This window comes from Panicum hallii, chromosome 8, assembly GCF_002211085.1.
Source record: "Panicum hallii strain FIL2 chromosome 8, PHallii_v3.1, whole genome shotgun sequence".
In the NCBI taxonomy this organism is placed as follows: domain Eukaryota; kingdom Viridiplantae; phylum Streptophyta; class Magnoliopsida; order Poales; family Poaceae; genus Panicum; species Panicum hallii.
The window spans coordinates 6,934,017-6,994,964 of record NC_038049.1 but is presented as its reverse complement, the minus strand read 5'-3'; the positions used below and the strand labels follow the sequence as shown (position 1 = coordinate 6,994,964).

General features: G+C 46.2%; 4 protein-coding genes and 1 pseudogene across 6 annotated transcripts; 2 read left to right on the top strand and 3 right to left on the bottom strand.

Moving 5' to 3' along the window:
• The first annotated feature begins 261 nt into the window (after positions 1 to 261).
• LOC112903589 lies at positions 262 to 33,021 on the top strand. Its single transcript, XM_025972837.1, has 6 exons — positions 262 to 428; positions 503 to 763; positions 866 to 961; positions 1,037 to 1,127; positions 32,724 to 32,795; positions 32,981 to 33,021. Exons 1-6 carry the CDS (start codon positions 264 to 266, stop codon positions 33,019 to 33,021), a joined length of 726 nt encoding a protein of 241 aa, XP_025828622.1. The 5' UTR covers positions 262 to 263.
• A 6,340-nt stretch (positions 33,022 to 39,361) lies between these two features.
• Positions 39,362 to 42,044, bottom strand: LOC112903586. The gene is made up of 5 exons (XM_025972836.1): positions 41,610 to 42,044; positions 41,303 to 41,528; positions 40,847 to 41,217; positions 40,024 to 40,365; positions 39,362 to 39,931 (listed from the first exon to the last, which is right to left on the bottom strand). Exons 1-5 carry the CDS (start codon positions 42,030 to 42,032, stop codon positions 39,362 to 39,364), a joined length of 1,932 nt encoding a protein of 643 aa, XP_025828621.1. The 5' UTR covers positions 42,033 to 42,044.
• A 1,259-nt stretch (positions 42,045 to 43,303) lies between these two features.
• Positions 43,304 to 50,834, bottom strand: LOC112902634. 3 transcript variants are annotated; one of them, XR_003230621.1, is made up of 5 exons: positions 50,650 to 50,834; positions 44,210 to 44,407; positions 43,962 to 44,063; positions 43,762 to 43,864; positions 43,304 to 43,620 (listed from the first exon to the last, which is right to left on the bottom strand). XR_003230621.1 is itself a non-coding variant. In XM_025971744.1 (5 exons), exons 2-5 carry the CDS (start codon positions 44,229 to 44,231, stop codon positions 43,584 to 43,586), a joined length of 264 nt encoding a protein of 87 aa, XP_025827529.1. In that variant the 5' UTR covers positions 44,232 to 44,407; positions 44,481 to 44,562; the 3' UTR covers positions 43,304 to 43,583. The 3 variants fall into 3 exon arrangements, 2 of the variants coding, with proteins under 2 accessions (XP_025827529.1, XP_025827530.1); XM_025971744.1 differs by lacking the exon at positions 50,650 to 50,834 and adding an exon at positions 44,481 to 44,562; XM_025971745.1 differs by lacking the exon at positions 50,650 to 50,834 and having other exon boundaries at positions 43,762 to 44,063; positions 44,210 to 44,384.
• Positions 47,020 to 50,238, top strand: LOC112902633 (annotated as a pseudogene).
• An 810-nt stretch (positions 50,835 to 51,644) lies between the features above and the next one.
• Positions 51,645 to 53,304, bottom strand: LOC112903585. The gene is made up of 4 exons (XM_025972835.1): positions 52,977 to 53,304; positions 52,680 to 52,892; positions 51,812 to 52,414; positions 51,645 to 51,724 (listed from the first exon to the last, which is right to left on the bottom strand). The coding sequence occupies exons 1-4, from the start codon at positions 53,302 to 53,304 to the stop codon at positions 51,645 to 51,647; spliced, it is 1,224 nt and encodes a 407-aa protein (XP_025828620.1).
• Between the last annotated feature and the right edge of the window lie 7,644 nt (positions 53,305 to 60,948).

The window sequence follows — 60,948 nt, the reverse complement described above, 5'->3', positions numbered from 1 at the left end:
AAAACTCACGTTTTCCGAAGAGCTCTGGGCCCGATGCTGCAACAAATCCATCCTGAGTACGATATCCCGGCTGGAGAGGTACCGCCTTTGATTGGTATTTCTTCTTTTAACCTTTACTGGACCCCTTCTGACCCTATTTTCTGCTTCTGCAGCAAGAAGACGGCCCAGAGCCGATGAACGATGATGGATCGCCCTTCTGTTTTCTGGCGATTGCTCCTGTGGTTCTCTTCGGCAAGAATGCGCCCCCTCCCTCAAAAAGCGTGATGCAGATTCAGCCGAGCACTGCTAAGCTGACCCCCAAGCGAAAACGGCTTTTGGAAGCTGTTGCCCCCCAAGCTCGTGCCAAAACGAGGAAAATTCTGGTCAGAAAGGTCCGGAAAGAAGCCACACCGTCTTCTCCTGTTCCGTCATCTCCAGTCGTCGCCCAGGTTTGGCCCCTCCTCTCGCTTTGCAATCGGGCCTTTGTTCATGTCCCCTTTAACGGCACTCTCTTTTCTTGCAGCCTGCCGTTGTAGAAGTCTCCAGCGGGGAGGAGCCCCCATGCCAGAAAGGTTCATCTTCAGAGGCGCCAGAGGACGTGAATGCGCCTATCAAGGTCCTGATTGCTCTCCGTGATCCGGGCGCAACAACCTTGGAGGATCCTTCTGCGTCAGCTGTTGCCTCACCAAGCCTGCAGGCGCCGATCGTGACTCCATCCTCCGCTGGCCCCTGTTTGGAAAGACCCTCTACCGCTTCGGCCACTGCCAATCCCCCTGCACGAGAGGTACGTCCTGCGAAGCCGATTGCCATCTCATCGGCCATCCCTCTCGCGGAGCCGACTGTTGCCCCGTCGGCTGTTGCCTCATGTTCTGAGGGTGCGGTTCAGGCGGCCTCTGCTGCTATCGTTCGTCCTTCGGCAAGGGTGCACCCCCGGGAGCCGATCGTCCCTTCGTTGGCCATCGCTACTTCCTTCTCAGGACAAGTATGACTTTCCCTTTTCCTTTGCAATTGCTTTGGTCTTCTCCCGCAATACCTTGCTTACCCTCTTCTCCTCCAGAACCTAGATCTTTCAGAACTCCTTGCGTTTGATCCTGCCACGATTGGGTCGACCATATTGGAAGCCGATGGCTCTTCCTCGGGTCTGACCAGCACTGCCGATCGGCTCCTCCGCGTGAAGGAGCTTCTGTTGGGTCCGATCTCCGCGCTGATTCAAGACTCCAGTGCAGTTAAAAAGATCCTTGATGAGGTCAGTTCCCAGCTCCCGGTGAGTCTCCAGGCCAAGCTCTTGCCGGCCGGATACCTTTCTTCCTTCCAAGCAAAAGTGGCAGAAGCTCGCCGCAGGATCGAGACTCGGCGTTCCCAATCACTCTTAAGGACCATCATCGCTGAGATGTGTCAGTCGATCAATAAGAAGAAGGCCGCGCTCGACACGAAGGTTGACACATCTGCTTCTGCCCACCGGCTTCGTCTTTTGGAGAAAGAACTGGAAGACCTTGAAGCCAAAGTCCGGGCCACCAAGCAGCGCATCCAGGAGGAGAAGGATCTCATTGCGGGTTCTAAGCAGGAGGCAGAAGCTTTGACTTCCGAGTTGAAGGCGGACTTGGCCGAGCTGAGCAACTTGAGCAAACAAGTAGTGCCGGGGGCGGACGAAGATGATGAGGCGGTACTTGCTGAGGTCGACCGTATCCGTCTAGATGCTATCGCTGCTATAGACGCCTTTCTTCAGTAGTCCTGTTTGGATAAACTTTGTATCTTTATGTAGTGAACCCATGTAATGAACCTAAAGTCGATGGTGGCACATCGGCTGTTTGATAATTTGTGATGCTTTGATGGCTATAAGCAAAAGCTTCTAAAGTCAATGGCAACGCATTGGCTGTTCTAATCCTTTCTATTATTGTACGGGCCGATCAGCGCTCATCGGCCCTTTTCCCGTTTCCTGCCTTGTCAATGCTAACGTCGTCGACTCAACCTTCACCCCCCTTCTTAACCTGCTGGTTGCATCGGCTTCTTGCCTGATGGGTGCCATCGGCTTTACTGTTCGTCAGCCCACATACTTGGGAAATATTTCTTTAGGTGTTGGCCATTGACTGCTACCGGAAACTTGACGCCGTCCAATTCTTCAAGCATGTATGCATTCCCGGGTAGGACCTGGTCAACCCTGTACGGTCCATGCCAATTTGGGGACCACTTGCCATAGGTTGCATCTTTGGTTCCCAACGGTAATACCGCTTCCCAAACCAAGTCTCCTACCTGGAATTCCTTTGGCTTGACCTTTTTATTATATGCACGGGCTACTTTAGCCTTATTCTCCTTAATCTTCTCTAGTGACCATAGCCTGAGTTCCGTGAGGTCCTCCACATTATCACTCATCAGAGTAGCGTACTCTTCAGCGGATAAATCATTCTGGAACTCTACGCGTCTGGATCCAGCTGTAACCTCCCACGGTAACACGGCTTCCTGCCCATAGACCAAATGGTAAGGGGAAGTTTTTGTCGCCCCATGACAAGATATGCGGTATGCCCATAATGCTTCCGACAAGACTTCATGCCAGCGTCTGGGATATTCGTCGATCTTCCTCTTAATCAATTTAATAAGGCTCTGGTTGGATGCTTCGGCTTGCCCATTCGCCTGGGCGTAATAAGGAGATGACCTAATCAGCTTGATACCCATATCGGTAGCAAACTTCTTGAACTCTTCTGAAATAAAGACCGAGCCACCATCTGTTGTTATAGTCTGTGGAATCCCGAATCTGTGAATAACGTGTTCTTTGACGAACTGAATCACATCTTTGGATGCTACTGACTTCATTGGGACAGCTTCTACCCATTTGGTGAAATAATCTGTGATAGCTAAAATGAACTGATGACCCTTGCTAGACGGAGGATTGATTTTGCCGATCATATCCATGCCCCAGCCTCTGAACGGCCACGGCTTAACAATGGGATTCATCACTGACGCTGGCACCATCTGGATTTTTCCGAATCTCTGGCATGCCTGACACCCTTTATAATACTTAAAACAATCTTCAAGCATAGTGGGCCAGTAGTATCCTGTCCGTCTGATTAGCCACTTCATCTTGTGAGCTGACTGATGAGTCCCACACGTTCCTTCGTGAACTTCATGCAGGAGCCGATTGGACTCGGTCGGCCCTAGACATTTGAGCAGCAGCCCCTCCAAGGTTCTGTAAAACATATCATCTCCTATCAGGACGTACCTCATGGCTTTATATCGTATCTTCCTGGGTGCCCCCCGAGCCGAATCCTTCAAGTAGTTGAAGATATCGGCTCTCCAATCTCCCTGGTCCAGGAAGTATACCTGATGTCTGGGCCCATCGGCTTTGTATCCTGAAGCCAGCTGCGCGAGATCATTGGCCTCTGCATTCTGAGCCCTAGGTATCCAATAAAAATTTATATACCTGAACTGGGCTATCAGTTCCTGGCATTGCACCCACAATGGGAATAATAACTCACTTTCACACCTGTAGTCCTCGGTGAGTTGGGAAATTACCAGTTTGGAGTCTCCGAAGACTTCTACAGCTTCGGCTCAAGCTTCCAGAAGCAATTCCATGCCTTTACGCACCGCCTCATACTCTGCAAGGTTATTAGTACAAGTGGCCGGTAACCTAATCGAGAAAGAGTATGTTGCCCCCCGAGGTGATACCAGCAGGATGCCGATTCCACATCCATCTCCACAGACGGATCCATCGAAATACATGGCCCAGGCTCGTACGGAAAGCGTTGCTATGTTGGTATTAACCCTCTCAGCAATAAGATCTGCCAGTGCTTACCCTTTAACTGCCTTCGCGGGTTGATATCGGATGTCGAATTCTGATAATGCAAACATCCATTTGCCCAATCGGCCTTTCAACACAGGAGCCGATAGCATATGCTTTATAACATCCGATTTGCAGATGATGATTACCTCAGCCGACAGCAGGATGTGACGAAGCTTGGTGCATGTAAAAAACAAACAAAGGCAAAGTTTTTCCATGTCAGAGTACCTCATTTCGGCGTCCAACATCCTTCTGCTGAGATAAAATACCACCCGTTCCTTGTCGTCGTATAACTGCACTACCACCAAAGCGATAGAGGTGTCACCGACCGATAAATATATGTAAAATGGCCTGTCTTGTTGCGGTGGCACCAACACGGGTGGTCTCGACAAATAGTCTTTGATTTCATCGAATGCCCGTTGTTGTTCTGCCCCCCAGCGGAACTCTTCATTGGTCTTGATTTTTTACCAGTTCCATAAAGGGTTCAATTCGCCCAGATGAGTTAGAAATAAACCTCCTGACAAAGTTAATTTTGCCAATAAGTTGTTGGAGTTCCTTCTTGTTGGTGGGCGGCACCATAGTACGCACGGCCTCCTGACTTTTTAGGCCGATCTCTATTCCTCTTTCATGGACCAGGAAACCCAAGAACTGCCCAGCTGTTACACCAAAGGTGCATTTTTTCGGATTCATCCTGAGCCCGAATCTTCTGGTTCGTTCCAAAACTTGCCGTAGATCATCTAGGTGCCCTTCGACCGATGCTGACTTGACCACGACATCATCGATGTAGATCTCTACCAGATTGCCGATTAGGTCATGGAAGATGTGGTTCATGGCACGCTGATACGTTGCTCCGGCATTTTTCAATCCGAAGGTCATAACCACGTACTCGAACAGTCCCACCGCTCCGGGTACTCTGAACGCCGTTTTGTGTATGTCTTCAGGAGCCATGAAAATCTGATTGTACCCAGCATTACCATCCATAAAGCTCAAAATCTTGTGGCCGGCAGCCGCATTGATTAATATTTCCGCAACAGGCATCGGATATTCGTCCTTCGGAGTGGCCCTATTAAGATCTCTGAAATCCACGCAAACCCGCCACCGGCCATCTTTCTTTTGCACGGGTACGACACTTGAAATCCACTCAGCATATCTGCAAGCCCTGATAAATCCGGCTTCTATCATTTTCTCTATTTCCTTTTTACTTCGACCAAGACATCGGCTTTCATCTGACGTATCCGCTGTTGGAATGGTCGAAATCCACTTTTGAGAGGAGCCGATGCTCCACTATACTCCTATCGAGCCCAGGCATTTCCGTATAATCCCAGGCGAAGCAATCGGCATATTCTTTCAATAGGGTTATCATCGGCTCTCGAAATGACGGGATGTAATTTCTTACTAATGAACGTTGGCCGCGGCTTATCCCCGGGACCAATATCGATCTCTTCAAGTTCGTCAGCCGATGTGAAGCCATATCTAACTTCCCGTCATCTGTTAGATCAATGCTGCAAATAGGAAAAGAAGATAACGAAACGATCTCCAGCCGATCGGTGGTATTGGCCGATACACATATTTCACTACTTTCCAAGTGTTTAAGAAAAGAATCAGGCCGGCTGTCAAAGCTGGCCATCTCACAACAGCTACGTAAAGCACCTATCAAAAATTCACTTTTTGGGGACCGATTGCGCGAATCGGCCTCAATGGGTACATTATTGTGACTTCCTTCATGCAACTTTTCTACTTTGTAAGGCCAGTGGATAAGACCAGCCTTACTCCGTTTTTTGTAGCCTCGATGCGGTCACACCCTTCTAAGCTTATCCCTGAAATCGGCTCTTGGTCCTCCGCATCCCAGATGCTCATGGCAGCATGCGAAATCTCGATTGAGTCATCTGCCTGGACTACCTCCACTTCGTCTCCATCCCACTGGATCAAGCATTGATGCATTGTTGAGGGGATACAACAGTTGGTGTGAATCCAGTCCCTGCCGAGTAGGATGTTATAGGTGCTTTTGCTGTTGACGACGAAGAAGGAAGTCGGGACGGTCTTGCTCCCGACGGTGAGATCTACACTGAGGACACCCTGAGCTTCTAAAGTCTGCCCATTAAAGTCACTTAACGTGACATTAGTCTTGATCAAATCCCCGGTGGATCGCCCCAATCGGCGCAGAACTGAATATGGCATAATATTGACCGCCGCTCCCGTATCCACCAGCATTTTATTAACGGGCTGACCATTGATATACCCTTTGAGATATAATGCCTTCAAGTGCTTGTAATTCTTGGCTTGCGGCTTCTCGAATATCACCGGCCGTGGTCCCAAATCAAGCTGGGCTACGGATGGCTCCTCGTAAGCCTGAGCATGGAATTCTGCAGGAAGCACAAAAACCATGTGTGTGTCAGCCGATACCTTCTTATCGGCTTTTGTCGGCTTGGCCGCCATTCTTTCCTCGAAGTGCGCGGCTTCTTTTCCTGCTCATAATGAACTTGTTCTGCCAGATCCGGTCGCGCTTTTCTCAATGTCTCGATGTATTTGGCCTCGGCTTCCTCCAAGCTCCGTAGCCTCTGAACCCGACGCTTCTGTGAACGATTTAGTCCATCCGGGCACCAACGTGGGCGATGATACCTATCCCCCTCTTTATCTTCCCCTCGTGGTAATTGAACCCGCCGTTGCTGAGTTGGCGCAGGTCCTAATCTCCCAAAAACTGATTCCCTTGCCTCTGTCTTCATAGGTGCACATTCTGGGCAGTCCCTAACAGTAGGCAATCGGCTCATACCGGAATCCCAACAGTACCTGAAGAATGGGCCAGTACCAATGATCACGAGCATCCTCATGCTTCTTCAAACGCTTTCCGGTGCGATGCTCATATTCTTCGTCTTCAGATTCCCGCTGGAGGCGCTGCTGGTACTGATACTCGTATTTCCTGAGGAGGTCAGAAGAAGTTGGACGTTGATTCCTTACATACCTTACTCGCTCTTCCGTGACATATTCTTTTTCCTCTTTTTGGGGCCGATTGCTGGAACCAGCCTTCACATTTTTGGCCTGATGTCGCGATGCTATCCCTGCCATGTTGATCCGAGCGCGAAGTTCAACTGCCGCCTTGCAGACCGATCATTTTGTTCTACCAAGTTTACACCAGGAAAAGGCTGAGTATCTACCTTCATGGCGGTCTTCCCCAAGATCAATCGGCCCTGTTTCAATAGCCGATTGTATTTGCCGACGGAGTTCCTTGCAGTCACTCGTGCCATGGGTAAAGGAATCATGCCACTTACAATATAATCTCCCTTTTAACTCTTGTGCCGTGGGAAGCTTATGTCCCTCTGGAAACTTCAACTGTTTTTCTTTTAATAATAAGTCAAAAATTTGTTCGACCTTACTCACGTCGAAGTCAAACCCTTTTGCCGGACCAGTTTGCTTCAGCCACTTACAAGGCACGGGATTTGCACCACGAGCCCACTCAGCAACCGATACTTCCAGTTCCTCTTTGGAGTCATCGGCTTCTTCCGTTTCGGCTACTGCCACCTGACGCTTAAATTTGTCTTGGTATAACTCTGGATGGCGCTGCTCATACGTCGATAGTTTCTGTACCAGATGCGCCAAAGAGGTGAATTCCAATTGAAAAGCCAGATCCCTGATCGGCTTTAATAATCCTACTGATGCTAATTCGACAGCTTCTTTTTCTAAGATCCGTGTTGAATAACACCTATTTTTCATCTCCCTGAAGCGTCGGATGAATTCTGCCACGATTTCCCCACGCTTCTGTCGGAGTTGCGCCAGATCGGCAATTCCTGCTTCCGCAGCTTCTGTGTGATACTGAATATGGAATTGTTCTTCCAGCTGCTTCCAGGTACGGATGGAGTTGGGACCTAACGAAGTATACCATCCGAAAGCCGGTCCCGTAAGCGATTGCGAGAAGAACCTTACTCGCAGCGGATCTGACACAGAAATCATGCCCAATTGTGCTAAGTATCGGCTCACATGCTCGATAGAGTTAGATCCTTCTGCCCCACTGAATTTAGTGAACTCGGGGAGCCGATACTTGGGTGGTAATGGGATTAAATCATAGTCTCCTGGATACGGCTTAGTATAGCCGATCGCTCTCCTTTTTGGTAACATGCCGAACTGATCCCTTAGGATATTGCTGATTTGCTCCGCTGTCTGTAACCCAGGGGCCGAGTGCATACTGTCATGACTCGGCCCGGTAGCATAAGTTGCTAGCCACGCTTGTTTATCCGCGTCAGCTCCGGAAACCCCTCCAACTGTCTTCTGTACAGGATGTACCGGATTATTACTGTCCGGTATATACATACATACATAACCATGTGGGATCTCCTTAGGTGGCTCGCTGAAAAACTGGTGATCCATGGGATCACCACCTTCTTTATAAACTACATAAGCTGGAGCACCATGGGATTCTGCAGCTGCAAGTGTATATGGTAGTGGTGGTCTGGTTTGGAACGGCAATTCTCCTCTATGACTTCCCAAGGTAGGTCCAGTTGGGGAATGTTGATGCTTCATAATCTCCTGGACCACACGCAGAGCCACACGCTCAAAAGCATTAACCAAACTTTCCGAATGTCGGTGCAATGAATGAGCCACCGCATAATTCACTTCCTGCCGCAGCGCTCTAGTACGATCTTCAGACGGAATGGATAAATCCACCCCATCAAGAGCACCTTCAGGTGAAAATCCCTTCCACCTGACACCATGGTTGCGAGTCCTTTCGAAAGAGCCGATGAGATCGGCTTCAAACTGAGTCTTGATTTCGTCATACCTCTGCTTGTGTTCAGCAGAGAGCTCGTCGTAAGTAATTGGATCTTCCCTTGCCATCTTGTTGATCACCGCTAACGGAGTCGACGAAGACGACGGAGTCGATGAAGATGATGCCGATGACGATGACGAAGTCGATGAAGAATGTCCCACTGGGCGTGCCAGAATGTGTTGTCGATCGAAACCCACCGGCGAGCAGCGACAGGCAACACGAGGAGCCGGGAGGCTTCCGGGACGGCTGGTGGGCCCCGGTCCCTCGGTCAACGGCCCAGCGATCTGGCGCACACCCTGGCTTGGAGTTGCTAGGCGTGCCACCTGATCCTGTACCTGATCAGGAAGGTGTGATTCATGAAATTCCTATAAGCACAGACACTTGTAAAAATCAGTCCGAGCCGTGATCGGCTCATTACTCCTCCCCGGTATCGGCCATAAGGAGCCGATTGCATCATTACCGGATCAGATCTTTGGGTCAGACAGCATATGTATATAATAATGGGATAAAACTTGCTTTAAAGATATTAATCTAATCCAATCTACGACAGCTAAGCCCTCACTACACAATCGGAACGTCCTACACGTAATTGAGCCTAACGAATACGCAAAGCATCAGAACAAACACCCAAACAGAGACCCTAAGAACAGCTAAGGAGCCGATCCCTTAAGGAACCCTCTATGCAGACTAAGATCCGATACTAACGTACCGCCGGAACTTTCAACTCGTTTGCAAGGCCTAATCATGCACATATCGAGCTAATCCCTAACAAGTAGGAACTAGCCATAACAGATTGGATCTATCAATAAAAACAAAGCAAGACGCGATCATTGCATCCATGAACGGGTGCAATGATCGCGAAGCACGCAAGAACAACGAACAGAGCAAGATCATGATATAAGAAAAACATTACTCTATGCGCGCTATGATAACTAATGCTACTCGCCATCTACAAGGCTTCAGAACGAGCAACACATAAAGCAGCAAGCAAGAGCAATGCGCCCCCGATCACGCGAAGCGTGATCAGGGGGCAACATGGCACTTACCCGATGAAGAACCCTGGAACAGGGGAGGCGATGCGCCGTGAGTTGTTGATGAATGAATCTCCCTTCTTGTTTATTCATGGTACATATTTATAGTCCGTAGACTTGTTCTCCTTAACTAACCCTAACCAAACACGACACGAATCCTAACTGCCTAAGCCTGAGTTTACACGGCTTTACTGGCCCCAAACACCCGTACGGGACCCGATCTGTAATCCTACCATCACCTTTCCCTAGGCCCGTTTTGCTCCTTGGCCCACTTTTGGCCCGTCCAGAATATGGCGATAAATAATCACAGGGCAGATTGGCCAAAAGGTGATGTAGCTATATCAGCTGATGCCGATAGGACTTTACAATCGACTATATACCTGACGTAGATGACAAGCAAATAATGATACGAACCAATCGGCTGATATTGATATAGAATATTAAATCCAAACTCGATTGGTTAAAGTATACATCGGCTGTCTCCGATGCAAAGATAACTTATCGGCTATCATTCTGATAAAACATCAGCATGAATCTATCGACTTAACAAGATTTCAATCACCAAAAACAATCTAGAAGATCAGACCTAACCGAGATAGTAAGAGATTGCTCTTAATAATCTGATCTCAATGAGCCGAGGAATCTATCTAATGTGATGTGGATATAACAAATCTATCTAAAACTGTGTTGTGATTGAGAGATATATCAATTAAGATAGAAGATCGGACCAAATCGAGACAGTCCTAACTAAACCGATGCGTCTTTAAACACAATGCAATTGAAGATAGAGATGATATATCAGATAAGCAACGCTTACGTCGACCCGATTAGAATATCGGACCCAGCCGAGAAGGTCCTAGCCACGCCAGTGCAAGCAAAGATGACGGATCTCACTTCTCGCCGGAGGTCGAACTCAATCGATGCAGCCCATGCGCCAAGAAGAGAACTCTTTGGAGAAATACCTCATGATAGGATGGTGATCCGCCGAAAGTTGTATATTGATCGAGAGATAATTGATACAATAGCCGGGGCTTATATTTATACCCTAGGCTGACACAAAACTTGCCTACCAAGAAATATCTAAACAAACTTGCCTAACAAGAAATATCTAAATAAAAAAAAATATTAAGATACATGAACTTGTTGTCGGTCAAAACCCGCCGGCGGGCAGCAACAGGCAACACGAGGAGCCGGGAGGCTTCCGGGACGGCAGGTGAGCCCCGGTCCCTCGGTCAACGGCCCAGTTATCCGGCGCGCGCCCTGGCTGAGAGTCGCTAGGCGTGGTACCTGATCTTGCACCCGATCAGGAAGGTGTGACGTGTCAAACTCCTGCGTACACAGACACACATAAAGATTAGTCCGAGCCGTGATCGGCTCATTATCTCCTCCCCGGTATCGGCTATGGAAAGCCGATTGCATCAATACCGGATCGGATCTTTGGAACATGCAACACACGAACATATATATATTTAAATACGATTTGTTTCATAGATATCAATCTAATCCAACCCACGACAACTAAGCCCTCATTGCACAATCGGAACATCTTACACGTGATTGAGCCTAACAAATACACGAAGGTATCGGAATAACGATCTAAACAGAGATCAAAGAAACAACTGAAAAGCCGATTCCTGAAACAACCTCCATTCAAGCGATAAGCCGATACAAAGCACATCATCGGATCATTCAACTCGTTTGCAAGGCCTAATCATGCACATATTGAACCAAGCCTCTAAATAAACAGAAACTAGCCATAACAGATCGGATCTACTGATAAATACGAAACAAGATATAACCATCGTATCCGTGAACGAACACGACGATCAAGCACACGAGAGCAACGAACAAAGCATGATTAAGGTGCAAAAAGAATAAAATTACTCCATGCGTGCTAAGATAAATAACGCTACTCGCCATCTACCAGGCTTCAGAACGAGCAACGTATAAGCGAACGAGCAAGGGTGATGCTACCCCGACCACGCAGAACGTGACCGGGGTCGCATGGCACTTACCCGATGAGAAACCCTAGAACAGGGGAGGCGATACGCCGAGAGTTGATGATGAACGATTCTGTCTTTCTTGTCTATTCATGATACATATTTATAGTCCATAGACTTGTCCTCTTTAACTAACCCTAACCTAACACGACACGAATCTTAACTGCTTATTCCTAATTTACACGGCCTTATTGGCCTCAATCACCCGCACAAGGCCCGATTCGCAAGCTTGTCGTGACTGCCTTCTAAGCCCATCTTGCTCCATGGCCCACTTCTGGCCCGGTTAAATCATGGCGATAACACATGCCCCCCTGGTTTCGGCAATAATAATTCCGAAATCATCTTATCTTTTACGCCGCCTCGACCCTTAGTCTTCCGATCCGTACAGCCATGCCCTTTCAACTTCCGATGGACGTGACTGCTCTGCGCCAGCTTCCTAGGGAACCGTTATGGTGCCGATTCATTTCACCCGCTCGTTGGCTTTATAAACTTATTTTCGGCACCTTCCTTAACCATTTCCCCTCACAGCCATTGTCGATTACGCTTCCTCTCTTCCTTCATTATGGCCTCTTCCTCTTCTGCCTCCTCCGTCATCTCTTATGAATCCGACTCCTCTCGAGAGCCAACCCCAGAATACAACCCAATCGCCGCCTACGAGGTCCGTGCCCCCCTGCATTGGGATGCAGAGGAATGGGACTTCCGTTACCAGTCAGAGGATGATGAATCCCTGACTGATGGCGAGGATCTCGCACTCCTCCTCGGGGCCGAGCTGGAGGAAGACGAAAATGATGCATCTTGGGGGGAGGACCTTTCTTCCTCAGAGGAAAAAGCCGATTCCATCTCCTCCGAGGAAGATCCAATGGCATGTACCTTCCTTTTTGGCAGGTCATCGGACGACACTTCCGACGGCCGCGAAGGAGCCGAAGACGATGACAGCTTTACCAGCAGCAGCAGCAGCGGGGACGACGACGATGGCCACAGCGATAGCAGCGGCAGCGGCACTAGCATTGCTCCACCGTCCAAGCGCCGCAAGACCTCTGATGTGTACTGGTGGTAGACCGTAGTATCCCTACTAGATCATCTTTAGGAGTAGTTAGCTCCTCTTTTGTTTTTACTGCCTCGCTGTGAATGGAATCTGCTTTTGTATCAGCAACTCTTCTCGTGCACAATAATCTGTTCAAGAGCCGATGGCAACGCATCGGCCTTAGGATATACCGATCCGGATCCGAAATAACCCTTCGATTTACTTTACCCTCTACCGGCCTTTCAATCCGACGCAAATCTCTGAAGATTCTGGGATCCAGGTTAACTCCGATCTTCTTTTCGCTCACAAACCCTAGCCGCAAGATCCTCCCTAATCCTTGAAACACATATCCGATCTTGCGCCGCCAAACCTTGATCCGCTCTCCAGGGTCTCGATTCAAGATTCCCGATGGCGGAATCTTCGCGTACCGCCGCCGCCGCCTTCGGTCTGAAGGTAAACTCCGACTCCCATTAATTTAACATGGCATCCGCAAATTTTACTGCGCGGTTAAATGACTCTTTCCTCGGCAATCTTGATTTCTTGGGATTTTTTCAGGCTTCCGATATCTTCTTGCCGCACCCTTCTTCCCCCAACTCTTTCTGCCTTGGGCCTCGTTCCTACGAGAAACCCATAGATCTGATCTCATGTGAAGCCAACCGAATCCCCTTTGTGAGTCAGGATATAGACCTAGAATCTTGGTCGGATAGCCTCCGCGCCTGGCCAAATCCCCCTGAAGGCTGGATAGTTTGGTACAACAGAGTAGCGAACGCCTACCAGCCCTTATGGGAATCAATCGGGATAGCCGATGCTCTGTCTCTGTCCCTCTCCCCCTTTGAAAAAGATGAGAATCTTCTGAAGACCATCGGCTATTTCTGGTCTGACGCCTTGAATTGTTTCCTCTTCGGGCATAGCCCATTGGCACCAACATTGCTGGATGTTGTGATGATCACCGGCCTAGACATATCATCAGCTTGCCCTTCTGCCTACAGCCTCCATGTAGTCCCTTACAAACTGTCTTCCAAAACTGAATGCACTAACTGGAGCACATACCTGAGCCGACACCAGAAAAGCAAGGGCCCTATATCGGAGAAGGAGCACACGGCCTTTCTAAACCTATGGCTCGAACACTTCCTCTTCTGTGGCCCTTCCCTCGCCCCGACCAAGAACTACCTCTCCTTGGCTTATGAGCTGGCCAAGGGTCAACCTGTTGGCCTCGGCAGACTATTTCTGGGGGAGCTTTACAGATATCTCCATCTGATGACTTCTAGCCTTCTTTCTCAGAAGAAAATCAGAACTGGTGGCCCATGGTGGTTCATTCAGTTGTGGGCTCGTCTTTATTTCCAAAGTTCTGACCCTGATTTCCCTTCCTTAGTCAGCAATTCCTTCCCTAATCTGAGTGGGAGACAGATTAGGTGCACTAGTTTCGGGCAGGCCTTGTACAGTCTCCCTGGCGGGAAATTGAATCCTCCAGATGCTTCCCGTTGGTTCAAGATTTTCTATAAAGGCCTTGATAACCCAAACTTTCTTCCTTATGCCGATTCTGAACTCTTCGAGAACCCGGCTACCTTCCTATTAGCCGATATTGACTATGATGCTGACACTAGGTGCCTTTACTCCATTATGGTTCAGCCCTGTCTTCTCCCAGTTGGCATGAGTACCTCTAATCGGATCCTCAAGCCTGGTTATGAATTTTAACAGCCGGTCGTAGCAGCCCGGCAGTTTGGTCTTGCGCAGGTGCCTCCCCACTTCCTTCTCCACCTGTTGACATCAAGCAGGGTGGACCTCCCTGATGCTTTGACCACCCAGAGGTGCTACAGCCTGTTCACAGACCTTCCCTTATCTGTCCCTGCCAATTTTACCTTTACCTCTTCGGCTGTCGACTTTGAGGGATGGTGGACGATGTGGAAAACTCACGTTTTCCGAAGAGCTCTGGGTCCGATGCTACAGCAGATCCATCCCAAGTATGACATTCCCGCCGGAGAGGTACCGCCTTTTGATTAACGTTCCTTCTTTTAACTTTTGCTAGATCCTTCCTGATTCCATTTTTTTTCTTTTGTTCCTGCAGCAAGAGGACGGCCCAGAGCCGATGAACGATGATGGATCGCCCTTTTGTTTCCGGGCGGTTGCTCCTGTGGTCCTCTTTGGCAAGAATGCGCCCCCTCCTTCAAAAAGCGTAATGCAGATTCAGCCGAGCACCGTTAAGTTGACCCCCAAGCGAAAACGACTCTCTGAAGCTGCTGCCCCCCGGGCCCGTGCTAAGACGAGGAAGATTCTTGTCAAAAAGGTTCGGAAGGAAGCTGCGCCGTCTTCCCCTAATCCATCATCTCCAGTCACCAACCAGGTTCGGCCCCTCCTCCTGTTTCGCGATTGGACTTTTGTCCATGTCCCCCTTTAATTACGCTCTCTTCTCTTGTAGCCTGCCGCTGTAGAAGTCTCCAGCGGAGAGGAGCCCCAATGCCAGAAAGGCTCATCTTCGGAGGTGCCAGAGGATGTGGATGCGCCCATCAGGGCCTTGATCACTCTCCGTGATCCTGGTGCAACAATCTTGGAGGACCCTTCTCCATCGGCTGTTGTCCCAGCTGCTCCGCCAGGTCTGCAGGCGCCGGTCGTGACCACATCCCTTGTTGGCCCCTGTCTGGAAGGACCCTCTCCTGCCTCAGCTACTGCCGATTCCCCTGCACGAGAGGTACGCCCAGTGGAACCGACCGCCATCTCATCAGCTGTTGCTCTCGCGGAGCCGACTGCTACCCCGTCGGCTGTCGCTTCTTCCTCTGGAGGTGCGGTTCATGTGGCCTCTGCCGCCACCGTTCATCCCTCGGAAGGGATGCACCCCCGGGAGCTGATCGCCCCTTCGTTGGCCATCGCCACTTCCCTTTCAGGACAGGTATGCCTTTTTCTTTGTAATTATTTTGGTCTTCTCCCGCAATGCCTGTCTCACCCTCTTTTCCTCCAGAACCTGGATCTTTCGGAGCTCCTTGCGTTCGATCCTGCCTCGATCGGGTCGACCATATTGGAGGCCGATGACTCTCTCTCGGGCCTGACCAGCACTGCCGATCAACTTCTCCGCGTGAAGGATCTTCTATCGGGTCCAATCTCCGCCCTGATTCAGGATTCCAGTGCAGTCAAGCAGATCCTTGATGAGGTCAACTCCCAACTCCCTGTGAGCCTCCAGGTCAAGCTCTTGCCGGCCGGGTATCTTTCTTCCTTCCAAGCGAAAGTGGCAGAAGCTCGCCACAGGATCGAGACTCGGCGTTCCCAATCGCTCCTAAGGACCATCATCGCTGAGATGTGTCAGTCGATCAACAAGAAGAAGGCCGCACTCGACGCTAAGGTTGACACCTCTGCTTCTGCCCATCGGCTTCGCCTCTTGGAGAAAGAACTGGAAGACCTTGAAGCTAAGGTCCGGGCCACCAAGCAGCGCATCCAGGAGGAGAAGGATCTCATTGCGGGTTCCAAGCAGGAGGCAGAAGTTTTGACTGCCGAGCTGAAGACGGACTTGGCCGAGCTGAACAGCTTGAGCAAACAGGTGGTGCCGGGGGCGGACGAAGAGGATGAAGCGGTACTTGCTGAGGTTGACCGTATCCGCCTCGATGCTATCGCTGCTATTGACGCTTTCCTTCAGCAGTCCTGTCCGAGATAAACTTTGTTTTTATGTAGTAAACCTATTGTGTTTTTGTGTAGAGAACCTAAAGTCGATGGTGGCACATCGGCTGTTTGATAATCTGTGATGCTTGATTGCCATAAGCACACTTCTAAAGTCGATGGCACCGCATCGGCTGTTCTAATCCTTTCTGTTAACGTACGAGCCGATCAACGCCCATCGGCCCTTTTCCCATTTCCTGTCTTGCCATCACCAACCGTCGCCAACTAATGGGTGCCATCGGCTTGCTGGTTGCTAGTTGCCCGATGGGCGCCATCGGCTTCATTGTTCGTTAGCCCACATACTTGGGAAGTATTTCTTAAGGTGTTGGCCGTTGACTGCCACTGGAAACTTGACGTCGTCCAATTCTTCAAGCATGTACGCATTCCCAGGTAGGACCTGGTCCACCCTGTACGGCCCATGCCAGTTTGGGGACCACTTGCCGTATGCCGCGTCCTTAGTTCCCAGTGGTAATACTGCTTCCCAAACCAAGTCTCCTACTTGAAATTCCTTTGGCTTAACCTTTTTATTATATGCACGGGCTACTTTAGCCTTATTCTCCTTAATCTTCTCTAGTGACCATAGCCTAAGTTCCGTGAGATCTTCCACATTATCACTCATCAGAGCAGCATATTCTTCAGCGGATAAGTCATTCTGGAATTCTACGCGCCTTGACCCGGCCGTAACCTCCCATGGTAACACGGCCTCCTGCCCGTAGACCAAGTGGTAAGGAGAAGTTTTTGTCGCCCCGTGACATGATATACGGTATGCCCAGAGTGCTTCTGACAAGACCTCGTGCCAGCGTCTGGGGTATTCATCAATCTTCCTTTTGATCAACTTGATAAGGCTCTGATTGGACGCTTCGGCCTGTCCATTCGCCTGAGCATAATATGGAGACGATCTAATCAGCTTGATTCCCATATCAGCAGCAAACTTCTTGAATTCTTCTGAAATAAAAACCGAGCCACCATCTGTTGTAATGGTCTGTGGAATCCCGAATCTGTGAATGACGTGTTCTTTGACGAACTGAATAACATCCTTAGATGCCACTGACTTCATCGGGACCGCTTCCACCCATTTGGTGAAATAATCTGTGATAGCTAGGATAAACTGATGACCCCTGCTAGATGGCGGATTAATTTTGCCGATCATGTCCATACCCCAGCCTCTGAATGGCCATGGCTTGATGATGGGATTCATTACTGATGCTGGCACTATCTGGATCTTTCCGAACCTCTGACATGCTTGACACCCTTTATAATACTTAAAACAATCTTCAAGCATGGTGGGCCAGTAATACCCCGATCGCCTGATTAGCCACTTCATTTTGTGGGCCGATTGATGAGTCCCACACGTTCCTTCATGAACTTCATGCAGGAGCCGATTGGATTCAACCGGCCCCAAACACTTAAGCAATAACCCTTCTAAGGTCCTGTAAAACATATCATCCCCTATGAGGACATATTTCATAGCTTTGTATCGTATCCTCTTGGGTGCCCCCCGAGCCGAATCCTTCAAGTAATTGAAGATATCGGCTCTCCAATCTCCCTGGTCCAGGAAATATGCCTGATGATTTGACCCATCGGCTTTATACCCTGAAGCCAGCTGCGCTAGATCATTGGCTTCGGCATTCCGAGCTCTAGGTATCCAATAAAAATTAATGTACCTGAACTGAGCTATTAGCTCCTGGCATTGGACCCACATTGGGAACAGCAGCTCACTTTCGCACCTGTATTCTTCTGTAAGCTGGGAAATAACCAATTTTGAATCTCCAAAAACTTCCACTGCTTCGGCTCTAGCCTCTAGAAGCAATTCCATGCCTTTACGTACCACCTCATATTCTGCAAGATTGTTGGTACAGGTAACAGGTAATCTGATCGAGAAAGAATACGTTGCCCCCCGAGGCGATACCAGTAAGACGCCAATGCCGCATCCATCTCCACAAACTGATCCGTCAAAGTACATAGCCCAGGCTCGTATAGAAAGTGCTGCTATATTGGTGTTAACCCTCTCAGCAATGAGATCCGCTAACGCCTGCCCTTTAACCGCTTTTGCAGGTTGATATCGGATATCAAATTCTGATAACGCGAACATCCATTTCCCCAATCGGCCTTTCAATACAGGAGCCGATAGCATGTGTTTTATGACATCCGATTTGCAGATGACAATTACTTCAGCCGATAGCAGGATATGGTGAAGCTTGGTGCATGTAAAAAATAAACACAAACAAAGCTTTTCCATATCGGGGTACCTTATTTCTGCATCCAACAACCTTCTGCTAAGATAAAAGATCACCCTCTCTTTGCCATCATATAATTGTACCACCACTGAAGCAATAGAAGTGTCGCCAACTGATAAATATATGTAAAATGGTCTATCCTGTTGTGGTGGCACCAACACAGGCGGTCTCGACAAATATTCTTTAATTTCCTCGAATGCCCGCTGCTGTTCTGCCCCCCAGCGGAACTCATCATTGGTTCTGGTCTTGACTAACTCCATGAAAGGTTCAATTCGCCCAGATAAATTAGAAATAAACCTCCTGGCGAAGTTAATCTTACCGATAAGCTGCTGGAGCTCCTTCTTGGTGGTGGGTGGTACCATAGTGCATACGGCTTCCTGACTTTTTAGGCCGATCTCTATTCCTCGTTCATGAACCAGAAATCCCAAGAACTACCCGGCCGACACACCAAAAGCGCACTTCTTTGGGTTCATCCTGAGCCCAAACTTTCTAGTTCGTTCCAGAACCTGCCGCAGATCATCCAGATGTCCCTCGACCGATGCTAACTTTACACGACGTCGTCGATATAAATCTCCGCTAGGTTGCCGATCAGATCATGGAAAATGTGGTTCATAGAACGCTGATACGTAGCACCAGCATTCTTCAAGCCGAAAGTCATAACCACATACTCGAACAAACCCACCGCTCCAGGCACTCTAAACGCAGTCTTGTGTATATCTTCAGGGGCCATAAAGATCTGATTGTAACCTGCATTACCATCCATGAAACTTAAAATCTTGTGGCCGGCGGCAGCATTGATCAATGTCTCCGCAATGGGCATCGGGTATTCGTCCTTCGGAGTGGCTCTATTGAGATCCCTGAAATCCACGCACACCCTCCATCGGCCATCTTTCTTTTGTACGGGCACAACGTTGGAGATCCATTCAGCGTACCTGCAAGTCCTGATAAATCCAGCTTCCAACATCTTTTCTACTTCTTTCTTCACTTCAACCAGGACTTCGGCTTTCATCTGCCGTGCCCGCTGTTGGAATGGTCGAAATCCGCTCTTAAGAGGGAGCCGATGCTCAACTATACTCCTATCCAATCCAGGCATCTCTGTGTAATCCCAGGCGAAGTAGTCGGCATATCCCTTCAGCAAAGTTATCATCGGCTCTCGTAGTGACGGGTGTAACTTCCTACTTATGAACGTTGGTCGTGGCTTATCCCCAGGACCAATATCTATCTCCTCAAGTTCGTCAGCCGATGTGAAACCATACCCTAGCTCCCCTTCCTCTGTTAGATCGATGCTGCAGGTGGTAAAGGAATACAATACACAAAAAATCGGCCGATCGTTAAGGTCGGCCGTTCCACGCACCCCATTATTTTCCAAGTTTTTATAAAAAGAACAAGGCCAGCTGCCAGCGTTGGCCATCTCATAACAACTATGTAAAACACTTATCTTTACAGATCCAATTTGCTGGGGCCGATTGCAGGAATCGGCCTCTATGGCTTCAATACAATGCGTCGCTCCTTGCGGCTCCTTTACTCCGTAAGGCCGGTGGATAAGACCAGCCTTACTCCGTTTTTTGTAGCCTCGATGCGGTCACACCCTTCTAGGCTCATTCCTGAAATCGGCTCTTGGTCCTCTGCATCCCAAATACTCATGGCAGCATGTGAAATTTCGATCGAGTCGTCTGCCTGGACCACTTCCACCTCATCTCCATCCCATTGGATCAAACATTGATGCATCGTGGAAGGCATGCAACAGTTGGTGTGGATCCAATCCCTGCCAAGTAAAACATTGTAGGTGCTCTTGCTGTTGATGACGAAGAACGAAGTTGGGATGGTTTTGTTTCCAATGGTGAGATCCACACTGAGGACACCCTGGGCTTCTGAAGCCTGCCCATTAAAATCACTTAGCGTGACATTGGTCTTGATTAAATCTACAGTGGACCGCCCCAAACGGCGCAGGACTGAGTACGGCATGATGTTGACCGCCGCTCCCGTATCCACCAACATCTTATTAACGGGCTGACCATTAATAAATCCTTTAAGATATAAGGCCTTCAGGTGCTTGTAGTTCTTAGCTTGTGGCTTCTCGAATATCACTGGCCGAGGTCCCAAATCAAGTTGGGTTACCGATGGCTCCCCCTGGGTCTGAGCATGGAACTCTGCAGGAAGTACAAAAACCATATGTGTATCAGCCGATACCTTCTTATCGGCTTTCGTTGACTTGGGCCGCCATTCCTTCCTGGGTGGGCGCGACTCTTTTTCCTGCACATAATGAACTTGTTCTGCCAAATCCGGTCGCGCCTTCCTTAAAGTCTCGATGTACTTGGCCTCGGCCTCCTCCAAGCTACGCAGCCGCTGAACCCTGCGCTTTTGGGAACGATTAAGTCCATCGGGGCACCAACGCGGACGATGATACCTATCTTCTTCTTCATCTTCCTTTCATGGTGACCGAACCCGCACTTGCCGGATTGGGGCAGGTCCTATCCGGTGGAAAACCGAATCCCTCACTTCCATCCTCCTTGGTCCACACTCCGGGCAATCCCTGATAGTAGGCAATCGGCTCATACCTGAATCCCAACAGTACCTGAAAAACGGGCAGTGCCAATGATCGCGGGCATCTTCGTGTTTCCTCAGGCGCTTCCCAGTGCGGCGCTCATACTCCTCTTCCTCTGATTCCCGCTGGAGGCGCTGCTGGTACTGGTATTTGTATTTCCTGAGAAGATCAGAAGAAGTCGGCTGTTGATTCCTTACGTACCTTACTTGCCTCTCTGTAACATATTCCTGTTTTTCCTTTTGGAGCCGATCGCTAAGATCAGCCTCTCCATCCTTGCTCTGTCGACGTGATGCCACCCCGCCATGTTGATGCCAAGTGCGAAGTCCAGCTGTCGCCTTGCCGTCCGATCGTGACTTTCCACCATATTGACACCAGGGAACGGCTGAGTGTCAACTTTCATGGCGGTCTGGCCTAGGATCAATCGGCCCTGCTCAATAGCCGATTGGATCTGCCGACGGAGTTCCTTACAGTCGCTTGTGCCGTGGGTAAAAGAATCATGCCATTTGCAATATGATCTTCCTTTTAACTCTTGCACCGTGGGGGGTTTGTATCATTCTGGAAACTTCAACTGCTTTTCTTTTAATAATAAGTCAAAAATTTGTTCCACTTTGCTCACATCAAAATCAAACCCCTTTGCCGGTCCCGTCTGCTTTACCCACTTGCACGATACAGGATTTGCACCACGAGCCCATTCTGCAACCGATACTTCCACTTCTTCCCCAGAATCATCGGCTTCTGCAGTATCAGCTAACGCTACTTGGCGCTTAAACTTTTCTTGGTACAGCTCAGGGTGACGCTGCTCGTGTGTTGTCAACTTCTGGACGAGATGGGCCAAAAAAGTGAATTCCAATTGAAAAGCCAGATCTCTAATCGGCTTCAATAACCCTAGCGACGCCAATTCTACAGCTTCCTTTTCTAAAATCCGTGTCGAATAACACCTATTCTTCATTTCCCTGAAGCGCCGAATAAATTCTGCCACAGTTTCTCCACGCTTCTGTCGCATCTGCACCAAATCGGCAATCCCTGCTTTCGCAGCTTCCGAATGATGCTGAATATGAAATTGTTCTTCCAACTGTTTCCATGTACGGATGGAGTCAGGACCTAATGACGTATACCATCCGAAGGCCGATCCCGTGAGCGATAGCGAGAAGAACCTTACCCGCAGTGGATCCGATACAGAAATCATACCTAACTGTGCCAAATATCGGCTCACGTGTTCGATAGAACTAGAACCTTCTGCCCCACTGAATTTGGTAAACTCAGGGAGCCGATACTTGGGTGGTAATGGAATTAGATCATAATCGCTTGGATACGGCTTTGTATAGCCGATCGCTCTCCTCTTTAGCAAAATGCCAAACTGATCCCTCAGAATGGCACCAATTTGCTCCGCTGTTTGTAACCCGGGGGCCGAGTGCATACTGTCGTGACTCGGCCCTGTAGCATAAGTTGCTAGCCATGCTTGTTTATCCGCGTCAGCTCCAGAAACCCCTCCAGCTACTTTCTGTGATAAATGTATCGGGTTATTACTATCCGGAATGTATGCACACATGTAACCATGTGGGATTTCCTTGGGCGGCTCGTTGAAGAACTGGTGGTCCGTGGGATCACCCCCCGCTTTGTAAACCACATAAGCCGGAGCACCATGTGATTCCGCCGCTGCAAGCGCATAAGGCAATGGAGGTCTGGTCTGGAACGACAACTCTCCCTTATGGCTTCCCAGAGCAGGCCCAGTCGGAGAATGTTGATGCTTCATAATTTCTTGGACCACTCGTAAAGCTACACGCTCGAAAGCATTAACCAAACTTTCAGAATGCCGGTGCAATGAATGAGCTACCGCATAATTCACTTCTTGCCTCAGATCTCTGGTACGATCCTCAGATGGGGTAGACAGATCTACTCCATCAAGAGCACCTTCAGGTGAAAACCCTTTCCACCTGACACCGTGGCTACGAGTCCTTTCGAAAGAGCCGATGAGATCGGCTTCAAACTGAGTCTTGATTTCATCGTACCTCTGCTTGTGTTCAGCAGAGAGCTCCTCGTAAGTGATCGGATCATCCCTTGCCATCTTGTTGACCACCACTGACGGAGTCGACGAAGATAACGGAGTCGATGAAGATGATGCCGATGATTATGACGAAGTCGATGAAGAGTGTCCCACCGGGCGTGCCAGAATGTGTTGTCGGTCAAAACCCGCCGGCGGGCAGCGACAGGCAACACGAGGAGCCGGGAGGCTTCCGGGACGGCAGGTGAGCCCCGGTCCCTCGATCAACGGCCCAGTTATCCGGCGCGCGCCCTGGCTGAGAGTCGCTAGGCGTGGCACCTGATCTTGCACCCGATCAGGAAGGTGTGACGTGTCAAACTCCTGCGTACACAGACACACATAAAGATTAGTCCGAGCCGTGATCGGCTCATTATCTCCTCCCCGGTATCGGCTATGGAAAGCCGATTGCATCAATACCGGATCGGATCTTTGGGACATGCAACACACGAACATATATATATATTTAAATACGATTTGTTTCATAGATATCAATCTAATCCAACCCACGACAACTAAGCCCTCATTGCACAATCGGAACATCTTACACGTGATTGAGCCTAACAAATACACGAAGGTATCGGAATAACGATCTAAACAGAGATCAAAGAAACAACTGAAAAGCCGATTCCTGAAACAACCTCCATTCAAGCGATAAGCCGATACAAAGCACATCATCGGATCATTCAACTCGTTTGCAAGGCCTAATCATGCACATATTGAACCAAGCCTCTAAATAAACAGAAACTAGCCATAACAGATCGGATCTACTGATAAATACGAAACAAGATATAACCATCGTATCCGTGAACGAACACGACGATCAAGCACACGAGAGCAACGAACAAAGCATGATTAAGGTGCAAAAAGAATAAAATTACTCCATGCGTGCTAAGATAAATAACGCTACTCGCCATCTACCAGGCTTCAGAACGAGCAACGTATAAGCGAACGAGCAAGGGTGATGCTACCCCGACCACGCAGAACGTGACCGGGGTCGCATGGCACTTACCCGATGAGAAACCCTAGAACAGGGGAGGCGATACGCCGAGAGTTGATGATGAACGATTCTGTCTTTCTTGTCTATTCATGATACATATTTATAGTCCATAGACTTGTCCTCTTTAACTAACCCTAACCTAACACGACACGAATCTTAACTGCTTATTCCTAATTTACACGGCCTTATTGGCCTCAATCACCCGCACAAGGCCTGATTCGCAAGCTTGTCGTGACTGCCTTCTAAGCCCATCTTGCTCCATGGCCCACTTCTGGCCCAGTTAAATCATGGCGATAACAGAACTCTAATTTCACTTTTGTAGAGTCCTTACTAATAAAGCTTCCTTCGCCGATCGTGTCCTTCCTTGATACCAAATCATTGGCTTTCTTCCATATACTCCACGGGCCATAAAATTACCAAATTTTGGTGCGAACACAGCCCCCCAAGTTTCGGAGTATGAATGCTTCATGCTTCGAAATTAATAGCCGATGCAATAATGCTGACGAGACTCCATACTAATATAAATTAACTTGGACAAATCAGAGCTTCAGTGTGAAGGGAGGACTTGTGCATCAGCAGTCCATGAGCCGATATGGTCTCATCGAGGTCGATACTCCTTTAGGCCGGTCAGTAAGCCCCGTCATCATTATGCCTGAAAACCTCCTTTCCAATTGCCGATAAAATAATATTAACTTTCTCTCCAAATGCCCGATGAAATAATATTATATGCCTCCGGTTGCTTCCATAGTATACGCATGGCCTGCATATATGCCACTTCCATTGGTGGCAATGCCTCAGTAGTTATTAACGATCAGCATTTAATGAGCCGATAGAGACCAAGAGCCAATCGGCTCGCGGAAGGCTGATAAGCCTTATCAGCTATAAAAGGCAACTGCCGATATGTTTCTTCTCTCCTCCTTTTTAGCCTTTTCTTCCACCAAAAGAAGTCAGCACTATCGGCTATGCAATCTGCCGATATGTTTTTTTTCTTTAAATGGAAGCGTTGATCGGCTATACAACTGCCGATGTGTTGTTTCACACACGCATGTATACTGAACATTGATTCTGGTGATCTTCTGATTAAACAAATAAGAAAAAACATGTAGCCGATAGACATATCTCATCGGCTTTCAGCGTTAATATTGTAATCTGATCCGTCAAGTTAAGTTTAACAATTTTGGAGTGAGAATTCATGCTTCAAGATTATCTTATTTCTGGCCTTGATAACTCCAAAATTGATCCTCCTCTATATCTTGTAATCGGCTTTCATGAGCCGATACTGTCTGCATTAGATGAACTAGGCTGTCGAACACTTGAGAGAAAAATCTTTCTTTGATAGTTGTTGATAGCCCTTGTAATGCAAAATTTGCTAATTGCTCATCACTTAAGCTCAAACTATAGCATCAGCTCTTAATATTATGAAATCTTTGAATATATTCCATAATCAATTCCCCTTCTTGCTGCTCAAGCGATATTAAATCTGAAAGCTTCATCTCATCAATTCCAGCAAAAAAGTATAGGTGAAAATTGCTTTTTCCAGATCGGCCCAGCTTCCGATAGAATTTGATGGCAATGGTGAAAAACATGTGAGAGCCGATCCAGTTAAAGACAATGGAAACAATCTAACTTTCATAGTTCCTTCAACCGATGCCTCCCCACAATGGACCAAGAATCGGCTGATGTGTTCAACTATGGTTGTATTGTCCTGCCCTGAAAACTTTGAAAAATCTGGAATCTTGTATCGATATGGAAGCGGAACCTTATCAAACCACTCAGGATACGGCTGCCGATACTCATAGATTTTCTCCTTAGGCTTGATTCCAAACTGTTTCGACATCATCTTAGTAATTGCATCGGCCAAAATCATCACCTTGTTGTTGCTTGTACTGGTTCCTTTGAAACCCTTCTGGTCCATGCTGATATAATTGAGACGACAACAACATTTGATGATCTTGCATTATATCCTGCTGCGCTGTCATCATCTCTGGGGTCCTGAATGTCTTCGGCAAAACTATCAGCTTTTTGCTTGCTATAATAGCCGATAACTCTGGTGCGTCCATCTACTCTTTGCTTGTTTCGACAACCGATTGATCTAATGTGTCCATCAGCTTCATGCTTGTTTCAGCAGCTGATTGATGTGATTCCTCATGCTGATACCGATACAATTGCTCATGCCGATGATGTTGTACTTGGCTCGATTGGTTAAAGTACACATCGGCTGGAGGTCTGATGCAAAGATAACTTATCGGCTAGCACTCTGATAAAACATCAGCATGAATCTGTCGATTTAACAAGATTTCAATCACCAAAAACAATCTAGAAAATCGTACCTAACTGAGACAGTATGAGATTGCTCTTAATAATATAATCTCAATGAGCCGATAAATCTATCTAATGTGATGGATATAACAAATCTATCTAAAACTACATTGTGATTGTAGAGATATATCAATTAAGATAGAAGATCGGATCTAACCGAGACAGTCCTAACTAAACCGATGCAACTCTAAACACAATGCAATTGAAGATAGAGATGATATACCAGATAAGCAATGCTTGCGTCGACCAGATTAGAATATCAGACCCAACCGAGAAAGTCCTAGCCACGCCAGCGCAAGTGAAGATGACGGATCTCACTTCTCGCCGGAGGTCGAACTCAATCGATGCAGCCCATGCGCCAAGATGAGAACTCGTCGGAGAAAAACCTCATGTGAGGGTAGCGATCCGTCGAAAGTTGTATATTGATCGAGAGATAGTTGATACAATAGCCGAGGCTGATATTTATACCCTGGGCTGACACAAAACTTGCCTAACAAGAAATATCTAAATAACATGAAACATTAAGATACACAGACTCTAATTTCCCTTTGGTAGAGTCCTTGCTAATAAAGCTTCCTTGACCGATCGTGTCTTCCATGATACCAAATCATCGGCTTCCTTCCATATACTCCATTGACCATAAAATTACCAAATTTTGGTGCGAACAGCTCGCTTGTCCAAATGGAGGGCCGACTAATGATGGGCTTATGGTGGTCCAAGGTAGCAGGCCTGTTGTTGGGCCGGGTGACCTGCTTTGAAGGCGGCGGCATTGATGGTTTCTGGGCTCAGTTATATAGCCCACTTGCACACTGAAGGAGCTTAGGAATTGGGCCGAATGGCTAGGCGTGTTTCTAGCCCACAAGAAATCAGGTCGTTACTTTTGTGAGGTCACGCTAATGAAATGCTACTCGTATAGCCATTTGTGATTTTCCATACACACATTATTGGTAGACACACACTCAAGCTTCAAAGTCAGGCGGTTAGGCCCTTCATTTGCGCCATGATGCGCAGCCATTGTTGACTCCCAATACGCTCAAGTGCACACCCTAAGGTGCCAAAGTGCATCCTACTACGATGCTAACAGAGGGTATAGGATGTTCCAAACAACTCACTTTTCCGCTTGCATGCCTCACGAGCCACTGGCTTTTGGGGGTGAAACTTCAGCTGCGCTGTAGTATTAACTGACACCTCCTTTGTGTGTGAAGGCAGGGAAGAAATGCCAGCATCATTATTGGTGTTATGAGGTGGGGAAGGACATAATTAAAAAGTGAGCTCTCTCTTTTGTGACGAAGAAAAAGAGGTTAAAAAGAGCCGGTAAGAAAAGGACCCAGACCCAAAAGAGAAACGCCTTTTACTTATTACCCAAAGGCGTAAATGTTTCGCAATATATATACATTATGCATGCAATGGTGGGGGACATACAAAGTGATTGCTAGGGGCATCAATGTCTTAGCATTTCTAGAGCAGGCTTTTGAATGTGGTGGTCTACTAATATGTTTAAGAATGCAAATTTACTGTGCAACATCTACCTGCAATGTCTTGACATTGAAAAAATCAACAGGAACTATAAATGGTGATGCCAGGCCATCGTGAGTCCAACTTGTAGAAAGAACTGAACCGATATATCCCAACTGCTGCTGCATTTGGTGGAGTATGCATCGGTGCATTGACTGTCCTTGCTGATTTCATGGGTGCGATTGGTTTAGGAACTGGTATACTTCTCGCTGTTACAATCATATACCAATACTTTGAGACCTCCGAGAAGGAAAGGGCGATAGAGCTCGGTTTCTTTGTCTTTTTGATCAGTAGCTGTGAAAACGTGTCTTGGCTAGAGCTGAATCGTCTTGTAAGTCATAGTACTGCTTGGCCAGCGGTTATGGCTGTAACTTGAGAGGTTACATTCTGTTTAGGTTGCCTTTTTGGGTCGTACTGATAGTCATGTTGCAGAATCTGCGTGTGTTTTCAGTTCGTTGTGGTGGCATGTGCATTTGCCTATGTAAAACAGGCATGCTCATCCATCCTCCATGGCTCCATCAGCCCCCTGTGGTCTGCTCATGCCCTGACAATCGGATGTTTTGCGATCAATTGGTTACTTTGAACTGAGCATGTTCTTATGGTGACCTTTTGCTTCAGTTTTTTTTTACCTTTGCAGAACTCTAGATGCTCACGTACGCAGATTGCAAATGTAATGTAAGCTCGTTCTAAATTTTAACTGCCTTTAAGATCCATGGTTGGAAGGACCGAAGGAGTATCTTGATGTGCAAAAGTCAATCTTTATTAGACTCGCGGTTAAACTCTATTCTGCTTGTTTGCTCAACTTAATGTGGAAACAGAATGCAAATCTGACAACGTTGCTTTCTATTTCTAATTCTATACCGGTCTTATGTAGTTTTTAATCCTTTTGTTGCTGTATATGAATTCGTTCATGCAAATTTTGTAGTAGATGAATTAGGACTTTGAAAATCAAACTTCTAACCTATCATTAGCTAATTATACACATCAATGCATGATTAGTATTTTGGGACGGAGGGGTAATAAAACCTAAACGGAAGGATTTGTTTTTCAAAAAACTTTTAATATGGCATTGTTGATTCTATAGCAATCGATTGTGTATTCTATGAAAAATTAATGGTCGAAATATATCTTTGGAAATCTTTAAAACGTTAATATGGTTGTTATAAACGGTAGTTCTTCTATTTTCTGCCCTTTCCATTTCCACTTGCTATGAGGCGTGTGCTACACACAAACAGGGAATGCACTTGCAAAAACCGAATTTACTACTGAGGTGCTGTTTGGATCCAAGGTCCATGGGCTAAAATTTAGAGGCTAAACTTTCACTATATAAGACAGCCTTATAGAAGATGCTGGTTAACTCACATAGGAGACGTGTTTTTTCGCGTCTCCAAATTTACGACTCTGATGTGAAGTTATAGGAGACGCGGTTTTTCCACGTCTCCTATGAGAGGGGTCATTGGAGACGCGTTTTTACAAACCCGCGTCTCCAGTGACCCTCACATAGGGGAGACGCTAGTTGTTAACCCGCATCTCCTGTGATACACATAGGAGACGGGGGTTGTTAACCCGCGTCTCCTGTGACTCCACATAGGAGACATAGGTTGTCAATCAGTCTCCTATGATGAACTAAAAAAAAGAAAAAAATATGGACAGAATATACCCTTATATACATCACATATACACATGTTTTATCCAATCTTTACATCACAAATTCATATACTTTATTCACTATATACATTACAAATGCAGTCCTAATCTATTGAACTCATACAAATCCACTATTATCTTGTGCAGAAATAAAAATAAGACAATATATCACTCGATGCCCATTTCTGCTGAAAGCCAAGTCCAAGAAATTTTATTCCCATTTCCTCTCCAACTGCTTTGACCTATAAGAACATATGAACAGCTTGCTGTTAGCACCATCAAGCGTGCTACCTAACACCTCCAAATAACAGACAAGAAAGACACTAAGAGAAATTAGGCATCAAGCAGATAGAGGCTGGTTATGATATGAAATTGGACTGCAGACAATACCAGTTCAATATTTGTGGCCTACAACAGCAGACAATACCAGTTCAATATTTGGACTCGAGCATAGGCACTAAGAAATTCATAGAGAAATCCTAACTGTGACTTTACGCGTGTTTAATGACTTGTCATTTGAATAAGTCCAAATCACTGAGAATAAACGGAAGATACAGAACCATTAGGACAACAAATTGACATTTGACTGAAGCAACTGCAGGTTTCACTGTCAACCATACTCTATCCATCGATTCAACTGTATCGTTATGTAAACACAATCATAAAAGAAGCAATACAAAGCAGGGGAACTGGGATGTCTAATGCCTCTGAATATTAAAAGGGAAAAAATCTATACCTGGCTGATGATGACGTGAAGGAAGGAAGGATGCATGGAAACTTGCGCATGTGTTTCACTTTCAACCATACTCTATCCATCGATTCAAAATTTACGTCTCCAAAAGCAGGATGTACATATTGTCTTGCACTTGTGTGCAACAACCACATAGCATATCTCTAGACTCTAGAGCCAGTGCATATTCCAATTCAATTTGTGAAGCCATGTAATACAAAATTGCGTGGAACATACGACCGTAGACAACGTAGATCGGACATAGGGAACACGTGAATAGTACACACATGTATACATATCCTACACTAAAACTGGGGCTCCTATTATATTTGGGAGTGGATTGTTCTGGTCACGTTAACTAGAAGGATAATCCACAGAAAAATGGCACAGTTAATGGAAGGAGAATGTTCTGGAAATGGACATGATTCAGCCAATACTTGCCGAGAATAAGAAGACATGATTGAAGCCGGACGGGACCAAGATCAAGGCATGTGTAGTTGCGGTCCTCTTGTTGTCCTGTTGGCCATCAACTCCATCGGCCACCGTGGTGTAGTGGTTAGCCATGTCTAACATATATTTCACTGTTCGTGGTGGTTTCCTAGACATCTAGATGAGGTTAGCGTCACTTAATTATCCATTTCTGCAAGGTCACCACGACAGTGTACTCGAGAACCTCAGATTTTATGCTATACCTATTCAGTGAGAAATGCTGGATAAAGTCATGAAGAGGGCTCTGTAGGCCCCATTATGCTATAATTGTGATTTCTGTAATTGTATAATAACATAATTAATGGGACTAACAAAGTTTGTGAGCGCATATTTGTAGGATTTCTAGGTGTCCAATCCATAGTCAAAATGTTCAAATCACTGTTAAGGTGTCCAAGCCATAGTGAAAATCCAGAGAGAATATTTTAGGGATGTCCAAATAACAGCTGAGATGATTTGGATAAGTGACAACATGAAAAAGAACGTTGGACGATCTAATGGTATGGAAAATGAACGGGTCTGTACAATGCAAAATTGCAATGACGACGGATGAACCAACAAATCATCATTTGATTACTCAGAATGCATGTTTGGCGATAACAAGTTTTGGGAGAAAACCTTTCAGCACCGAATGGACCAACGGGCGTCGAATGAAGTGTCAGATGAAGGCGTCGGTGCAATGACGCAAGCAAAAGCTGGAGTGGTAGAGAAGGGCCGACGGCTATGTGGCAAAAAGGGGGTAATGAATGAACCGACACCCACCAAACTGAGCGTCGGATCATCCAACACTACTACACTTTTTCTGGTCGTTGGAGCAACAGCCCTTTGGAGTTGTTGGGCTAATTATACCCCCTTCTCTCTCACCCATTTGAGGTTGCTAGAGTTCAGAGGAAGCACATACACTCTAAAGATGACCACCAAGCCAACATAGTGCTAATTGATCATATTCATAGGTTTTAGCATATGCTTTGAGAATGTTATTGCTAGATTGGGCCAAAAAAGAGTGTGAGACCAAGGTGTAGCTGCCTTATTTTCGGTTATAGAGTGAACCACCGATGTAATCTTGGTGCGCCAGCCCCTTGGAGTCTTGGTGACTCGTTGGCAAGTCTTCAACCCTCTGGCTTTGTGTGGAGGGACGATGGCTTTGTGCAGTGGATGACGAGACTCCTCCTTCATGGGAAGCTCCGTAGTGAAGACGATATCAAGGTGACCGGTGCAAGAGGTGGTAGCATTGCCTTAGTGGCAAGATCCTCATGGGTGAGCCTCAGTGGTGAGACCAAGCTCTTGACTGGAAGAGACTTGGTGACCATGAGTGTACCTTGAGAAGAGAAGAGAGACTGACCTACGGGCCATCATCGTCAGCGCGAGAGAGAAGAGGAGGAAGACCGGACCGGGCCAAGGAGCTGGCCCGAGGTGCCGAAGGTTGAGCCAACCCACGAAGCCGGAGCTAGCCTATGGAGCCGTAGACCGAGTTGAGCCGAGGACCTGTTTGGCCAACCCAAGCCAGCCCAGTCACTTTTGGCCCAATAACCCAAGCCGATCCGTATTTTTCCCCTTTTAAACCATGCTGACACATGGGCCCCACTGGCTAGTGAGATGGAGTGCCTGACAGATGGACCCTATGGACCCCACTAACCCGTTAACCATTGCCCAGTCAAAGCTGACTCCTGCAGGGCCCACTCCTGCAGTCATCAAAGGACTAGCCCCGGCTGATGTCATGCTGACATCAGCATACCACGTGGCACGCCTAGGGGCTGCCACGTGTCGCTGACGGTGATATTTGATTTTGCAAAAAAAAATTATTAATTTCAGAAATAGGTTTTTACTTTGAAAATTTGTAATAAATTATTCGGAGCTTGGAAAATTATGAAACTTGTTTCATAATTCTTCTAAAATTATGAAGTACTTGATAGAGTAGGTTTTAGTGTGATTTGGATCTTGTTTGATACTTTTTAGTGTAATTTGCATTTCATCCCCTGTATTTATTCCTATTTATGATTAGGACCCGTCGAGGAGGAGCTAACCAACACCCAGGACTTCCAAGAGACTCGTGAGGACTCCGAAGACCAGCCAGGTTCATGCCCATCCATGTTTTGAATGCCCATTAGGCATGCTTGCTAGTTACACTACTGCTTTACTTCATATTTATGATGAGATGAACCTGCATAGCCTATTTGTATCCGACCCCATGTAATCCTATTATACTTGATGAATAAATAAAATGTTTTTGCTACACTTTGCATGTGTGTGTGTGTGTAGATTTGATGATAGGATTCTTAGCATGTGTGGAGACACTTTGAGGAGTTGGTGACTAGGACTTTTAGTGGGGCCGAGCATAACTTAACCTGATCCTTGGATCGAGGTGCTTGGAGTGTGTGTTTGGGCACACTCTACGGAGTACCTGCTACGGGTACATTTTGGTGGATATTCTGGTTGAAGAGTTGGTGGTACCCATGAAGGGTATAGTTGCATACCACTATGGTGGATACACTTTTGGGACAATGACGCTCGCTTCGGCAAGTAAGGACCGAGTGGGAGTAACCTATGATTCGTGGGACTTTGATAAACATGCACACCATTTACCCATTATGAGGGTGGGTCCAGCCCGATACTAACAAGTGCGGTACCAAGCCTGTAGGAGGATAGAGTATCGGTGCAGGGGGAGGAGGTGTTGACCTCATGGCCCCTGAGACGCAGAACCTTGCGAGATTCAGGTGGGAAGGCTTCATAGTTCTGGGGTGACCTTCTGTGGTAGGATGCGCCCAAGATCCGGAAAAGTAGGATGGTGCCGTAACTACTAGTGTTGTTGACTAGTGTCGCTTCGTTCAGGCAACTAATCTCCAGGTAACTTCACTTCGAGTGGGTTCAGGTGTACAACCTCAGCAGAGTTAAAACTATACATATAGCCGCGTCCACGGTCATGGACAACCCTATATTTTGTTGCTCTTACTAGAGTAGTCTTACTTGATTTCCACCTCCCTCTAGTGGTTACTTACTATCTGTGGATGCTGAGGCATGAGGAGCGGGAGTCCTCACACCAACTTGGTGGTTGGAAGGTGTGTGTAGATCCAGGATTCCGGATGCTAGGACGACCTGAGTTAAGGTGTTTGGATGATGTTATATGCTATATTTGCTGCTTGTGCATAGAAAACCCTAACCTTTATCCTTGATTATTGTTTTACTAGTATAGTCCACCTTAAAGATTGCATACGGACGGTGACGATGACTTATCCCACTCCTTAGGGATAGATTGGATAGATGTAGAATATGACTCGAAGTTCAACAATAATGAAGATGGATTGTATGATTGAGGATCGAGCTACGCTCAAGGCTTGCCTGTGGGAGGACTTCATTAAGATGGAGATGGCGTCCAAAGCCTAACTACCACTTCTGCTTTCCCTTTGGTTCGATTTAGCCCAAGGGGCTTGTAATGGACCTCGTACTACAATCCTCTGGGTTATGTAATAACTAAACTCATGATATGATTTATGCTTGGTATTACTATGATATTATGCTGGAATGAGTTCTCTATGCGATAGTTGTTGATTCTAGGAATATCTTAAGAATACAGGGAGTCGGGTTCTCAAGCCGGGTTCTCGGCTTGAGAACCCGATTCGTTTCAAGCAATATTCCCTAGCACCCCCTAGCTATAGGCCAATTTTGGGTTCTTGCTTTTGCTCTGAGCTCAGTGGTAAGACCCAATCCGAGTTGCAGTGGACCCAACTCAGGAGTTCATCCCCAAAGCCTCAAACTTGGTAGGTTAGCAATATTATGACCTAGAACTTCACCTAGGCAAGACCCACAGAATATTGTTGGATTATAATGACCTAGAACTTCACCTAGACCACATATCAAATTCTTAGCAAATGAAATCTTAGAGCAAGCAATGGGCGGACAGAGTGGAGGGTTTTCCGCATGGAAAGAAAGTGTAATTATGTGGGACATGAGCTTGCACATCTGGTGAAGAAAACAAAAATTATGTTTTCAATCCGCCAGTGTGTGTAGAGCATATATCATTGCTTATGATTGTAATGATGTTTTTGAGTAACGAATAAAACTCTATTTTCCTTGGAGAAAAACCCAACCACAATTTCTCTTGTTGTTTTCAACAGATTCCAAATATAGTAAGAGCTTCACACTTGGGCTTCTTCTTCCTTTTCTCTTTCTTCTTCTTCTTGTACTTGATCCTCTCAACCTTCATTAGTAGATGATGAGGCCCATCCTTGAAAGACCATATACCCCATCATGTTGATCTTTTTCAAGCACTTGTTCATCTTATTGACATGCTTGAGAAGCCCGGGGTCCATTTCTTCCTTCTCATCATTTGAGGAGTTTGGCCCTCATCCTCATCCTCTTCTTCACTTGAGCTTCCTTTGATTGCCAACTTCTTCAACATCTTGGCTTGCTTGCTTGCAAGGGCACTATGTGTTGGTGAAGAAGCTGGTTCTTTTGGCTTGATGCCGTTGCGAAGCTCATGGGTGATCACCTTATTGAGGACTTGATTTGAAGTCATGATCTTGAGCTCTTTCTCATAGAGAATGGAGGTCACCAAATTATAGTCCGGCCTTCGGAGTGAGTGAAGGATCTTGCGAGGAGAAAGTTGATAGCAAGGGCTAAGAGCTAGCATCCTAAAATTAGCGGATCCCAACAGGACCCAATCGAGGCCTAGTTGTGTTGTAATATTTGTTTTTTCTAGATATATAGCTTTTTTTATACACCTAGATATAAATAGGGCCACGATAATTCAGTCATTGATACATACAAGTACTTATTGTTGAAGAGGGATACCAGCATATTAGTTATGGCCAGGCCAGTAATTTAATAACTCAAAAGATGTGTAAGCTGGTTGTAAGGTGTTAATTAACTCCTCTTTAATTTTCCAATAAGGGAAAATGGAATCATAATTGCTAGGACTAATATAAAGAGAGATGAAATTGAAGTAGATGAGATACTTATTACTTACTTGAATGACACGAGGAAGCTGAGTGCAGTGAGAACCCAGAACTCCTCGAGCAGCACATCGCCAACGAAGCCGCCGAGGAGCACGACGGTGGGCCAGAAAACGGCCAGGTACCCAAGAGCGCTTGCAATGTTGCCTGTGTCCTTCCAAAGCCTTGTGCCGCGATTGATCATCAGCTCTTCCGGCCTTCCGATCACCCCTTCCATCATTCCTTTTTTCCCTTAATAAACTCTCAAAGAAAAATGGTGGATCGGAGGCTGTTGGCTGGCTAGTCTTTAATTTGACGATCGATGCATGGGATTATTTATATATATATATAAATATCCCGGTCTGTTTCTGTTCACTTGGTGGCATTCAGGGATTATTCAGACAGCACGCAAAGAAGTATTCATCCACGTACACTTTTGTTTCTGATATGACCACTGCACGTTTATCGATCCTCACTGAAGACACCACGTACCGTGAGAAGAGAACCCACCGACACGCAAAGAATAAAACACAGTTGTGGCTGCCTTGCCTTGCAGAACACTTTCAGGCTTGCTAGAAGAGCAACGACAGCCTTATTATTCTTCTAAGATCGTCCTACCTAGCCAAAGCTTATCCTTCTAAGATCGTCCTACCTATCCAAAGCTTTGGTTTTGTTATTAGAGAGCCTTTTAGCAATGCACATATTTGAGTTTAATTAGTTGGATTAAATGTTTTGCACTAGTACAGAAATGATTTTTACAGACGCCTCCCTTTTCTAATAGAGATCCACTTAGGAAACTGTCCCTAACCATTGTGGCAGGCACTGTAGCTATACAACCATTGCTGGAAATCAATTTTCATGGGCGGTTCCGTTAAGAAAACCACACCTAGAAACATGTTCATTTCTATGGGTGGTTCTATTAAGAGAACGGCAACTGAAAATACAATTTTTTGGGAAGGTTGCCTTTACAGAACCATCTCTAGAAAGACAGATTTTCAAAGATCCAATAAATATGCTTCTTCCTCCTCTTGGTCAACTGCCCCTAAAAGTAAACCCCCTAAATATGCTTCTTCCTCCTCGAGACCGTGCTGCTGAGCACCATTGTTGAGCTCACTTGGAGGCGAGAAATAGCAAAAATAGAGGGGGGAGGTTTTGCCCATTAAACCTTTGAAGGATTTGGGTTTTGTTCTCATGTAGATCTAGAGAGACATGCATGATGTTTGATATTTTTCTATTTTTTCTAGCAAGTTAGACTGATTTTTTGCCCAACTTACTTGGCTCACATGAACTATAGTTAATTTGTATATTTACTTTGTCAATTTTGGTTCATAGATTTTATAATATTTTTTAAGCTCTAGGTCTAGATTAATATAATTAATATTTGTACAAAAAAATTAGACAATTCCTTCAACATTTATATGCGAACAATACCTTGATGCAAATATACCTTTTCTTTCCGAAGACCACATTTGGACAGGTCATGGATGTACATGAAACGAAGACATGAAGCTTCCTACATACAAGATGTGAATAGTTTCATTGAAGCCGCTAAAAGGCAGCTTTGATTAAGCAGACAAAGGATATATATTGTCCCTGTTGTGACCGTCGGAACTGTATTATAGTATGCTATGGAGAACTGCACGATTTGGGGTCATCATGGTGAGAGACGTACAGAAGCAAGCAACCAGGAAGTGATTGCACCAGAAGTAAGGGAAGATGACGATGCCCATCTTGTCATGATGCACGATGGTACTGGAGATGACGTTGCAGATAGGGGCGGAGCTACAAACTTCCTCCAGCCCGGGCAAGTAAAAGATTAGCTAAGATTGTACCTAATTCTACTGCTTTGTTTCTAAATGTCAGAATGATTTATATAGAATTAACTAGGCCGGACCCATGCTGCAGCACGCCCAGCATGGGCCCTGGCTCTGCCCCTGGTTGCAGAAGGTGGTGATGGCGAATGCTGTGGTGGGGAGGACGTGGTGAAGACAACGAAGAAGAGAAAGAAGAAGAGACTTCCTAGAGGACCTATTGCGCCACGTACAGCAGGAATTACTATTGAAGGCTGCGAAAGGGCTAAATTACTTGGAGACGGTAAAGAAGACAAGGAAAGAACGTTTGTATGAGGATGCAAAGGGTTGTGAGAAAAGGTGGTCGTTGCTACGTTTTGTGCTAGACATGCTGATCTTGAAGGCTAAATATGGCTTGTCTGATAGGAGCTTCAACGACCTATTGACTGTCTTGGCTGCTGTGCTTCCTAAAAACTAAACTCTGTGTCCGTCAAGCGAAGAAGCTTATCAGTTCATTAACGATGGGTGTGGAAAGAATACATGCGTGTCCAAACCATTGTATCCCTTATCGTGGGGTGTTTAAAGACCTAACGAAATGTCCAATCTGTGGTGATAATCGATAACGACAACTGTAGTGAGGAAGATGGTGGTACAAGAACTGGGAACAAGAGAAAGAGGGGTGCAAAGTTAGCCTGGGCATAAAACCCGAGCCCGAAGCCCGAAACCCGAAAAACCTGAGCCCGAACCCATTTAGCCCGAAGCCCGATACCCAATGGGCTCCCGCGGGTATTGAATCGTGAAACCCGAATTAATTTCGGGCTTGTTCGGGTAGTAGGCCGCGGTACCCGAATAGCCCGAAATATTTCAGAAGCAGGAATTAGTTGGCGCACCGCACTGTTGGCTGCTTAGATTTATATTGTGTTCTACTGTTCTATGCCTTTACTCTTGTTACGAACTTCTCTTAATCTTATTTTTGTTGACTTGCAGTCTTGCATGCTCTTTAATACTCGTTTGTTTGGCTGTTGTTAACTATTGATCATGCTTCAAATCTGTACATGTAACACTGATTTCTAACCTGATATCAAATTTCGAGCCAAATCGGGCTACCCGAACCCGAACCCGAAATATTCGGGTACCCAAAATTTCGGGCTTAGCTTTTGAAAACCCGATTTCGGGTAGCATTTCCGAATACCCGAATTCCCCAAAAGCCCGAAAAGCCCGACCCGAAAAATTCGGGTAGCCCGAATGCCCAGACTAAGGTAGTGTTTGGTTGGATGAATAGATTCTATCCTGTATGTGTTGTTCAAGTTGATCGAATGGTCCTGGATGGTTTGATTTAAATTGTCTGTTTGGTAGCACGTATGAAATGATTCAGTTTTTTGTTTGCTTCATTGGATGGAATGGTACAGGATGGTACAAGATTTTGTTTGGTTGAATGAATGGTTCTGGGTATAGTCACCCTTATACCATAGGTGGTAACTGTACCTCTACAAATCTTGACTTCTACGTAATCACACATAATTCAACTTATAAAATCAGATAACACATACAGCACCAAAGTTTATATCTCAAGTTCCATAAAATAGTTGCAAATATAATTTCAGAATACCAAGTTCCATAAATAGCAACCACCACCCGTGCTTACATGCCATCAACCACCATTATAGCAAGTTTGTGGTTAGCAAAATATACTACAGCAACATCATCCTAACAATTACCATTGCATGTCCACCCGTGCTTACATGCCATCAACCACCATTGTAACAAGTGGGTTAGCAAAATATATACCAAAATCACCAAGAAGACCTAACAACTACAAGCATCACATGTGCTTTGTCTTTAGCCACCATTTTTAACAGTTTGGTGGTTATCAAAATACACTACACTTTAGCACCTACTCATCAGGACCGCAAAGGTGCTCCTCAAAGGTGCTCCTTGATGTACCTCGCAACCCACACCATCTTTGATGACAAACGCATATTGTAGAAGCACCTTGCAAGTGATGGATGTTCGCACAAATAAGCATAGTAGTGATCTAGATGCGCCTCATCAAATCCAGGAATACTCATCATGTCATCATACAACCCTGCAGGAATGCCATCATCTTCCTTCACCACCTTCTCTATGGCTGCTGCAAGGTTCCCAAGACCCTCACTCATTATACTGACCATTGCAATATTTGAATCCTCAACAGCAGCTATTTTATGCTTCTTTGCTGGTGGTGGTTTAGTACCAGAGCTCCCTGCACCATTTGTGTTAGCTGAAAATGTCATCTCATCAGCCCCAAGTGGTGAACCTCCTCCTTGTTCATTTGTTTCAGCACCATCTTTAGCCTCTTGTGGTGCATTTGCTGTTGCAGTCACCTCTGAGGCAAGAGGGTCACTAGCTCCCTTAGCATATGCACCTGTTGCCAAGCTATTGCCAAAAATAGTTGCCATCTCATGGTAGTGCTCAATTGGACAGTTTAGATATTTAGCATCGTCACGATGAATCTAGCACATATTCATATATGCTATCATGTTTCAGGAATGTAGGAGCAATTATAAAGCAGAAAATATAACAGCAATTGTAGAAGAAAACTAACCCGAATGTGAGCAAGGTAATGTTCTCGTTCAAGACTTATAGTGCAAGTTTCTTCATCCCAAAGTGCTCCACTCAAATTTTTCAGCTTCTGAATCTTTCCATATGTCTTTTTCCACTTCCTCAAATGATTACCAACTTGAGTGCCGGTGACATGATAACCCATGTTCTCCTTCAAAGCTCTTGCACAACCATTAAGATGAACTTGTTTGAAACCTGTCGAAGTTTTGGTGCCACTGGACACAATCTGAGCTAAGTGCTGGAGCATGTAGCTTGACATGGCACTTGACCATACAAGACCACCACCATTTGCACCCAAGTTGTCGGCCTGCTGGTCAAGATCCATCTCCTACAAGTATTTGAGAGTGCAATGATAAACTGACACTAAAATATACTACAAATATTCAGCAACAAGTAAAATGAGTGAATAGGCAGCACATTTGAGTCATAAGAACCATAACAAAATAGTAATTAAATTGTGCAAAAATAGTACAGCAATAAAATAACTAGTAAATGATAAGCTGTAATGAGAAACTTCAATGAAAAACAGCACCAGAAATGAGAGAATTGCCAGCACATTTGACTCATAAGAACCATAACAAAACAGTAATTAAATTGTCCAAGAAAATAGTAATTAAATTGTCCAAGAAAATAGTACAGCATTATAATAATAAGTAGTACATAACATTAGAAATACACACCGCTCAAGTTCTGCTATTACATAAATTATTTATTGATACACAAATACCACACTACTATTGACTATAGTAGTTTTGACGATCTGCCCACATTGTTTCAGCAATCATTTGCCTCTTATCAACCATGACCCTATGGTCATTTGCAAGTTGCCTAGCTGTCCTGCGAGGGTTGGGAGTCCAATTGGTTTCCGGTAAGATGAAGCGATCTGTTCCTTGAGAAAGAGCCCAGTTGTGAAGAATGGCACAAGCTATGACAATATCAACTTGAACCGAAAAAGGAAAGAATGGGGTTGCATCATCAAGAATTTTAAACCTCCTTTTGAGTGATCCAAAGGCACGCTCTACAGTTACTCGCAAAGAAGAGTGCCGGAGATTGAATAATTCCTCTGCATTTTGAACTGGATTGTTCCCCCACTCATTCAAATGATACCTTACACCACGAAAAGGTGGCATGAAGCCAAATTTTGCTCCATATCCAGCATCAACTAAATAGAATTTTCCTAGAATATTACCAATATATAGTCAAAATGGGTTCAGATGAATCGGTACTGTTATGGGCATAAAATTCTAGAACAAATATGTTACCTTCAGGGACTCGAAGGCCATTCGGACGCTCTAGTGCATCTGCTAAAACCACAGCATCATGTGCTATCCCCTCCCAACCAGCCAACAAATATGTAAATTTCAAGTCGAAATCTACCGCTGCCATCACATTTTGTGTAGGAAATGACTTCCTACCACGAAAGGCTGCTTCCATAGACTTACTAACAGATGCCCTTATATGTGTTCCGTCAATAGCACCAATACAATCCTATAATGACATAGTACAAAATGGAATCAACAAGTACAAGCAATAATTCTAACCACCTATAACTCAGTTTCAGCTATATACCTTAAAATATGGATCCCATCTTGGGTTTCCGACGATTTTGGAAGGGGTCTCCAATGAAGGTGGACGGATAAGCTCATTGCTTAGCTGACCTATAGCATGAAGAACTAATCCAAAATACCGGCTAACTGTTTCACCTGACCTAGTGAAATTAGTACCAACTAGTCTATTTTTCAAGTTGTGTCCAACTGTGTTCAAAAACATTGCAACTTGTTCCTCGACACATACATGTAAGGTGTCACGAAACAATGAGCGTTCAGGTAATACTTGACACAATCGAAAGAAAGGTACTCTCTTGAGCCGTAGCATTTTTGTGCATGTTATGTCATCCTTGTAAATCTTCGAATTTAGGTAGTCAATCCTAGTTTTATCTCTCTCCTCCATTGGCCCGTAGGTAATTCGTTTTCTTTTCTTGTTAAGTACCATCGAGCTCACAAACAAAACTGTCATACAAGTAGCAGTATACGCAGCAGCACTTAAAATAACCTTTATTAATTTTCTGTTCTTATTTAGCTTCCTTCTATCCATCTACAGCACCAAGACAGTACACACATGAATCGAATATTGCAAAATATAATAGCATAACAGAACTAAAATTAATGCTCATGCTAGAACTTTGCAGAAAATAAAAAACCCATGTACAAGGGGTGAGGTCCTTCATATTTTTCATACCTTCAACAGAAACAACTTCAATCCAAAATTCCCTGCATCAAACAAACATTGATTCATTGTTAGCACACTCTGAAAATCTGGAAAAGAACAAAATATGTATTTAAATCCTTTGGTCATTGGTTGCAGCAAGGCTGCTGACCAGCACGCCCTCTGCATGCATGCACGGCAACATGCATGGCTGCCGACCAAGGTGCATGCATGCATGGCTGCTGACCAAGGTGCATGCATGACCATGCGCTACCAAGGTGTTGCTTCACCTGCGCTAATAAAGAAAGAGAAAGATTGGGGAGGGCGCCGGTTCAATGGGGATTTGGGGAGAGCGCAGATGGAGCAGGAGGTTGGGATGACTCAAAGCACCGATTTGGGAATGGGGATAGGCAGATCCATGGCGGATCTGGCGGTTCAAAACACATACAAGGGGCGAGCCACCATAAATACGAATCTGGGGTAGCCATGGCGGATCTGGTGGTTCAGAACCCATAGGTAGGGAGAGGAGGGGAGGGAGACGAGGGGAGGGGACGCAGCTGCTTCACCGTCGCCGGCGAAGATCTGGCGGAGAAGAGCTCCCAGCAGAGAGAGGGAGAGAGGAACGAGCACGGGCTGCTGCGGTGAGAAAACTCACGAGGAGGCGAGCAAAGCTGAGATTGCTATCCTAGACCGCGTGGTGCGGTATTTTTTCCCGCACGGGCTGGTGCGGCATCAACAAAGAATATTCGAAGCATCTAGACCAAGTGGTTCTGGACGAGCTGTTCAAGTACGCGAACCAAACATGTTGACTCTCTACGATTTAGCATGAGCTGGTGCAGAACGACATCCGTTTGCCCAACCAAACACATCCTTAGTGGAAGGATACAGGTACCGAAGCAAGAGGATGATGAAATACTTCATTGGTAGTACTATTGAGACAGAGGATTTGTCCCTTCTGTGAGTACAAAAAGCTTTTGTGTTCTGATTGGCAATGCAAGACTACTGAACCAAAATGATTGAGGGACATTGAGCTCGAGCGCAAGGGAAAGCTTCACAAGAAAATAGGTTGCAGATTTACAGTCTAGATGGTACATATAACATTTCATGCAGTGTTCTTCCCAAAAGGTAAAATATTTGATTCTGCATCTGCATACGCTTGTACAAATTGACATCAAGGTATACGGAATAATTAAATTCATTGATCTGCATCCGCATACGATTGTACAAATTGACAATGCCACTGCTGGAAAAAAAATCTTGAAAAAAAAATCTCGATCCTCCCAAACAATGATGTGCCATCCATCATCTTGACTCCTGACCCATCCTTCTCGACTGAATTTATTTTGCAGTGTGACCGCCGGAGAAGCATCCGAAACTAGAGATGAGTGACAAAAAGACAACCGTCAGCAATGAAATCAAGCTGGCACCCAGGCAGCAGCGTGTGGATTTAAGCCCTGAAGTCTGAACACCGCTGATTTCGAAATCAGTTATTGAGTAGTGTGTAGTAGTATTTTACCAGCTGGCACGGAAGCCCGATTGTTTGCTCGTCTGATCTGCAGCAGCGGAGCTCTGGTCGCCGGCGGCGGCTTTCTTGCCGGCCACACGGCCGGCGTAGTAGCCTGCCCTTGCCAAACGGAACAAGGTTCAAGCAGGTCGAGAGGAAAAGAAATGGAACGGGGAATCCGGGCAAGAGGCTCGGATCTGTGATGCACGCACCAGGAACTTGCGCGTTGACCTGCTCGGCGGCGGCCTGGGACGTCGGCGGCGGCGGCTGAGATTTCTGGTCGTCGTAGTTAATCGGACGGCCGACGTAGTAGCCTTCAACCGAGAGAAGAAGGGGGAAGAAAAAGAAGAGAGTGAATTCGCAGAAGAGATCGAGCACAGTGGATGGCTGCTTTCCTTACTTTGGGCACGCTTGTTCCAATGGATAGAAAAGCAGAGGTGGCGGAGGTTGAGCGACATACCGGCAGGGCCATCTTCGGCCATGGCGGAGCTCCGGCGGCCGGCGCGAGCGATCGACTCCTCCTCCGGCGAGAGCGAGGCAACAGTTGAGGCGGGCGAAGGGAGGCTACACCCTTCCCTCTGAACGCCGGTCTCCGTTTCTTGCCTTGGGATGACAAGAGTAGTCAAGGAGATGCCTTAGGGAGGCCGCTTTCTCCGAGCTGGCAAAGGGAATTGACTTTATTAGGACTAACTAGGAGACTCGAGTGTCCATTAACCGGAGATGCCACCTACCACTTGGTATCATCGATCAACATAGTAACTTGAGCAGGTATGTATGGAGCTGCCATCAGCCCATCACTACTAGCTAGCTACTAGTGAGGTATGTATCATCGATCAACATAGTAACTTGAGCAGGATTTTGAACATTATGAGGTAGATTATGACATTATGAGGTATGTATCTGTCGGAGGAATTCTCCAGCCGGGTGGCAGAAAGCACCCGCCTAATCCTAGTTAAGGATGGGTTTGGAGGGGACTTAGGAACGCTCGATCAGTGAACAGATGAACGCAGGAAGGACACGCAGATTTAGAGTGGTTCGGGCCGCCGTAGCGTAATACCCTACGTCCACTTTGGTGTTGTATTGGCTGCGTGAGCCTGAATGGAAAGCAGCATAAGCTTGTGCGTGTGCAACCTGGAACTTGGAACGTCTAGTGTGAGTGTTTTTGATCCTGTGTTCTAACGAGTGCATTCTCCCTTTTATAGTCCAAGGGGAGTGCTTACACTGAGCGGGACCCCGACATGTGGGTCCGGCCAACAGGAGCTTGTTCTACGAGAGATATGGAGGTCATCTCCTCGAGCTCCTCTCCGTAGTCCTCTCGATCGGGAAGTTGATGTGCGCATCCACAGTCGGGATACGGCCGTGTACAGCCTTGTCTTGTACAGTGTTCGGTGTCAGCGTTGCCCAACAGTGAAGCCGTGCTGTCACTGTTGGGATGGAACCTCCAGTCATGGGGCGAGCCAGCGCTGGCTCGTGCCATGCGCACTGTTACAGCGCAAGCCTTAGCACGCCTATTACAGACCATCATCACGCGCGCAGCACCGTGACGGGACTGTACACAGTCCGCGCACTGTGCGCGGTGATACGACGCGCTGCCTTCAGATCAGGCGGGCTTACCGTGGTGTCAGCTTACCTGCCCCGTGTGTCAGTGGCAGGCCGCACCTTTTGACCTTGGCGCGCCCAACTCAGTTACCGCATTAAATGCTGGTAGGTGGAGAGGCGACCCGTAAGGGGCCTCCGGCCGCAGGCACGCGGCGGGGTCAGCCCCGCTCCTCCCGCCGGGCAGCACATGGCGGCACCGGACCCCTTCCCGGGGGAAAGAGGGGTCCGGGGCCCCCGTGGCCGGCCGGAGCGGGCTGGCCTGTGATGGTCTGGCCATCACACGTGGCGGCCCCGGACCTCCCAGGGGAGGCCGGGTCCGCAGGGGTTACCCGAGAGCTCTCCCGCCCACGTGGGTGTGCAGAGGCCCCGGACCTCACGGAGCTCGGGGAGGGTCCGGAGACCGTGGTCCCAGCTGTCAGGCCCGGAGGCCGTATGCCACGTGGCCCAGAGGCGAGGGGGAGCGTGGATTATGAGAAGTCTCAGGGCCTGGACACCCTAGCAGGAGGTACCCCTATCTGTATGTACCGACAGTATCATCGATCAACATAGTAACTTGAGCAGGATTTTGAACATGAAGATTCAGAACACCTGAACCTCATAATGTCATAATCTACAGAAGTGTTACATAAAGCATATCCAGTTCCACACTTACCTTCACCTAACAAAGAGCATGGAACAAGAAAGATATTCAGATGCAAAGATGCCAAGATGGAAATAGTTGAAAGCAAAAGCATCAACTTAGCATTGTGGGATGGCCTCCAAAAGAATATATATGTAACGGCTAATGCTTCAACCAATGATCGTGTGATGACCAGGGGTTAACCCGGCCACCAGGGACGATCGGGGGACGAGGTCGTTGCCTCGCCTGCTCTCATGCTAGACAGAGGATAGAAAGGAGGGAATAGATTGATATATTGCTTGATGTTCCAATTACACAGCCTTTATATTTATAGGCTGATGGCTTTTGCCCACGTTCAAGATCAACCAATCTGCTAATTATCCAATCATTTAAACAAACCAAATCTTAACTAATTGCCTTCCTCCAACCAACCTCTAACTAAACTCACAAGCCTAACAAAACCAACATTTCTAATCAACCACTTCGGCGCCATCAACCTGAACTGGTCCGGGCTCCGGGCTCTTCTTCTTGCGTCGCACGTATTGGCATCCCCACATAACAGAGCGGCAAAAGTTCTCTGTCTTGAATTTAAACAAACTGAGCAGTAGGCCTAACAACCAAAGCAATGAAGCAGACAGAGAATTCTGATCATGATAATTTCTTACCTTCAAAGGACATTAAGAGGCATAATATGTTGATGAATCAATTAAACAGAGCAGAAGATAGTTTACAAGGGATAGTTCACTTCTCATGGACTGGTTTATTCATTCTATGAGTTACACATGACATTTTGCATCCATACTTAAGCTCAATGAAATGCTTTAATTAGCGGCATTATACTTCTCTACTAATGCGTGATGTTTGTACACCTAATTATAAATATTGAATTATGGCAGAAGCTAGAAATCAGGGTTGAATCAAACTGAATATAGATGTTTGCAGTGCAGAATCCATGGCTTTATTTAGTCCGTGTAGAGTCTGTGGACTATGGTCACATAATCAGTTTTGTGTTTTTGTTTCCAATTCTCGACTTACATGTCAAATCTTAGAAAGGAATGTAACATGGAACCTACAGATATTATCAACCCAAGAAAATTGAATTAATATCGTTCTTTATCCGCATTCTTGTCCTTCCATCTGGTTTTATTTTTCTTACTGATAATTATAACAAGGCATTCGGATCGCGCAACTATGTGTTGGGTTTCTGCTAATCCTTTTCAATTTTTTCACTATACTATATAACATGATGTACGTTTATGCTGTTCAGCAGAAATGGCGGAGGCCTTACTCCATACTGTTTCAAAGATTGGCTCCACCTTAGCGGAGGAAACCACGAAGACCGTCATTGCCAGGTTATCTGAGAAAGTTAAGAATCTGAAGGAATTACCAGAGAAAGTCGAGGAAATAAGGAATGAATTTAAGGCGATGAGTAATGTCATAAAACAGATTAGTACACCAAGTCTTACAAATGAGCTTGTTAAGGATTGGATTGGCAAGGTGCGGGAGTTGGCCCACCGAGTTGAGGATGTAATGGACAAATATTCGTATCATGCCCTTAAATTGGAGGAAGAAATGCATTGATGAAGTTCTTCTCGAAAGCTTATTATGTCACAGTTTTCAGTGAAATTGCGGAGGAGATTATCCAGATAGAGACAAAAATTGAAAATGTTGTGAAGTGGCGAGATCGGTGGTTGCAGCTGCCACAGCTTATTTCCAACCCACTTGCTGGTATTGAAAGAAAAATGCCACAAGGCTGTTTCCAGGAAGTTCCACAAGATGATCTTGTGGGGATTGAAGACAACAGGAGACAGTTGACTGAATGGCTATACTCCGATAAGCAAGGTAGCACAGTGATCACGGTATCTGGTATGGGTGGATTGGGAAAAACCACTCTGGTCGCAAATGTGTATGAGCGGGAGAAGATTAACTTCACCGCCCATGCTTGGATTGTCGTGACCAAGACCTATGATGTGGTTGAATTGCTGAGGAAAATGCTTAGGAAGATTGAGTACCAAGAACAGTCAGAGCTAACAAATATGGATGCCCATGAGTTGAAAACAAAAATAAAAGGACTATCAGCTGGAAAATGTTTGGTTGTATTAGATGATGTCTGGAATCGAGAAGCATACAATCACATAGCGGATGTATTCCAGAACCTTCAATCAAGTAGCATTATTATCACAACAAGACAGGAACATGTGTCTACTCTTGCTCAACCAAGACATCAACTCAAACTCAAGCCATTGGAACGCAATGATGCATTTAACCTCTTCTGCAGAAAGGCTTTCTATAACCGCATGGAATGCAAGTGTCCTCAGGACCTTGAAAGGCTGGCTAAGAATATAGTGGATAGGTGTCAAGGCCTCCCACTTGCAATAGTAACCATAGGTGGCATGTTGTCTTCACTGCCAACAACAGATTATGTTTGGAATGAGACTTACAAACAACTTCGTGGTGAGCTGGCAAATAATGATCATGTTCGTGCAATTCTAAATCTGAGCTATCATGACACACCTGGAGATCTTAGGAATTGCTTCTTGTATTGTGGTCTGTTTCCAGAGGATCACTTATTGTCACGCGAAAGCATGGTGCGGCTGTGGGCTGCAGAAGGTTTTGCAGTGCCAAAAGAACAAAGCACAGCAGAGGAGGTGGCTGATGGATATCTCAGGGAATTGATTCAAAGAAATATGCTGGAAGTTGTGGAGAACGATGAGCTAGGCAGGGTTAGTACCTGCAAGATGCATGACCTCGTGCGTGACCTGGCACATTCAATATTCAAAGATGAGAAGTTTGGTACTGCAAATGACTTTTCAAGCATTTCTAACATGGACAAACATGTCCGTCGCCTGTCATCATGTGGATGGAAAGACAAAGCTGCAGTAAAAGTGAAATTCTCGCGCCTTTGAACCCTCGTGGCTCTTGGAATAATTGCATCCTCTCCTCAGTTGTTATCCCCAATTTTTTCTGAATCCAACTATCTTACTGTTCTTGAGCTGCAAGATTCTGAAATAACCGAAGTGCCACCGTCCATAGGAAATTTGTTTAATCTGCGGTACATTGGTCTGCGGCGCACCAGGGTCAAGTCACTCCCAGAGTCTGCTGGGAAGCTCTCAAACCTCCTCACCCTGGACATCAAGCAAACAAAAATAGTGAAGCTACCTCGAGGCATTGTTAGACTCAAGAAGCTGCGGCACCTTCTGGCTGACCGATATGAAGATGAGGAGCAGTCAGAGTTTCGCTATTTCATTGGAATGCAAGCACCAAAACAGTTATCCAATTTGGAAGAACTGCAGACTCTTGAGACCGTGGAAGCTAACAAGGACTTGGCTGAGCAGCTGATGCAACTTAAGCAACTACGGAGCGTGTGGATTGACAACATAAGAGCTGCGGACTGTGCAAATCTTTTTGCTACACTGTCCACGATGCCACTTCTTTCTAGCTTGCTTCTCTCTGCGAGGGATGAGAACGAGGAACTTTGCTTGCAAGCTCTCAAGCCAGAATCTGAAAAACTCTACAGATTGATAATCAGAGGGTGTTGGGCAGATAATACACTAGACTGCCCGATATTTCTTGACCATGGCAGAAATCTGAAGTATCTAGCTATTAGCTGGTGTCGACTTCAGGAAGACCCGTTGCAGTTGCTTTCTCCATACGTGCCAAACCTAACTTATCTTAGCCTTAACAGGGTCAGCAGTGCAGGCACATTGGTTCTTGCTGAAGGGTCCTTCCCAAAGTTGAAGATGCTTATCTTGAAGCGCATGCCTGATGTTAACCAACTGACGATCAGAGATGGCGCCCTCACACAGATTGAAGGTTTATATGTTGTGACACTTCCAAAACTCGATAAGGTCCCCCAAGGCATCGAATCCCTTCACTCTCTGAGGAAGCTATGTCTCTTGAATTTGCACCAGGACTTCAGGGCTCAGTGGGCTATGGACGGAATGCAGCATAAAATGCATTATGTTGCAGAGCTCCACATCTAGAAGTGGCATTTGGGTTCCATTTGCAGTTGCATTGATGTATGTCTTATCTGCTTGTAACTAGGCCACATGCCCACATGCTCAGTAATCCCAGATAAGTCATTGGTTATTGGCATTGTTAGTGAAACTGCAATATCAGCTACTCAGCTATAATACGTCTAGATTTGCAATTGTCCAATGAACCCTTAAACTTGTCTTTCGTACTGTAATCTCGATTCCCATGTAAGAACCCGAACTTTATGTACTATTGTACTGAATCGCACAATGTAATAAATGCTTTATCATTGTCAACTGATTAGGCTACAATAACTCAGTAGTACTGTAAGATTATGCCAAAAAAAATAATTTGAAACAAACAGTTTACTGAAATGCTGAGCAAAGGTGCCATGAATTGAACATGACATCGAACCCAATTCCACATGAATCTAATGAGAAACGGGGCAAAGAAATGCTCAGTTGACAGGGCTAGGGGATGGCATGCACATCTATTTGGTTTGGGTCTAATAATTACATATGGTTTAGGCATACGGTCCAGTTGACACTGATTGGATGCGATATGGGGAACAGAAATTTGCAGACCTGCAGTCGAACTGGATCCCTAAATCGATAACAGACCATTCACATATCCTTTTTTTTATAAAGAACACATCCGATTGAACTGCGTAACAAACAACCGGCCACGAGTTCAGCGAAGCTACCAACCTGATTTGCGGAGTCTCGACAATCTTCGAAGGATAGTCGCGCCCTGACGGACAGAGGGGGCTCGCCACGGCCGGCGGCGGCGCCGCGCCGGACAGCGACAGGAAGGAAGCCAGAGAGGAGGACCGGACAAGGAGGCGTTGTGCAGACAGCTGCGCACAGAGACGGGCCTTCTCTGGAGGCCCAGTTCAGTTTGGCGATAGCCCATTTGAGAAGCGGGTTTCGAAGACCATCTTGGGGCGTGATTGGTTTCCGCACCAGGAAAGCCTGGTTCGCTCCGCGCATGCAGGCCCCCGCCGGTAATCCTATGCTTCCGGTCAGGGTTTTCATTACCGGAAAAATAAAATTATCGGAGGTTACAGATAAACAGGATAGAGAGGATAATCAGGATATATCGGATCAAATTCAAATTTTTTAAAAATTTTGGCAGAATTTCACTTGAAACTGCCTCTAATCCATTAGTTATCACTGATTGCATATAACACCAAAAGAATATTGCAATAAAGGAGCATATATGAAAGGTTTAGCATAGAATGTAACTAAGTGACACATATTACAGTCATATAGGCCATATTACAGTCCATTGGATAGCAAAGTACTAGGCTACTAGCTGCCTCAAATATTAGCATGTTACAAAAGTTTGGAGTGCATTTAAGCTACAACACAACCACACAAAATCCTGAACCAATAAAGCATGCCACATCTTTTCCTCGGAGTTGTACAGCCCTACAAATAATTACATAGGAAATGTTTAAACTCTATTCATGAAATGAAATCACACTAAAGCAATGGTTATAAAGTTAGCAAAGGAAAGGTTCATCAAACCTTTTATAGTTCATTGATGCTCTTGAGAGTTGGCTTCTTTATCCTAGTTGATCTTGGCCGTAGAGGAGCTGATTCCCCATGATTAGTACCTACAATGTGATCACATGTATTTATTTTTGTCACCAACCAATACAATTCTAGAAAGCCTACTTGCAAAAGTATGCAATTGTAGTTTAGTCACCTGAGCTAAAACCATCTGATACACCTACATGAGCTCTAGTACCACCACTTCCTTCACCACCATCATTATCACCTTTGCAAGAAAAAATATTATTCCAAAGAATAAAATTTACATGATGTTAATAGGAAATCTAAACTAGAAAATTGAACTGAAACTCACCATCACCTTCATTGGAACTACTATCACCTGACTCAGCGTAAATTGGGCTGCCTTGTTCATGAGAAGAATCAGATGCATAGTCCTCTATAACTTCTTCTTCTTCATCCCATTGCTTTCTCTGTTTCTTTTTTCTGCCATTTTTTCCCAAGCAAAGCTTCCTCTTGAATGCAGCCACCTCTTCTATGTCCATTTCCAGACTTTCAATGACAAAGCTGCTAGGTGTGTTCCAATCAAGATCATCATCATCATATTCATCGAGAATTGGTGTGGAATCGCTCATTGAATTATTTAGCCAATCCATGATTGGGTTTTGTTCATCATAAAGGGCAACATCCATCATCATAGCACATGGATCAACATCTTTTTCTTGAAGGCTTTGAAAGTCAGCTTCGAATTGTTGGATCTGTAGCTTCAAGTTATAATGCACTTTCACCAACTTGTGCAGCTTGTCAAAGCCTAATTTATTTCTTAATTTTGTGTGAACAAGAGCAAAGGTGCTCCAATTTCTTTCACATCCACTAGATGATACGCATTGTGAGACAATGCGTCTTGCAATCTTTTGCAAAGCAGGGCATTGCCCTCCATATGAACCCCACCACTCAACTGCAATTAATTAAAAAAATAATAATATGCAACAACAGCACATAAAGTAAGTTTCTATACATTGTAACTTGCTGCACTAGTAACTTGCAATAAATGATCCAGCAAAGAGCACATTGGATTATTTCACTAAGATTCTCTGCACTAGTAACTTGCCAAAATGATCCAAGAACAGTAGCACAAGATTTTCTGGTTTCAACTAAGGACACAAGGAGTAACTAGGCATAGATATGCTTGTTTCAACTAGTAACTAGGCATAGAAGTGTACCTGGACTGCTTTTGCCATGAAGTGCTGACCAACGAGCTTCTGGATCTCCAAATAGACCCTTCTTTTCAATAAAACAAGAATATTGGTCAATTGCAGCAGCAGCCTCTGAAGTTGAAGTAGCCAGTTTCTTTATTGCCAAAGTTACAGCCAATTGACAACATGATTTTTTTGCATGGTCTGATCTGTATAGCTCTCCAGGGTCAAGTGCAGCAGCTACAAAGGAAAAAAATAAGACAACAATATTAGAGACATGAAAAAATACAAATGAATTGAACAAACTATCTGTCCAGTTGTTACCTGCAAGCACAAGTGTCTCGTTAAGAAGATATCGTGTTCTCTTACTGATTACTTCGGCTGTTTTGTTAAGGAGATCTCTTTTTCCCTGTTCACCTTTTCTCAACTTAGCACATATATCATTATATGCCTGTATCATCTTTGGAAGTAAGCCGGATAGAGTAGCATTCTTTTGCCGGTCAGCAAAGCGAAGAACAAAGAAGATGGGTCCAACAGCATTAAGCACCGATTCCATCTTATCCCACCAAACCCTATTTGTCAGGCAATCATATGCAAAGCCATGGTCTTGCTCATTTCTCCATTCACTGTTTTTCCACTCAGCAGAGACCATCCATGACTTCAACTTGTCCTGCCTATCCCAAAAACTCTGCAACCACAAAAATACTGTGCCAAACCTAGTGGCATTCCACCGAATCAGCTCTCCACCAATCTTCTCCCTCATCATAGAATGAAGTCTATTATGGTTGTAGAAGAACCTACATATGCGCTTTGCGCTATCCACTACATATGCAACATCGTCAAATCTTCCTATATCCTTCAACATCAAATTAATAGTATGAGCAGCACATGGCTGCCAAGTAATGTGTGGATGTTCAGTAGTGAGCTGCTTGCATGCTTTTTTATAATTTGAACCATTATCCGTCACAATCTGAACGACGAACTTAGCCCCAACTTCATCAACCACTACATCTCTAATCTTCTCATAAATAAATTCTGCATTTTGAACTTCTCCGGTTGCATTCACAGATTTATGAAAGAACATGCGACCATTGCAAAAAATCATGAAATTGATAATACACATCATTGTAGGGCCTGTCCATGAATCGCACATAATTGTAACCCCATAACGACTCCAATCTTCCTTAAAAGATTCCATATGAGCTTCCAAGTCATTATAGTTCATATCTAACAGTGGTCCATCTATATCTCTTCCTTTTGGGATAGGTAGTTCCCCAAGCTGTTGAGTCAATTTAACTGCAGCCCGAAAGTAGGGGCAATCAGCTTTCCTACCAGGTAAGTCATTGGCATGAAACCACTTCGCCCAAGCCTTCCAAAGCTTAAGCTTGGAATCCCCATCAAGCATAATATCCACTCGTGGTTGTGATGGTGCCCTACTACGTACCAAATCTATATCAAACGGACTGTTGTGGTCTGGGTAGAAAGAATGCAATGAACTTTGTTTACTCAAGCTACCACAGCTACTGCCACTGCCACTGCCAACTGTCTTGCCGACATTTTCAGCTTCACTACTAGTTCCACTTGCTCTCCCAAAAGAAGACTTGGTATTTGCCCCTCCAAGATTGGATACCCTAGAACTACTAGCAGCCCGAATGACAATACCACCACCTCTTGCTCTACCATCACGAGTCAAGTTAAAATCCCTTAGCGACTCACTCACTGCTAACTCATATTGTGCCTCTTCATCAAGGCTAGCAATAGCTGTTCTATAATCATGCTCTATGAGAGCCTTCTCAATATAGAGACGACTTTCCCTTGTGTCCCTCTTCTTTTGTTTGCTTTTTGCTAATTCATCCAACAGTATGTCCCTAACTTCGCGTGGCACCTTAGAACATGGCTGCACATTACCTTGTAATCCACACAAGTGCTCCCTTAGACGGGTAACACCTCCGTTTTGCTGGCCTGTAGGACAGTAGCCACACTTCCATCCAAATTTACCAACTTTTGTCCCATGGCTCCATGTGTCTCTAATTTTTCCTTTCAATTCTATCCGTTTCCCTGAAAAAGAATGAGATCTATTGTTACAAAAAAAACACACAGATGGAGGGAACTTGGAAAAAATGACATGTATTTTGTGTCAAACAAACCTGCTCTATCAACTACATATGTCTTGGACGACCCACCAGCTGCACTGCATACCTCGTCACTATCTGGTATGGCCTTCTCTTTGCCTTTGCCACTGCCACGGCAATCCATTCTCTGCAGTATGTCCTTAGCATTAATTTCACTTAATATAAAAGAAAATAAAATCTGTGTATAACCTGTTCGTTAAAGAACAATCAGACAATATATTTTTACTAGTATGTGATCCAGCAAGTCGAAACAAATAAAATAAATCATCACTCAAGCAGCTAAAATGAAAAATGAACTTTCATTACTCAACAATTCAACATTAATCTACTACATTCATGCACTCCAAAATTTCAATCACTTCTTACAAATTTTACACTACACATCATCACAAATAATATTGCTTCACGGACAACCAATTGGTATTTAACACACAGATGCAGATCATATGGCTCAAAACAGAAATAAAGATGCTAGCTACAAATCAATTACATCAGAACGCGATGGAACTTTAAGAAACTTGATCTCAAATGTTGGGTGGAGGTCCTACAACAAACAGACCTCACTCAATCAAACAAACCCATTTCTGAAAGGTTGTAAAACGACACACAAACAGTTACTCATTCACTGGATTTACTGATTAAAGAAGCAATAGCAGGAGCAGAGCAGCAGAGAGGAATTTCAACGGGGCGCTCAGTAGCAGTAGAAGCGCAGCTCACGCCCAGAGCACTCACTCCCTGGCAAAAATCACAGGGCACCATCAAATCTCTAGAAATATATCCTCGATTTCTGAAGTCAGTGAAGCTGGGTGGGCTCTGAAAGTCCGGACCTTCGGCGCGGCGGTGAGGGTGTCAGAGAGCTGCGCCAGCGACGCGGCGACGGAGTCCAGGCCACGGACGAGCATCAGCGAGTCCTCCCGGAGGCGCTTCCCCCGCTCGGACTCCACCCCGCGCTGAGCCGATCCCGAATCATGATACAGAGCAACTCAAAATCAGATTCAATCCCACAAAAAAAAGAAAAAGGAATCATCAGACACAAGCAATCACCTTGGCGGCGGCGGCTGGTGGTGGGAGCCTCACGGTCACGGCGGGCGAGACGACGATGGTGCAGGAGACCCGCGGGGCCGGGGAGGCGGAGACGGTGGCGGTGGAGAGGATGGCGCGGACGAGCGCGCGGGGGCCGGGGGGAAGATCTGGTGGAGGCAGCAGTCGGAGTCTCGGAGAGCGCGGCCGCGTCGGGGACCGGGCGCAGCAGGAGGTTGCAGGTGCGCCGTGCGCGGCGGCGGCGGAGGGTGGGGAACTGGGGATTTGGAGGAAGAAGAAGAACAAGCGCCGCCGACGCTGCGAGTGGATTTTTAGGGTTTTGATAGGCTGGAAAGGTTAATGGGCCGGCGTGGGTAAATTTGGGACCACGGTGGCGCGCGCGGGAAAGGCCGAAATTTTTGGCCGGTATGGGAAAATATCGGACCCCACCGATAACCGAGAAATATCGGATATATCTGGAAAAATCGGCCGATAAAAAAAACTCTGCTTCCGGTAGCCAGTCTACATACCTTCCATTGCTTTGAGATTTGTGCGGCTGACTAACCATTGGATCTTCTTCTTTCTCCTCTCGGTCTCGCTAGCTGCCGCTAGCTCGGGTGCCAGTACCAAGGCCGGAGGGCGGGAGGTGGGCGGGGGCAGCTTAGCATCGAGGTTGCCGCCAGCCGCGAGTGGTGGCCGTGGCCGGCGGTAGGATTAGTGTTTAGATTTCTAGGGCTCCAATGGTCGTTGGCCTTAGAGGGAGAGGAGGTCGGCCGCGGCAGTGGGAGGACAATCGATGGTGGCGGTTCGGCTGGCAGTGGAGGTCAGGCGGCCAAAAGGGGAGCTCACCTAGCCTAGAAGTTATACATAAGAATTTACGGAGCACTAGATGATAAAAGCCAAACAAAGATAAAGTTATAATATACAGAGGGTGGTGCTACTATAGATAAGTTACCAGGCACTTCATTAGTTGGTGCATGGTTTCTATGTAACTTGATGTTGTTTGTAAAGGTTTTTATACACAATTTACTATTTAACTCAGCATAATTTGCCACTTGGAATCCCTATATAATTGATATACTTGTAACAATATTTTAGATAGTTCAACAATCTACATAACTTTCTGCAGTCAATCCCTGATGCACTGAAGGAGTTGAGGATCTGCAGAAATGCTCCCGGTGATTCACACCTCCTTTTTGCAGATGACACTTTGCTATTTTTCAGAGCGTCACCGGATCAAGCGGAGGTAATCAAAGAGGTGCTGGTGACATATGGGAAGTGTACTGGGCAGCAGATCAACCAAGCAAAATGCTCAATTATGTTCAATGATAATTGCCAACAGGAGGTGCAAGCCCAAGTCAAGTCCATATTGCAGGTCGAGATATATATTATGAGCGTGTTCAAGCTCCCTCTCGGGTTATGTGATGATCTCACTGGCACCATCCGTAGCTTTTGGTGGGGCGTGGAAAATGGAAAGAGGAAAATGGCCTGGTTGGCATGGGAACAAATGATTCTGAAAAAATGCTGTGGAGGCATGGGATTTAAAGACTTGCGCTTGTTCAATCAAGCCATGTTGGCGCGCCAGGCCTGGCGCCTAGTTCAGCTCCCTGACAGCCTCTGTGCGCGGTTGTTAAAAGCAAAATATTTCCCCAGAGGAAGCTTGGTAGATACAGCATTCTGCTCTAATGCCTCGATACCATGGCAGGCAATTATGCACGGACTGGAGCTGCTCAACCAAGGAATAATATGGAGAGTGGCAAACGGTAAGTAAATTAGAATATGGCGTGACCCATGGATACCGAGGGAACTGTCACTGAGAGTAACATCTCGACAGGGAAGGTGTCGGTTGCGTTGGGTGTCCGAGCTGTTGGACATCAAGCTCTGCTCCGGATGGTGAGAGGAAACTGTGGCAGAGGGTCTGGAGGGATCAAGTGCCTCCCAAAGTTAATGTTTTCACTTGGAAATTGGCAAGGGATATACTCCCGACCAGGTGGGCAAAATTCATAAGATGTTTGGAACCAAATGACCACTGCCCCTTGTGTGATCGCGAGGCTGAGACAAGTTTCCACGCCACAGTATCATGCCCAAAAGCAAGAGGGCTTCGCATGGCTATGCGCGAGCACTGGCAGTTGCTGGACGAAACATGGCCGGACTGGTTGCTCCTCCTCCTGGAACAATGTTCAGATACCGAGCAGGATGTCACCAAGCTGCTGTTGTGGAAAACATAGGCAATGCACAACAATATCACACACCAGGAAGGACCAACTAGCATCCCTGAGGCGGTTCATGCTTTGTGTTCCATGCAGGCTACACTAGCCGGAATCCTGACGGGGGAAGATGGGCCAAACGGGAAAGGGTGCTTTTCAGGTGTCAGGGTGCAGTGGAGGCCGAAGCTCGGGCCTGTCTTGAAGGATTCCGATTGGCTGCTCAGTGGACGCAAGGGCCAGTCATAATCGAATCCGACTGTGCACGGATAGTTCAGGCCATGAAGGAAAGGGAGGATCGATCTGCAATTAGCTTCATCCTGATGGAAGCGAAGGATCAAGCACGACTGTTGCCGGAGTGGCGTGTCGCTAAGGTTAGAAGAGAGTGTAATCTAGTTGCTAATGATTTAGCCCAGCTAGCTAAAAGGTCTATGCATACTGTGGTGTGGTTAGGTCGTGCACCTGCGTGCGTCGAGTCCACAGTAGCAAATGATTGTACGCCTTCCAACTAGTGAATAAAGCTCTCTTTTTACCCGAAAAAATCCATCATTTTGCCCGCTGCTTGCTTGCTCATGTGCATGCCTCGCGCCGTGCGACCTGATTGTGGGGAAACGCCGAAATTTTTGACATGTGGCGACAGAGGCTGGGGAAGCCATTTTGCACCGAACGGCCTATCTCAAAGACTGATTCACACAACCAATTGTAAGGACGTTGCATCCCACGAGTTAAGGCTGAACGGGCTGTCATGACCCTTGGCCGTCGACGATCACCGCCGAGACGTGAGAGGTGAAGGGGGAATCGAGAGGGATAGCTTGAGGAGGAAAATGAACTCCTCACTCTATTTTCTTTCTGAATTAAGATTGTTATCGAATATGTTATAGCAAGGGAACTTAAACACAGGCGTAGCGTCTGCCCTGTGGGACCCATGGCCCAGCTATTACATAAAATGCACATACGTGCGATAACTGTGTAAACGACACCACAAAACACTTCTATTGAATACGTCTTCTTCATGAAGCATCACTGGATGCTGACATCTCCTCCCCCAGCTGAACTCGCTTGTCCCCAGGCAAGTGCACCCGAAAGCCTCTTGCTGACGACATAATAGTCCTCCCAAATAGCAGAATCTGCAGGAAGATTACCCCACTTAATCAGCACCTGAGGAATAGCCATGTTACCTCGTTTCACCAGACGGCGCTGGAGAATAGTTTCAGGCATCAGAGGTTCCTTCTCCAGATCAATGACCTTTAGCAACTCATTGTACACCGGTGTATAATTTGGTGTGAATGGCTTCAGTTGCGAAACACGAAACACCGGATGAATTTGAGAGTCAACAGGTAACTCCAGACGATAGGCAGCGAGTCCAATTCTCTCCAAAACAGTAAAAGGTCCATTATATTTGTAAGCCAGCTTAGGGCAGGGTCTCTTCACCACTGAATGTTGAGCATAAGGCTGAAGCTTCAACAGAACTGATTCTCCCACCTGAAACTGCCTCAGTTCGCTTCTTATCAGCCTGAATTTCCATTCTATTCTGGGCAGTAGCAAGCATTTGCTGCAGCATAGTGTTATGAGCCTCTTTTTTTGTCACCCAATCTTGCACTATAGTAGTGGCTGGAGGACAGGGATCAGGAACCGCCAACAACACAGGGCCATACCCATACAGTGCCTTGAATGGTGAACAACCCAACGAAGAATGATGAGTGGAGTTATACCAAAACTCAGCCATAGGCAACCAACCTCTCCATTGTTTAGGTTAACTGTGCACTGCACACTTGAGATACATTTCAAGGCATCGATTCACTCTCTCACTCTGCCTATCAGTTTGAGGGTGATAACGGGTGCTCATTGTTGGCGCAGCCCAGGAAACAAACACGCTCACAACTCACTAGAACACAGCGCAGCAGCTCAAGGAGACAACAATGGCGACGAACGCCCCGGCCGCAACAATGGCCTGTATGTTGGCGACTTTATTTCTCTAGACTTGGCAAGTTACAACGATGGAGTTCACCGGCCTTTATAGATCTGGGCGTCATGTATACTGAGCACTACCTCCATTCACCCACGATCCGTGCAACTTGACGCTCACGGCACGAGCTCTCCTCATGCGCACGACCTGGCCAACATGCATGCCACGAACTCCTACACCACGATCCGCGTACCTTGCTAGCAACGTCCCCCGCAAGCTGCTCACTCCGGACGTTGCGGTCTCTACTGGATGGATCAGCACTACGCGCAACATGCACTCCTAACCATCTACGACTCATTCACCTGCCAGCAACAAACTTGCATGGCGTGTGAACTCTGGACTCTAACGCGCGCCTGGTGCAGACCTGCTGCAGATCGACACACGCACCTAGTCTGAACATGAACTTGACACACACACGCTAACACTCCCATGTCCAGATTATTGCAACACTCATGAGCAAAGCAGTTCCCCACAGCTTGAATAATTCCTTACAAAAAGCACTTGTGAATATCTTATCTCTATCAGAGAATAGATTTAGGGAGTCCATGGCAATGATGGCCAAGGCAATGATGGATTCTGTATTCAAATGGGCATACTTTGTAAATCTATCCACCACCACTAGGATGGTGTCCTGTCCATCAGACTCAGGCAGACTTTCTATGAAATCCATTGTCCAATCCTGCCAGGCTCCAGCAGGTATGGGCAGGGGTTGTAAAAGACCAGCAGGTTTGCTCCTTTCATGTTTGGCCTGTTGACAAACCCCACACTGTTTGACAAAACTGTCCACATCCTGTTTAAGGCCTTCCCACACAAACATCCTTTTCACCCTTTGGTAGGTGCCCTGGACACCAGAATGTCCCCCCAGGGCACTGTCATGAAAGGCAGCAATTAGTTTGGTCCTCAAGGCTGAGTTGTGGCCCACCCAGATTTTAGTGCCCTGCCTAATCACCCCTTTGTTGAGATAGTACCCACTG

Bases quoted from the DNA above. Each gene is read 5' to 3' on its own strand.
- LOC112903589 (XM_025972837.1), top strand. From the start codon at position 264: ATGCAGATTCAGCCGAGCACTGCTAAGCTGACCCCCAAGCGAAAACGG. The intron at 429-502 runs GTTTGGCCCCTC...CTTTTCTTGCAG, and splicing joins CATCTCCAGTCGTCGCCCAG to CCTGCCGTTGTAGAAGTCTC. The intron at 32,796-32,980 runs GTTCATGCCCAT...GTGTGTGTGTAG, and splicing joins GGACTCCGAAGACCAGCCAG to ATTTGATGATAGGATTCTTA.
- LOC112903586 (XM_025972836.1), bottom strand. From the start codon at position 42,032: ATGGTACTTAACAAGAAAAGAAAACGAATTACCTACGGGCCAATGGAG. The intron at 40,366-40,846 runs GTCATGGTTGAT...TACTTGTAGGAG, and splicing joins AACTTGCAAATGACCATAGG to ATGGATCTTGACCAGCAGGC. The intron at 39,932-40,023 runs GTTAGTTTTCTT...AATATGTGCTAG, and splicing joins ATTACCTTGCTCACATTCGG to ATTCATCGTGACGATGCTAA.
- LOC112902634 (XM_025971745.1), bottom strand. From the start codon at position 44,231: ATGGCCGAAGATGGCCCTGCCG. The intron at 44,064-44,209 runs GTATGTCGCTCA...TCTCGGTTGAAG, and splicing joins GGCCGAAGATGGCCCTGCCG to GCTACTACGTCGGCCGTCCG. The intron at 43,621-43,761 runs GTAAAATACTAC...ACTCATCTCTAG, and splicing joins TCGGGCTTCCGTGCCAGCTG to TTTCGGATGCTTCTCCGGCG.
- LOC112903585 (XM_025972835.1), bottom strand. From the start codon at position 53,304: ATGGTCTCTGCTGAGTGGAAAAACAGTGAATGGAGAAATGAGCAAGAC. The intron at 52,893-52,976 runs GTAACAACTGGA...TTTCCTTTGTAG, and splicing joins CGAGACACTTGTGCTTGCAG to CTGCTGCACTTGACCCTGGA. The intron at 52,415-52,679 runs GTACACTTCTAT...AATTAATTGCAG, and splicing joins TCATGGCAAAAGCAGTCCAG to TTGAGTGGTGGGGTTCATAT.